This window comes from Nicotiana tabacum, chromosome 3 (assembly GCF_000715075.1).
Source record: "Nicotiana tabacum cultivar K326 chromosome 3, ASM71507v2, whole genome shotgun sequence".
NCBI lineage: Eukaryota > Viridiplantae > Streptophyta > Magnoliopsida > Solanales > Solanaceae > Nicotiana > Nicotiana tabacum.
This window is the reverse complement of record NC_134082.1, coordinates 187,603,746-187,661,807: the sequence shown is the minus strand read 5'-3', so window position 1 is coordinate 187,661,807 and position 58,062 is coordinate 187,603,746. Positions and strand designations below refer to the sequence as shown.

The following is a 58,062-nucleotide window of genomic DNA, read 5'->3' as shown; positions in this document are numbered from 1 at the left end:
CCTGGAGCTTTAGCAGTTCACATTGAGCTTGAATCTATTAACTTGCAGTGCAACCCAAGTACGTCAGGTTCCCTATTTGGTTCTTGACAATGTTTGTTAGATCATCAAAATACAAATCAAAGATATTGAAAACCTTATCAATTTCCCCCTTTTTGATGATGACAAACTTAAATAGATAACGTTGTTATTTAGGGTAAGATGAACCAGATTAAGTAACAAGGGAACACAAGTTCCACAAGTTCCCCCTGACTTTATGCCTTTCTTATTTCTCATTAGTTTCTCCTGATTTTATGAATTATTTATTCCCTTTTTTGGCATCATTAAAAATGCCCAAACAGATAAACAACATAAAGAAGTCTAGTCGAGCTAACTCATGCCACATATGTGCACACAACATGATAGAGAAGAGAAACATAGAATTTAAGCAATGAGATAATAAAAGGGGATATATTTAAAATTAATAAAACTTAATATGCCTTGGCTTAAAAAGCAAAGGCAACATTGGACTGTTAAAATGGAAGCAGTACTGTTTTATCCCAACCACATCAAAAAGAAAACAAAACATCTGCCAAGACAAACAAAAGAAAAACTTAAAGGATATTTCTAGAAACTGGTCACTGAAGGGGTACTTAGGGGGAACTAGGAGTAGAGGGCTTGGAAGCTGCAGCAAGTATTTGGAGAACAAGGTCTATTCGGGCATTGACCGACTTTTGCTTATTGAGCAGTTCTGCTTTCAGGTTCTCTACTTACGCCCTGAGATCAATATTCTCTTTTGTCAAATGAGCTACTTCATCATTTGACACCGGAACCCCTTGGGCTTTCTGACCTTCCAGGATAATATTCCTGGCCTTCAACCGACGAATCTCCTCTGCTGCATTATTCTGAGCATTAATAAGCTGTGAGACGGTTGATGTACTTCCTACCCCCTCCCCCATTCTTCTCTATGTACTCGCATTCTTCCAATGTTGTCTGTGAGAAAGTCTGCTTCTTAGTCTCCAACTTGCTTTACCCCAGTGGCATCTCAAAGAACTTAAACACTCGCGTAAGCAAAAACCCATAGGGAAGCCCATGATTACCATCTTTGAAGCTGGCTACCTTTTGCATGTGTTTAATCATAATAGCAGGCAGGCTTACAGGAGTAAAGCTATCCAGTTGCTCCATCAAAAAACAAGTCAGACTTAGAAGTCACGGACCTCCTCTCAGCACGAGGCAATAGAACTTTGTTTACCAATTCGAAAAGCAGCTGATACACAAGGAGTAACGCCTTCTTATGGATCTAGTCCCCCTTTTGGTTTGAATTACTTTTATCACGGCATTTCTGAAGTTAAACGGACACACATCCTTTACACTAGAAACACCAACTGTAGGAACTTTAAGAATTTCTTCAAGCAACTTTACATCGAACACTATATCTACTCCATTCACCAAAGCACAAATGTGATCAGTCTCAATGGGAAAGAGGCTAGCAAAGAAGATTTGTGCCTCATCCTCATATGCTTTGGGTGCATCTATTTGGAATAGATGCCCCCATCGTTGAAACTCGACCATTTCAAGAATTTGGCGTATACCAATCATCTTAGAGATTGCTAGGTCAAACGTGCGACCTAGTAGAACCTTTTGGTGCCTCAGGTGTTCTGAGCCAAGGCTGACTTCACTTCGCATCCTCTTCACAAAACCAGTCTCCTGAACATTTTCAGACTTTCATTTGCCAGACTTCCCACCACTTGATTTCTCTTTGCTCTTGGATTTAACTAACACATCCTCATCAGACATCGAAAACTCACTCACAATATCCTTCAACTTGGAACTAGAGGTTGAGGCCTTCTCTATTGAAGCAGGCTGCTTCTTTTTCTGAGACCGTCTAACCAGTGAACCAGGTTCATCTGGTGTTTCCTCATCCACCTCCACCATAGGGATCGCCTTATCACTTACAGGCACATTATCTTTCACCAGTTTCCTCCTTTGATTCTTACTGCTTTTTTTTGCTCTTTTGAAGGGTAGAGTCGTAGGCCACCTTAGCTTACAGCCTGGTAGTAGGTCATTTGGTGGAAGACTCAGGAGTGGACACAACCCTCCGCTTAGCGATGAACGCATCGAGAGCCAGGTTATCTAGATCCTCCTCATCACTTGACCTCATCTCAGGAGCTTGAATTTCCAGAGGCACAACATCAAATGCAGGAGTAGAACTGTCCTGGGAATGAGAGCCCTGACCTGGGTCCTCCTGAGAGGGATCAGTTTCCTTATGTGAGAGCCCAATAGCTTCTGCTAGTGCAGCGTCCTCAGCTGGCACTATAGCTCCTTTTCCCCTATACCCTGTACCGCATTTTTTTGAGTGATTATCTCCTGAAGAACACCGTCAGCAAACACTACAAAGATGGTTAAAACATTGTCTTTCTCAATCACCACTAGTGCCACCACGGAATCTGTAGTAACAATGGCGGAACCCTCTATGACCTCATGCCTTTGACTTTGTTCTTCATTTGTTCGTTGATTAGTGGGTATCTGAGAATATAGAGAGGACGAATCAGTATTTTTAGAGTTTTCTGAAATAGAAGGAGGTAGAGAATTAGGGTGAGGTGTGATTTAGCAGGGAGAGTAGGGGTGGTTATAAAAGACTCTGAAGAGACGGAGGACTCCATAGGTTTTTCAGTAATAGGTATGACTGAGGCATGGAGGTCGAAGTTTGTGTCAGCCATGGAAAGATGGAGTGAAGGTGCTTTGGGAAGTTCTAATGGAGGACTTATGGTTTTTGGGAGAACAGAGGTTTTTTTTTATTAAGAATGGATAATTATGAAGAGAGAGATAGGGACCGGTTCTGAAACGATAGTTGGACGTGGAGAAATGCAACGTTTCAAAGGGAGATGGAACAATTTGAAGTGAAGAGACGTGACAACAGATTCTAAAAAGTTGGATGACATGGCCGTTGTGTTTTGTACCCTATTTAAGACGTGTATTAAAGAATGCACAAAACTACTAACCTTTTGTACAAGAACAAGGTTCTTGACTTGTTATTTGAAAGTATCAAATCCTCTTTTATCATCCATGCACTGCATCTACAGCTTCTATACTCATCATGTGTGTTTACCTGCAATGGTATTGAAGTGAGTTAGACATGGCCAGAAAACACTTTTATCTAGTTTTTCCTGAAGGTGGTTTTTCATAGCCAAATAATGAGGAATCAGGTTCTTAATTGGGCTTTAAAAGCCCCAACTTCACTCTATTTCTTTCAAAGTGTTCCCTACTTAATGCCTTGGTAAAGATGTCTGCAATTTGGTCTTCTGTGCTACAAAAATTCATACATATCAACCCTTTCTCCACATTGTCCCTCAGAAAGTGATGTCTCACATCAATATGCTTGGTCCTTTTATGTTGAACTGGATTCTTGGCCATGTTGAGTGCACTGGTGTTATCACATAGAAGGGGCACACTCTCAGTGAGTACCCCAAAGTCCTCTAGTTGCTTCTTAATCCATAAAAGTTGAGCACAGCAGGATGTTGCGACTATATATTCTGCTTCAGTTGTTGAAAGAGACACTGAGTTTTGCTTCCTTGTTCTCCAAGAGATGAGACATGAACCTAGTAAGTGAGCCATTCTATAAGTACTTTTCCTATCCACAAGATATCCTGCATAGTATGCATCAGCATATCCAATGAGATTAAAACTGTCACTTGAGGGATAAAAAAGAACCAGGTCCTGTGTTTCTTTAAGATATCTCAGAATTCTTTTGGCCGCTTCAAATGAGATTCCTTGGGATTTGATTGAAACCTTGCACATAGCCCCACACTGAAGACAATATCAGGTTTACTGGCAGTAAGATAGAGAAGAGACCCAATAATGCCTTTATACATGGTTTGATTCACAGGAGTCCCAGTTTCATCCATGTTAGTCGAGTGGCCGTAGCAAAGGGAAAGTCTATCACCTTTGATGCTTCTATGTCAAACCTCTTCAAGAGCTCCCTGATGTATTTTTGCTGACAAATAAATGTACCCTTTGGAGACTGTTTTACTTGAAGACCCAAGAAGAAGTTCAGTTCCCCCATCATACTCATTTCAAACTCACTTCCCATGGGTTTTGCAAAGTCATCACACAGAGAATCAGCTGTTGCCCTAAAAATGATATCATCAACATAGACCTGAACAATGAGTAAGTTCCTTCGCCATTTCTTTAGGAACATGGTGTTGTCAATCTTCCCTTTTTTAAAGCCATTTTCCAAGAGGAATTTTAACAGTCTTTCATACCAAGCTCGAGGAGCCGGCTTCAGCCCATATAATGCTTTGTCCAGTTTAAACACATATTCAGGGTGTTCATGACATTCAAACCCTTGAGGTTGCTTCACATAGACTTCTTCCTTTAGAAGTCCATTCAGAAATGCACTTTTGACATCCATTTGGAACAAGGTGAATTCCATATGAGATGCAAAAGTGATTAGAATTTTAATAGCTTCCATGCGAGCGACTGGAGCAAATGTTTCATCATAGTCAATCCCTTCCTCCTGAATGTAGCCTTAAACCACTAGTCTGGCCTTGTTCCTTGTGTTATTTCCATATTCATCAAGCTTGTACCTGAATATCCACCTGGTTCCTATAATGGTTTGATTTGAGGGTCTGGGTACTAGGTGCCAGACATTGTTCCTTTCAAACTGATGTAACTCATCTTGCATGGCCGTAATCCAATTCTCATCTGTCAAGGCTTCCTTGATATTCTTGGGTTCTATTTAGGAGAGAAATGCTGAAAAGGCAAGTGAATTTTTGGCTTTTGACCTGGTTTGTACTTCGGAATTTAGAGGGGTAATTATGTTGTCAAGAGAATGTGAGCTTTTGTGTCTCCAGTTAGAAGTCGGGGGTTCATTTATAGAGAGTGTGGGTACATTTGACTGGTTTTTCTGTGTTCTTCTATCAGGTGCTAGTGGAGTACCCTGAACTACATCAACCATTATTTCTTCAGCTTCAGTGGTTGCAATTGAATTACCTGGTTCCATTGAAGATGAGTCATCATTGTCTTCACTCAGTTCTTTTACTTGGCTCATCATATTTGCCTTTACATTTATCATGTCAATGACTTCACCAGGGACTAGTAAGGGTTCTCCATCTTGATCTTCGTCAGCACTCTTCTCACAGGATGGATAAGACTCATCAAAAATAACATAAACACTTTCCTCAACACATTGAGTCCGCTTATTGTATATTTTGTAAGCCTTGCTTTTAGAAGAGTAGCCCAGAAATATTCCTTCATCATTCTTGGCATCAAATTTACCAAGTGATCCTTTCTATTATTGAGAACATAGCATTTGCATCCAGATGTTCTTAGGTGAGTCAGCTCGGGTTTCCTTCCGTTCAGCAGCTCATATGGGGTTTTGTTCAAGAGTGATCTGATCATGCACCTATTCACCAAGTAGCAGGCAGTGTTGACCGCTTCAGCCCAGAAGTTCTTTACAATTCCACTATCGATCAACATTGTTCTTGCCATCTCTTCCAAAGTTCTGTTCTTCCTTTCTACTACTCCATTTTGCTGGGGAGTTTTGGGAGTTGAAAAGTTGTGAGTGATGTCATTTTCATTGCAGAACTAATCAAACTTGACATTGTCAAATTCTGTTCCATGATCTGATCTAATGCACGCTACTCTAGACTCCATCTTCACCTGGATTTTCTTCACAAAGGCCATAAACACCTCAAAGGTTTCATCTTTAGTTCTAAGAAACAGAATCCATGTGAATCTGGAGTAGTCATCCACTATCACAAAAATGTATCTTTTTCCTCCCCAGCTTTGCACTCTCATAGGACCACATAGGTCCATATGCAGAAGCTCAAGTGGCTTTGAGGTGCTCATATCCTTCTTAGACTTAAAGAAGACTTTACGTGTTTTCCTCTAGCACAGGCATCACAAACCTTTTGCACCTTGAACTTTGACATGGGCAGACCATGGACCAGGTCCTTCTGAATTAGTTTGTTCAGAAGAGAAAAGCATGTGTGCCCTAGTCTTCTGTACCATAGTTCAGCATCATCATCAACAGCTTTCAGACAACTCAGATCACCACTTTGTAAGGACTCAAAATCAGCAACATAGATGTTCTTGTATCTCTTGGCCACAAGTACCACTTCACCAGTTACTTGATTCGTAACTGTACATATCTTGGACAAGAATTCCACCTTGTTTCCTTTATCACAGATCTGAGAGACGCTCAAGAGACTGTACTTAAGGCCATTGACATAGTACATATTTTCAATAGACTGAGTGAGTGACTTCCCGACTCTTCCAACTCCAAGAATGTACCCCTTTTTCCCATTGCCAAAGGATACACTCCCTCCCTGCAGGGCTTTTAGTGAAAGAAAGTCCATAATGTTCCCAGTCATGTGTTTTGAACACCCACTATCCATGAACTATTGTTGACCACTTTTTTTTACTGTTCCCTGCACAAGAAGATCAAGAGTTAGTTTTAGGAACTCAAGAAAGTTTGGGTCCCTTGTAGTAGACAAGAGGATGAATAAGAGCTCTCTTAGTCCATGCAGATAATGTGTGCTTTTTGTGAGTGGAACCTGGTCCCTCTTTTGTAGTCATTTTTTTAGCAAACACTTTGTTTTCTGAACAGATTGAACCCTAGCCTGGAAATTTTCTTTGAAGTGCCCATTGTCCCCACAGTGGGTACAAAGCCAGTTATCAGAAATAGTGATGTACCTGCTGTGAGAGTTGTAGGGAGTTTTCTCCCTTTGGGACTCTATTCCCTGCCTGTTAACACCATTATTAGTGTACATGGCAGTGATAGCTTTTGAGGACCAGGTCCACTTTAGGGACTTATCAAGATCATTTTTTACTCTTTCTAGATCAGTTAGGATGTGCTTGTTATTCGCAGTTTCAACACACATCCTAGTTCTCATAGCTTTCAACTCATTTTCAAGCCTAATGTGTTCCTCACTGGCTATCTCTTTTCCTTTTCTAGACTTTCCAGGTTTGGACTTAGTCCTTGGTCTCTCTATTGTTTCCCTTAGGTCTGTAATTTCTGCCAAGAGATCATTTCTTTCTTCTCTGAAGTTTTTAATGGTTTCCTTATGGTCAATAACTTCAGCCACTGAGTCATGTTTAGTTTGTTTAGTTTCTCCTAGTTCTAAGGTCAAGGAATCCCTATCCTCAACAAGACTATGATAGGCATCAATCAATATGCTAGCTAAATACACAAATTTCTTAGGAGGGTAGGATTTTAGATTTCTCTGAACATTCCTAAAATTTACCTCTTTGTTGTCCTCATATTCATCATCATCTGATTGGGCCATCAAAGCAAAAGTTGAGTCCTATTCATTTTCCTTGCCTTCAACCGCCATCATAGAGCTATCACCAACATCAGTTTCATCTTCAGACTCACTAGAGGAGTTTCCCCATGCTGCAAGATCCTATTTCACAACATTGTCAGCAGATCTCTTTCTTTTGAAGTCCTTAAAGGGAACCAAGTTCCCCGTTGTTGCTTTTCCAAGGTTGTTCTAGGACAAATCTTGCTTCAAGAGAGGACAGTCTTTGATGAAGTGTCCAGGCTTTCCACACTTATGATAGAGATCGTGGTTTTTTGGTTTGTTAGAGCTGCCCCTTTTTAGCATTTCTCTATTTCTTATGACCATATTCTAAAATATTTTGGTCAAGTAGGTCATGTCACTGTCTTCCTCACTTGAGGCATTACTATCAGTTTTGAGTACCAGGTTCTTTTCTTTCTTTGGTTCTCTTCTTTGACTGTCTATCTTCCTCTTCATCTCGTAGGTCTTAAGATTTCCAACCAGCTCTTCTATGGTCAGCTCCTACAAGTCCTTTGATTCAGTAATGGCATTCACCTTGCTTTCCCAAGGGCTAGGTAGAATACTGAGGATTTTCCTCACTAGCTTGTTTGTAGGAATGGTTTCACCAAGTGAGTGTAACTCATTTATGATGGAAGTGAATCTTGTGTGCATATCTTGAATTGATTCATCGTCCTTCATCCTGAAGAGTTCATACTCAGTGGTGAACATATCAATCTTAGACTGTTTTACTTGGGTGGTTCCCTCATGAGCTGTTTGCAAAGATTCCCATATCTCCTTAGCAGTGTCGCAAGCGGAAATTATATTATATTCTTCAGGTCCTATTCCACATACCAGAATCTTCTTGGCATGAAAGTTTTTCTTCATAACTTTTTTGTCTGCGTCAGTGTAATCTTTATTGGTTTTTGGCATTGAAAATGGATGTTCCTCCAGTACCTTTGTTGGAACATAAGGATCGTCACATATGACATCCCATAACTCAGAATCCTCAGCCATGATAAAATCATGCATTCTTATTTTTCACCACCCATAGTATTGTCCATTGAACCTGGGTGGTCGGTATGTAGATTGACTTTCTTCAAAATTTGGTGGAGCAGCCATAAGGATCCTTCCTAGGTATTAGCCTGATAGGAGAAACCTACTCTGATAATAATTGTTAGTTTGTATGAGTCCACCAAACAGTAGAGTACCTAGTCCTCGATGAGGTTATACTGAGAATTCTAGTAAAACTGTAAGTAGATGAGACACAGGATTTTTACGTGGAAAAATCCCAACTCAAGGGGACAAAAACCACGACCTACACCTGTAGCTTCACTAACTTGTAAACACCTATTACAAGCCACTTTGTAATAACTCTATTACAAAGGATTCAATTCAACTAACTTATGGTACTCTCACCGTAAGCCACTTTGTCATCTCTACTTACAAAGACTTTGACTAATTTGTGATACTCTCACCACAAGCCACTTTGTCACTATCTAGTAACAAAAACTTTAACTTATGACTAAACCTAGTCACAACATAAACTCAGAGAGTTTACAGATTTTACAAGATGGTTCTTAATCTACGCTTCTAGATAAGCAGTTTAGGAGATACAATAAGAACAATCACAAAGTTACAACTCAACTAAGGACAACAAAATACTAACTTTAGGAACTGGTCCGTAGTAGCATTTAACTTTGTTCTTCAAGCTCGTTAGAATTGATTTCTTTGTTTTTGCAAAATACTGAATGAGAACCAGAAATGTTCAAGTGATGTTTTGATATAAACTCATTGTTGGTACACCTTGATGACATCACTTGAAATGATGTAAGCACTTTAGTTGGTCAAGGAATAAGTGGACAGTGGAAACGATGCAGTGCAGGCAGTCACGTCTTCCAGTTGTGTCCCATTGACGTCGTACTACTATGAGGGAACAACAAGGGTATCAAGTCCTTGTTTAGTTCTCTATCCTCTGAAGCTTTAGCAGTTCACATTGAGCTTGAATCTATTAACTTGCAGTGCAGCCCTAGTACGTTAGGTTCCCAATTTATTTCTTGACAAAGTTTGTTAGATCATTAAAACATAAATAAAGATATTGAAAACCCTATAGAGCTTGAAATAACACCCCTACGGCCAAGGGACATCGCTAAAATGATGAGTTCGACCTCGTTCGAACTATGACGGGTTAACATTTCGACCAGCTTTGTTAGTTTGTATACGGTCAAGGGTTATCACCAAATGAAGAGTTCGACCTCGTTCAAACTATGATGGGTTAACATTTAACACCCCTACGGCTAAGGGTCATCGCCAAAATAAAGAGTTCGACCTCGTTCAAACTATGACGGGTTAACATTTCCACTATCTCGAAATAATACCCCTACGGCCAAGGGCCATTTTGACGAGTTAATATTTCGACTAGCTCAAAATAACACCCTTACGGCCAATGGCCATCGCCAAAATGAAGAGTTCAACCTCTTTTGAACTATGACGGGTTAACATTTCGACCAGCTCAAAATAACACCCCTACGGCCAAGGGCTATCGCCAAAATGAAGAGTTCGACCTCCTTTGAACTATGACGGGTTAACATTTTGACCAGCTCGAAATAACACCCCTACTGCCAAGGGCCATCGCCAAAAAGAAAAATAAGTCTGACTTTACTCGAACTACGACGGGATAACATCTCGACATTAGCTCAAAAATAACATCCATATGGCTAAGGCCGTTACTAAAGGAAAAAGTTTGACATAAGTTCGACATCGCTCGAAACACAATGGGGTTAAACATTTCGACAACTCAAATAAGTACGACTACGACAAAGATCATCGTCAAATAAACAAACACAACAAGAAAATGATTCAGAGATACACAATAAAAAATAACTGCTCCATTACAACTGTTATATTACAAAAGTTTTTACAAAGGGCTCAAGAGCGCCCCCACAAAAATGGCAACGCAAAATAAATACAACCAAGTCCTATGCCACATCACCCCCATGGCATACTCCTTATTTTACCAAGAATCGGAGGCGAGCTTGTTCGCATCGTCGAAATCGACATCGTCTCCACTAGGCGTGCTGGGGTCATAACCACATGCCTCTCAAGCGACACGTGCTTTAATACGCATCTCTTAGAGTTCTGCCTCAGATACTTTCCCATCAGCATGAAGAGACTTATATACGTCAAGCTGGGCTTCGGCATAGACCCATATCTCATATAACTCTCGAGGTACGACAGGGTCGGCCGAAGCATGGGAAGTAGAGGGATGCGACTATCGTCGTACGTCCTCCGCCTTCAAAGCAGCAACTTGTTCATTTAATACGGACAACTCCGCCTCCAGATCTTGGATACGCCCCTTAAATCTTGCCTCCTTAAGCGCAGATGTCTCCACCTCCTTGTTCCGTTCTGATCTGCATACACGAAGGGCGTCCTCTAGAGCCGCTGCCTCAGAGATGGCCGTCGCCCTCTCCCTTTAAACATGAGCCAATCCATCAACATTCGCACTCAGCTCACCTTAAGGTCGATAACCTCCACCTCCTTCCTATCAAGCTCGGAAACTAAGTTGGCCACCTTCGCTTGGAGGTCAGCATTTTTGCCCATCACCCCCTACTCAGCTCGAGCTCATATTCCTTGGCCTTAAGGTCTGCCTCAAGTTCACTACAACGGGCAATGGCCTTCATCAGGTCCTCATCTCGCTCTCTCAGCTCTTCGACCTTTTGTGCCAATTGTTTCTCCTTTTGCTTAAGACCGTCACAAAACAACTGAAAGTCGTTGTCTTGAGTAAAGAGATCGGCCAACGCATAATGCTTGGTGCGGTATTCCTGATATTTGGTGGTCATCTTCCCATAAATGGTTGTCCTCCGCTTATCCCTACGTTCATGCTCGATCTCCATGATGAGGGTCTAGTATGAAAAGCAAAGTCAAAGTAAAGAATGGGCTAAGGATACAAAACATAACCAAAAACAAAAAGAAAAGAATGTGGCATTTACCCGTAAAGCTATGCCGGAAAGGCTCCGTGATAACTCTGCTTCGCTCATCTCTTTAAGTGTCGCATTCTCAGAAGTAACGCAAAAGGGGGAAAACACCAACGCCACTTGCTCACTATTCGACAACAAGTCGTAGTCTCCAAGAATGACAACATGTCGATCAGAACCCTCCATCCTTATCTCTACATGAGTATGATGTTCCATGAACTCTCGTGCATCTTTTAGGTCGACGTCCGAACCCGATTCGTCGCCCTCAGCGTGTATGACGCCTCCAACGGCAGATGATATGCCACCCTTGATAGAGCATGCAAATCCATCTCCTTGGTATACTTTTTCGGTCCGTGGAGACCATCCTGCCAAAATGGCATCCGCCATAAAAACAAGCACCGGTGCCGTCTCCGACGTACCAGTTCTGCTCTTTCTAACATCAATGGAAACTTTCCTCCTGAGTTCTACCCTCCTCCCTTTTCTCGACGAAGATTCGTCCCCATTGGAGGGCTTGTCCACGAGATGATAGACTGGTCGGGAGAAGATCTCATCCTGAACATTCATGTCATGAGAAGAGTCTCTGGCCTATACGGGTTGCGCACGGCCACCTCGGGCAGACTCAACCAAGGTAAATTGCATCCCTGCTGATGCGATTGAATGGCGAAATGCAGGGGATTGGGGTTGTATTCTTGGAAGCCCTACGACCTGTCATCACAAAGAGTTGTATCAATAAATGGTGACTGTAAGCATGTGATTTTTGCTTCACGGAAATACTCCAAAAAGAAAAATAAGAAACTCAAAAATATATGCGTAAGTGTTTTGTCATTGAGTGATTTTTATTTAATGTTAAAATTATGTGTTAACTACTATAGGTGATAACCAATATGGTGTAATTGTATTTAATTTTTGCAATTTAGGAGTTTTAGTTTAATCTTGTTAATTAAAGGAAAAAGGGGGATGTGGAAAATCAGATTGGGCCCCAAAATGAGGCCCAAAATCAAAACAGAGATCCAGTCCAAACCAGGCCTGCCCAGGCACGACCCCAAAACGATGCCGTATGAGCCATTTAATCTGAGCCATCCGTCCAGGCCAATCCAACGGCCCAGGATTCCTTTTCAGTAACCCGTTTCTAAACCCGACCCAGTAACCAGTTCGAACCGACCCCCCAACCAAGGCCAAACGATGTCGTTCCGTATTAAGTGAAAGATCCTGGCCATCAATCTCGATTCATCCAACAGCCAGGATCTAATTACCCGTTACATATATAAGCCTAACCCTTTACCCAGCCCCCCTATACGAACACCCCCCCTTCCGTCTTCCCCAAACACGAACCCAGACCTCCCCTTAGGAACCCTAGCCGCCCCATTTCCCCTCACCACTAATCACGGCGGCATGGACGCTGGTGACCACCTCCTTAACACCCCTGATGCACCTCAACCCCCTGAATCCAAATCCATCAACAGCTTGGCTCGAATCCTCTTCCACCTTCTCGAATCTTCATTGGAAGATTCGAGACAAAACTCGATCTACACCGATCTACCCCATATTCACACTAGGTACTCCCCTAACATCCCTCGTGACCAAACCATGCTTGGTTTGGTCCGAATCCACCCACAAATCCCAAAAAACCAAATCCGGAAAAGTCAAATCCTAGAACATAAAGATTTCATGGGGTCTGTTTGAATTTAGACAAGTTTGTAGTCTAGTAAACCCTAATCGAAGTGTTCTTGGTCGAGAACACCTCGGTTAGGATTTGTTCGATTTTAAACGAGCAAATCAAGCCCGGGCCTGGGTTCAGCTATGTTTAAAGTTTTTCAGGTTTGTTCATTTGTCCCTTTTATCGTCCATTTTGTTATTCAAATTAATTTGTTAGCATGTTTAGTTGTTTGTCTAGTTATGGGATTTCTGTTATCAGTTTGTCTCCCCATCTATACAAGACCTTTTGTTTAGTTTATTATGTTATGTTAAGTTCATGTGGTAGTGTGTTTATTTCAATTCAGTTGGTATTCGTCAAACCAATAATGTCCGTTTGTTTTCCTGTATCGTTGCAAATTGCCAAGAGCGTTGTTACACTTTGTTTTGTGTTGTTTTGTTGGGGTGATTGCTTGTCATGTATCACAATTAATACAGTCGAGTCGATGTATGTCGTCAATTAGTTTCAGCCATTAAATGGTAACAATTTGATTCATGTTGTTTGTGTTCTGCTGTGATCGTATTTGAATTCCATTAGGAACTGGAGTATGTTGCCTATTGATTTTGTTCAATTTGAATCAAAAAACATTTAGGGGTGCGTTATAATGGCAGTTCAGACTTTGGTCTTAAATGGATGGCATGTTTACTTGGTTCAGATTTTGGGCAGCATGTGCTTGGTCAGCTGATTAAGGAATTTAAATAATTGGACAGCATGTGCTGTCAGATTATATTCCTGCTGCCCATGCTTTACTAAATAAATAAGAGATTAGGCCACTTTAACAACCAAATAGAGAGGGGCTGTCAGGGAATCTCGTGGGAGTTTTGTTTATTTTAAATAGCTGAGTGGGAAAAACAGCAGGGAAGGGGAATTCTGAGTTGTCCAACAGACTGTAAAGTGCTGAGGTTAGGCTATAAAAGAGGCAGACCTTCCATTAGAAGGGGGGGATTTTTGAGCTGGAGTGAAGGTTTTCTTAGAAAAGCTGAAAGAAAAAAACAAAAAGAAATCTCAGAACATTGTAACAAAGACTGTCTGAAAACTGCATAAGAGTTTAAGTTGGCCAAGCTGTCTTGGCCAATTGTTGTTGGTTATTTGCCGAACTGTGTGTGATTGTTAAACTGCTGGTGCTGTTACATTATATACTCTGGGCTTCCTGCTGTTGTTTTTCTACTCTGTTTCTGGGATTTGTCTGTTTGATGCTCAATCACCTGTGGGCTGCATAGTCATTGCTGGTTGTTGTTGCTAGTTGTTGTTGTTGTTAGTTGCCTGCTGCTGATACTCTTTCTCTTCCTCTTCTTATTGTCCTAACATCCAGGTACACATTCTAAATTCACTGATGTAATGATGAGTTTGGAGCTGAATAAAGGCATAAAGAGTTTTGTAGTCTAAACATCAATATGGTTACCTTTATTCTGCTGCTTGTAGTTTAGAATATTTGTGTGTTCAACATGTAAAGACTGGCTTTCAAACTATGTAATAAAACAGTTTTCAGTTCATAAGGAATTTAGTCTGGCAATCTATTGTTGTATATAAATCAGGAAGAAGCTAGTTGGATAGTAACGATTATCGGCCAACAATGGTTTCACATAGAGCCTGTTGAATTGAAATGCATTAAGCACGTTAGCTTCACCTTCACTCATCAATTGGTAATGCACAATTCGAATGCACTAGGCAATCTGGAAAAGGAAAAATCGTGTAATCAAACATGTAGTAATATCACATTAAGTTAGATAGGTTCGTTTCAAATGCCTCGTTTTCAAGTATCAAGCATGTAAGGAGTAATTAACTGAACCTCGTCCATATGCCCGTCAATGAATAAGGCCGAATATGTCTAATCTCTTCGCCTAAAATAATCTGCTTCGATATCATTGTACGCTAATCTCATGTTTCAATTTTTCCTTGAATAAGTAGAATAGAGAACAAAAGCAATATTTCTTTGTACAAACTCCGTTGCGATTTTCCATTTGTGTCAACCGTAAACTATTAATTAATAAGCTACGTTTTTCAGCATGTAAATAATTAAGAAAGTTTCTTTTATTTTAGAGACAAACCTAATAGAAGAAATGTAGTCACTGTAGGTTTATCCTTTTAAATAAAATGAGACGAGCCTCGCCAAATAAAATGCACAGATTGCGGGGCCCTCACAAAATATATGCTTTAATTACTTAGAACTCGGGATCGGCCGTTTAGCAAAGTTCCACGACCTCATCCAGAAATAATAATACGCTAATCGCTTTAGGCGCGTATTTTAATAATCTTACCTTCTTAAACTCGGGTGTGCATTTCATGCGACCCAAATTCAAATCCTAAAACATTGAATAAAAATATGTTCCGGATCGCGGGTGCATTTCATGTGACGCAATCCAAAGACATGTTTTAAACGATGTTCACTTTCCTTTTAAAAATATGATAAAAGCGGTAAAAAGTTAAAATTTGCACATAAGTACATATTTGTATAAAATCAGATAATCAAGCCAAATATAACAGTTGAGCGACCGTGCTAGAACCACGGAACTCGGGAATGCCTAACACCTTCTCCCGGGTTAACAGAATTCCTTATCCGGATTTCTGGTACGCAGACTGTAATATGGAGTCATCCTTTTCCTTGATTCAGGATTAAAATTAGTGACTTGGGACACCCTAAACCTGCCAAGTGGCGACTCTGAAATAAACAAACAAATCCCGTTTCGATTGTTCTTTAATTGGAAAAAACTCCCTTGTACCCTCGGGTATGTAAAAAGGAGGTGTGACAGCTATGGCGACTCTGCTGGGGACTTATGCAACCCAGAACCACTGGTTCAGGGTTAGAAATTCGAGCTTAAATAAATTGTTATATTCAGCTTTTTCTGATTTTTTACATGATCTATGCTCAATGTGCTAACTGACTGCTTTTACCGCTTTGATATTTTATGAACTGTATATAAATTGTGTCGAAACCCATATCCTCTCTGAGTCTTCTAAATCATGAAGAAGGGTGTACTTCGTACGACTTCTTTTCTGTATAGTGTCAAATCCCAATTTAGAACGAGGTTCGGACAAGTTGCTAAGCCGGTGAAACTTCTGTATTCCCGGTACGCTGCCCCCCCTCGGCTCGAGCTGTCCGCTCGGGTAAGCCAGGTCTAGAACAAACACCCAGGTTCTGAACCTAGAATAACTCAACTACATGCCGGGTCCCTAGTAGGAACGCTTATTTGCATCACGTGCATTTTTTACTTAGGGGACTCAACACAGGGGTTGGGTCCGTCTAGGAATAGCAACCTGAAACAGAAAAGGCCATCCTGATGCATCCTGCTCACTGCTTGTGCATTTATTTACTTCGAACATGCATGATGACCGGTTTTGAATGTTGGGAAATTTTACAGAAAAAAAAATAATACTAATAATAAAAAAAATGACAAAATTCAAATAGAAGAGAAATGGGTATATTTATTCTTTTTTTTTTAATAGTTTGTTTTACTAAAACAGGAAAAGAGAAAAAAACTAGCAAGCTGAGAATGAGGAATGAGTTTTAATAAATAAACTAGTTAGTTTATTGTCCGAACTACGTCGGTTTGATTCTCACCGGATGTGGGATACGTAGGCAACCCTCATCGGGTCCAACTCCCTTTTTTATTTTACCAATAATGATACATAATAAAGTATATATGTATAATGATATACAACAAAGTATATATGTATAAATATATATACACATGTATATATATACATATATTGTTTTTTTCAAAGATTTTTTGTTTGGAATCAAAATAAAGATTTTTGCTTTCGCCTAAAAAACACCTTAATAAACGTGCAGGATGAGCACAGAGCAAAATGAACCATTCTCTGCCCTCAGCGAGGTCCCTCTACAACTCCACATGTGGTGGAATGACTTGGAAACCGATAGCAAAGGGATAGTGGGAAGAGTATTGGGAGGTTTTGTCAATTTGTTGAGTGTTAGGCCGAGGACAGATATTCTTGAAGCTCTAATACCATTTTGGGACTCAACCCGCAATGTATTCCGCTTTGTTGACTTTGAACTCTCACCAACACTTGAGGAAGTCGTCGGATATGCGGGATTGAACGAGAGGTTAAGAGGGCAATATTTACTTTCGCCGAGGCCAGTATCTCCGCATGCGTTTCTGGATCTACTAAGCATCAGTCGGAAGATACAACATGATGATTTATCGAGAGGATGTTGTGATCTCCATTTCTTGTATCAGCGGTACGGAGCTCCGCAAGGTTTCGAGGAACCAAACCTTGGACTAACTCATGGCGGGAACAGAAACAAATGGGAAGCAAGACGTACTTTGGCTTTCATCACAGCGTTCTTGGGAGTCATGGTCTGTCCTAGGAAGGATAAAAAGATAGAGATAGGCCTTGTAGGGATGGCCGACGTCGCAATCAAAAGAGCCGACAGTACTGTGGTTCCTTTGATTTTGTCCGAAATCTACCGAGCTTTGACTATATGCCGAGAAGGAGGCAAGTTCTTCCAGGGTTGCAATCTGTTACTTCAGTTATGGATGCAAGAACACCTCCATCACCGAGTAGGATACATGAACCACGGGTTGACCGAGAGGAATTGTATCAGCGGTTTCGAGAAACGCATGACAGGCGCCAGATTTCCTAAAGGTGTCGAAGCATGGTTTACACGGTTAAGGTCAACAACAACTGACCAAATTGAATGGGCATTCGGTTGGTTGATTGATACTGAGGTGATCTACATGTCGGCTGAAGAATGTCATGTTCTCTTAATGGGACTTCGCAACATCCAGCCATATGCTCCTCATCGGGTATTACGACAGCTGGGCAGGTTTCAAGTAATCCCTACTGACGAAGATCTGAGCAAGCATGCCTTGGAGCTGAGCCCGGGAGTCATATTTCCCGAGGGGAAGATTAGAAAGCTGTGGCACGAATGTAGATTCTTGGAACCCAAGACCATGGTGCGAGAACTAGCTAAAGGTGAGGTAGACCCAAAGTACGATGCTTGGTTCGAAAGAAGGTTTCAGATTCGGCAAAGACCTGCTAAAAGAGCCCACGTCCAACAATTCACAGATGATTCACAGGAGCAATGGGGATGGTTAAAAAGGGAGGAAGGTTACCGGGTTGAAATCGGGAAGCTAAAGCAACAAATTGAAAGGCTTGTATTTGAGAACAACGTGCAAGTCACCTCGGAGCAGGCTGAAAGAAACAAGCTAGCCTAAGAGAACCAAACCCTGAAGGCCCGCCTTCGCCAAGCCAGTAAGAGTAACGTTGACCGATATAAGCGTCGCTCCGATGAAAGATTGATAGCAAGTTTGAGAAATCAGGTCGTCCAAAGCCAAGAAGGATTAGAACAATCAGAAGCTTGCATAGCAAGGATGAAGGTCAGATGGGCAAAATACACAATGGCCCGGAAGCAGCGTCTGCAATAGGTCATAAGGGATTATGAAATGAGCATCGGGATATTAAGTGAAACGAACTCCACTCTACATGATCGGATCGTCAAACAAGCACGAGACGCTCAGACCGACAGGAGACATTGTTACGATGCAATGGCCTGCATGGAAAGGCAAATGGAGCTGTTCCAGGATCGACTTGCCAACAATGCTCAAGCATTGGGATTAAAGAACCGGCAAATAGAGCAATTACTCACTGAAAGGGACAACATTCGAGGAAGGATCGATGAGATTGGGCACTACATTTACATGAGATGCCTAGCATGCGAGCAAATGCCTTGGAAAACCCTTCTTGATTCCATCATGGGCTGCGTCCATCGGATCATGAATGAATTGAAAAGCTTGCAAAGAGACCTCACACCTAGAGCCGCGAAAAGGCCGAATGATGCCTCGCGGGCCCTTAAGTTGGAGAATTAATCTTTGGTCAAGTCCTGCTTATTTGGCTTTGTTTTCCCATATGTTGTTTTCTTTTCTTTTAGTCAAATCAAGTTAAAAACTGTGGGGTCTGTACTGTTGCTACTTTTGTTTGAAGTAATGTGTAATAGGAAATTTTGATAATGAAATTAAGTGACTCCAGAAGAATTTTTGTGTCTTTACTTTGTGGCAGAACTACGCCTGGTCTGATTCACGCGGGGACGTGATACGTAGGCAATCCCCATAAGATTCGACCGCTTTTAATAAAGAAAGAAAAGAAAATACAAAAATAAAATAAAATAACAGAAAAGGGGACAAATGAGCAAACCGGGATGACGCATGTTGTTTGAAGCGAAGCATGTAGAAACGGTTAACTGCCTAGGAGCATTGCATCATCTATGTGTTGAGATCAAATCTGTTAAACTCTAACGCTAACAAAGTTTGTTGTTGTCTGATCCAGACAGTTAGTTGTTAAAGAATTCTGGCAACACACCCTTACCAAACCAGATCCAAAGGACCGGTAGCAATAAGTATGACTACTTCAGAGAATAGTAACGAGGAAGAAAGGCCGATGAGCCCGTTGTTAAAAGAAGCGATGGAAAAGATTGAAAGGATGGGACTAGAGATGAATGCAATGCAGCTAGCTTTAGCCAAAGCACAAAAGAGCCCTGAGCCACTGGGGCGCATGCCGGAATACCCTCATTCCGGCCCTTCCACAAGCCTCCCAAATCCCCGTTATCATCAAGAAAGAAGCCCTCATGATTCCCAAGCTCCACCACCCCATCAACCTCTCCCAACACCAAATATTCCCACTTTTGTGGGACCCACATCGGCCACTTTGCAAAGAACGACCAGTGAGCCATTGTTTCAGGCTCACGATACGCAATACTATCCCCCTGAGCCTACATTCCATGCCCCCGAACCACAGGCCTACAATCTGTACTTGGAGGTACCGGCAGAGATTGAAAAGCCAGTTAAAGCCCCTAAACAGGATGAGGTATTGAGAAAGTTCAAAAGCCTGGAGCAGTCCTTTAGGAACCTGCACGGATTGGGCAACCAAGTCAGCGTGGCTTACAAAGATCTATGCCCTTTCCCGGACGTCCAACTCCCGGCTGGGTTCAAGATGCCTAAGTTTGATTTATATGAAGGGCACGGTGATCCCATGGCACATTTGCGGGGATTCTGTAGCAAAATGAGAGGGGCAGGCGGCAAAGATGAGCTGCTAATAGCTTATTTCGGCCAAAGTCTGAGCGGATCTGCACTAGAATGGTATACCAGGCAGGATTCCAGTAGGTGGTACACTTGGGATGATCTGGCGCAGGCTTTCGCAGGTCATTTCCAGTACAATCTCGAGATAGTCCCTGACCGTCTCACATTATTGAGAACTGGGAAGAAACCCGGGGAAAGTTTTTGCGAGTTCGGGTTCCGCTGGAGAGAGCAAGCGGCCAGAGTCGATCCTCCCATGAGAGAGAGATATGGTGGACTATTTCTTACAAACATTGGATCCAACCTACTTTGGTCACTTGGTGACGACGGTTGGAAAATCCTTCAACGAGGTGGTGAAGATAGGGGTCATGATAGAAGAGGGTCTGAGGTCTGACAAAATCCTGAACTACTCGGCACTCAAGGCCACGACCCAAGCTATTCAGAGCGGCACCGGAGGTGCGTTGGGAAGAAGAAAGAAAGAAGAAATTGCCACGATCGAGGCAGACAGTTGGTCCAGGGCTGGCAAGCCACACTACAACCAACCCAGACCTCACAGGCCAAACTACCCATACAACCCACCACAACATTGCTATCCGCCTCGAGAACCACATTGTTCCGTACACCAGGCCCAGACATACACTCAGTCTCCGGTTCGCTCGCAATGGCGTGCGCCGGCTTCCCAGAACACATATGCACCCCCACAAAACACCTATCCTCCACCAGGGGCATATAGAAACCCTCCAGGGGCAGGCTTTCGGGGAAATCCAGCTGCTAGGAATGACAAGCTGCGGAAACAGAGAACTTTCACTGAGTTGGGAGAAACCTACACCGCTTTGTTCCACAAATTGAGGCAATTGGGTTTGGTTAGTCCGGTCGAGACTCGAGGACCAAATCCCCCGCCCCAAAACTTGGACCAATCAATAAGCTGTGAGTACTGCTCAGGGATGTTGGGGCATGATACTGGAAAGTGTTGGAAATTGAGGCATGCCATACAGGATCTTATTGACACCAATAAGATCGAGGTCCAGACACCGGAGGCTCCTAACATCAACCAGAACCCACTGCCATCGCACCACGAGACTCACATGATTGAGTTGGTGTATGAGGGAGGAGAGTTGAGAAAACCCTCACAAACAGTGATGATGATCCAAGCCGCCCAGAAGGAAGGATCAACCAGTGGGGGAACGAGGGAACAGTCGCAGAGGGAAGGCGTCAAGCCAGTAGTGATATTGGGAAGGAGCCCGTCTGCCATAACAAGCAAACCCGATCCAAACAAGTTGGTAATATCAGGGGCTCCACCCACGCCTGCAGTTGTGTTGAAAGGGGTGTACAGGGAACTGGTCACTATAAAGCCTGTAGTCCAGCTACCGATGATTGATAGCAAGGATGTGCCTTGGAAATACGAGAGGGCAGTGGTGATGTACAAAGGAAAACAGGTGGAGGAAGTTAGTTGCGAAGCGCAAGGGCTGACTCGATCAGGTCGGTGTTTTGCTCCGGTGGAGTTAAGAAGAACCAACCCAACTGCAATCAAGAAACCTGTATCCAAAGAAGAGGCTGAGGAGTTCCTGAGAAAGATGAAGGTACAGGAATACTCTGTGGTCGAACAACTGAGGAAAACACCGGCCCAGATCTCGCTGCTGTCATTACTGATCCATTCTGAGGAGCATCGTCGGGCCTTGATGAAGATATTGAACGAAGCTCATGTGCCCAACGAGATTTCTGTAAACCACCTGGAAACCATTGCTAACAAGATTTTCGAGGTGAACAGGGTAACATTCTCAGATGATGACCTGCCGATGGAAGGTACAGAGCATAATAAAGCTCTCTACCTAACTGTCAAATGTGAAAACTCGGTAGTTACTCGGGTATTGGTGGATAACGGTTCAAGTGCCAATATCTGCCCATTATCCACTCTGAACCAGTTAAAGATCGACCACGGAAGAATCCACAAGAATAGCATCTGTGTCCGAGGATTTGACGGAAATGGAACAGCCACTGTAGGGGATGTTGTACTTGAATTGACCATCGGTCCAGTCCTGTTCACCATGGAGTTCCAGGTGTTAGATGCCACAGTATCTTATAACCTTCTGTTAGGACGACCATGGATTCATGCAGCCAAAGCAGTCCCCTCCACCCTACATCAGATGGTAAAGTTCGAGTGGGAAAGAGAAGAGGTCGTGCTACACGGCGAGGACACGGCGTGCACCATGGGTGGCGCCATTGTACCTTTCATAGAGACCGTTGATGACAAAGGTCCTTGGGTCTACCAGATTTTCGATACAGCGTCGGCAAACAAAATTTCTGAAGGAGAAATCATCCCGCACCCTAGGGTAGCTGCCGCAACAATCATGATGGTCTCGGAAATGCTGGGTAATGGATTTGTGCCGGGAAAGGGCCTGGGAGTCGAGCTTCAGGGGATTGTCCAACCTGTCTCCCTGCCTAAAAATCTGGAAACTTTTGGATTGGGGTTCAAACCAACCGCAGCAGATAGGAAGCAAGCGCGAAAAATGAAGAAGAAGGTTTGGTTTATGCCCAAACCGGTACCACGTCTCTCAAGGTCTTTTGTCAGAGCAAGTGCCAAGGGGTCGCCAGTCCTGAAGATCCTAGGACCATTGATTGGTATGGATGGGGACCTGAATCAGAGTTTCGAGAAGCTATTCGCTGATATCAGTATGGTAGAAGCTGGAGAAGGTTCCAGCAGAGCAGAGATACAGTTTGTGGGGCCTGAGGCCAAAACCAACAATTGGACGGTTACTCCTCTTCCTGTCCGAGGGGAGTCTTGGTAGTAGGCTTTGATTTATGTTTTGTTTGTTTTGTTTTGTTAGGATTATTCCAGGGTGTAATCCAAATTTTACTTTTGTTTTGTAAAAGTGTGAACCCTTTTATCCCGCAAGTTTAATAAAGTTCTCTTCTTTTGTCCCATTTTAATTTTTGTTTTGTTTTTTTTCTTTCTGAACAGTTCTCTTTTTACTGGTTCTAATGACATGGCATGCACAGCGGATCTTCGACCTAGTCTAATAAATCAATCTGAATCCGACTCAATGATGCAAGAGGTCGTTTGTGACGATAAATCTGAATATGACGAAGATAAAGCCTTCGAAGAGATAAACCGAGAACTGTGCCAATTTGAAGAAAAACCCAAACCTAACCTAAATGACACTGAGGCTGTGAATCTAGGAGACGCTGATAATGTCCGAGAGACCAAAATCAGCATCAATATTGAGCCGAATGTCAGGGAAGAATTGATCAAAACCCTCGTGGAATTCAAAGATGTTTTTGCTTGGTCATATGATGATATGCCAGGATTAAGCACCAATTTAGTGGTTCACAAATTGCCCACTGACCCGGCATACCCTCCAGTCAAGCAAAAGCTAAGGAAATTTAAAACAGAAATGAGTGTAAAGATCAAAGAAGAGGTGATTAAGCAGTTGCAGGCGAAGGTCATTTGGGTCACCCGATATCCCGAGTGGTTGGCCAATGTGGTACCAGTTCCAAAGAAGGATGGGAAAATCAGGGTGTGCGTCGACTACCGCAATCTCAACAAAGCAAGTCCCAAGGACAATTTTCCATTACCCAACATCCATATCTTGATCGATAATTGCGCTGGGCGCGAGATCGGATCATTTGTGGATTGCTATGCGGGTTATCATCAGATCCTAATGGACGAGGAAGATGCGGAAAAGACAGCATTTATCACGCCATGGGGAACTTACTGCTATCGGGTAATGACGTTCGGACTGAAGAATGCCGGGGCAACGTACATGCGAGCAATGACTGCTGTGTTTCACGACATGATACACAAAGAAATTGAGGTGTACGTAGATGACGTGATCATAAAGTCTTGGCGTCAGGAGGACCATGTGGCAGACCTAAGGAGATTCTTCCAAAGACTCTGAAGGTATGATATCAAGCTTAACCCGGCCAAATGCGCATTTGGGGTTCCATCAGGAAAGCTGTTAGGATTCATCGTCAGTCGGCGGGGGATTGAGTTTGACCCATCCAAAATCGAATCCATCCGAGATTTGCCACCGCCAAAGAACAAAACAGAGGTAATGAGTTTGCTGGGTATACTCAATTACATTAGCAGGTTCATCGCTCAACTGACAGCAACTTGTGAGCCCATATTTCGGCTGCTGAAAAAGGATGCTACGGTAAGTTGGATGGCAGAGTGTCAAGAGGCTTTCGACCAAATCAAAGGGTATCTGTCTAATCCACCCGTATTGGTCCCGCCTAAGCCAGGGAAGCCCTTAATTCTTTATCTGACAGTCCTGGAAAATTCATTTGGTTGTGTACTGGGGCAACATGATGACACAGGAAGGAAGGAGCAGGCCATCTACTATCTTAGCAAGAAATTCACAGTATATGAAGTCAAGTACACTCAACTCGAGAAAACATGCTGCGCCCTAACTTGGGTAGCTCAGAAGTTGAAACACTACCTGTCCTCGTATACTACTTATCTTATATCCCGTTTAGACCCATTGAAGTATATCTTTCAGAAACCTATGCCCACAGGGAGGTTGGCAAAATGGCAAATTCTGCTCACAGAGTTCGATATCATCTATGTGACAAGGACAGCCATGAAAGCCCAGGCGCTGGCCGACCATTTGGCAGAGAATCCCGTTGATGAAAAATACGAGCCTTTAAGGACGTATTTTCCCGACGAAGAGGTAATGCATACAAATGAGCTGGAGTTACCTGAGGAACCGGGTTGGACGCTTTTCTTCGATGGAGCTGCAAACGCGAAAGGGGTTGGAATAGGAGCAGTACTCATTTCTGAAACAGGACGCCATTATCATGTTACAGCTCAACTACGCTTCTATTACACCAATAATATGGCCGAGTATGAAGCTTGTATTTTGGGTCTGCGATTGGCTGCGGACATGGATGTCCAAGACGTCTTGGTCTTGGGAGACTCGGACCTCTTGGTACATCAGATTCAGGGTGAATGGGAAACGCGGGATCTGAAACTCATACCATATTGACAATGCTTGCATGATCTGAGCAAGCGATTTCGATCAGTGAAGTTCAAACATATCCCGAGAGTTCATAACGAGGTTGCGGATGCATTGGCCACCTTAGCATCAATGTTGCACCACCCGGACAAAATGTATGTTGATCCTCTGTACATCCAGGTCTGTGATCAACACGCTTATTGCAACACCGTAGAAAAGGAAGCAGATGGCGAACCCTGGTTTCATGATATCAAAGAATACCTCATAATGGGGATATATCCGGAATAGGCCACTGGAGACCAAAAAAGAGCCCTTCGGCGTTTGTCAAATGGTTTCTTCCTCAGCGCAGGAGTTTTGTACAAAAGAACCCCGGATTTGGGATTGTTGAGATGCATAGATGTCGGTCAAGCCACGACGGTTATGGCAGAGGTACATGCTGGAGTTTGCGGACCACATATGAGCGGATATGTATTGGCAAGGAAGACCTTAGGGCAGGGTATTATTGGCTCACCATGGAGCATGACTGTATCTCTTTCGTGAGAAAATGCCATCAGCGTCAGATACATGGAGATCTGATTCATTCTCCACCAACAGAGTTACATACGATGTCAGCACCCTAGCCGTTTGTGGCATGGGGCATGGACGTCATTGGACCTATCGAGCCAGCAGCATCCAACGGTCATAGTTTCATTCTAGTAACCATTGACAACTTTACCAAATGGGTTGAGGCTAAAACCTTCAAGTCAGTAACTAAAAAGGCAGTGGTGGATTTTGTGCACTCCCATATCATCTGCAGATTTGGGATCCCAAAAGTAATCATCACGGATAACGGTGCGAATCTTAACAACAGTCTGATGAGAGAGGTATGCCAACAATTCAAGATTACACACCGCAATTCCACCCCATATCGTCCCAAGGCGAATGGAGCGGTCGAAGCAGCCAATAAGAACATCAAGAAGATACTGCGAAAGATGGTGGAAGGATATAGACAATGGCACGAGAGATTACCCTTTGCTTTGTTGGGTTACCGCACTACCGTCTGGACTTCCGTAGGTGCAACTCCTTATTTGTTGGTATACGGAACTGAGGCCGTAATACTAACGGAGGTCGAAATTTCGTCCCTCCGGATTGTCGCTGAAGCCGAGATTGATGATAATGAATGGGTCAAAGCTCGATTGGAACAGTTGAGTTTGATAGACGAGAAAAGTTTGGCAGCAGTGTGCCATGGTCAGCTATATCAGAAGAGAATGGTGAGAACATATAATAAGAAGGTACGCCCCAGGAGGTTTGAAGTATGGCAGCAGGTATTAAAGAAGATCCTCCCGCATCAGGTCGAAGCAAAAGGCAAGTTCGCCCCAAATTGGCAAGGGCCTTATATCGTGACCAGAGTATTGTCCAATGGAGCTTTGTGTTTGACGGATATCGAGGGAAGATGTGTTGACATGGCTATCAATTCGGATGCAGTCAAGAGATATTACGCGTAATTTCTTTTGATTATGGCAATTAGTGGTTTGTTTGTTTGTACTTGGTACTTATTGGATAATGAAATGACGGAGGCAATTCTTTCTTCTATCCAAACACTTTTACCCTTGTTTCCCCTTTTTGAGCCTTAAGTTATTCTTTCATACCCCTCTTTTGGAATCACTAACGGAAAAGATATGAAAAGAGAAAGAAGAAGAAGAGAAATTTTTAAGAGAAAATGAAAAAAAAGAAAAAAAAAGAAAAAAAAAAGAAAAAAGAGAAAAAGATAAAAATCACCAACTGTGGGAACTACGTTTGACCGGATTCCTCAAAGAGGATACGTAGGCGCCTCACGGCTCGGTCATAGTGTGCATCATAGTATACATAGGGTGCATAGTGTACATAAACACACATAATAGGCACAGTGTACATAACGCACATAGCTCAACATAGGGTAAAAATAAAATCCCCTAAGCAAGAAAACCAGGGCAGGGGCTATATTTTAAAATTCCAACAAAGGTTTGATTCCAAAAGTTGTAGCAGATCACCCATCAAAGTTATTTCATTTTTTTGATAAGCCTTTCTTTTAGCTCCACACCAAAACCAACATCGACGTCCAAAAGACCTCCCGATCAATATCCAAGAGGTGCCAAGTCAGGCAAACGAAGCTGAGAATAATACACTGATCCCCATAAGACTGGAAATGAATTGATAGTCCAAAGGAATCTCCAAAGAGAGGGTCATATCAACAACACTCCAATTCCCCGCTGAAGAAATCAAATGAGAGAGTCTTATTGGTGAAAACCTTCACAGGCACCATAAGGCGACGAAAGATGAGAGATATAAAACGAGAGAATCTTATCGGTGAAAACCTTCACAGGCACCATAAGACGCCGGGAGCTGAGAGAAAAGAGAGAGTCTCATTAGTGAAAACCCCTCGAAGGGCACTATGAGGCAGCAAGGCAGATCAGCAAAAGGGTCCGCGTTCGCAAAGAAATGGACACTCATTTATCCCCAGCAAGTAAAACCACCAGGCAAGATGATTGATACAAATAGACTGGGTCGGGAATCTATGGTGCACGTCATGATCATAAGGACCAGTCATGTCATCCAGATAAGTTTGGTTCAGAAAGATTTTTCTCATTTTCTACATTTTTCATTTTTTTCTAAAACATTGGTTTTGAAAAGGATCTTTCAAAGTTTACTACCAGAGACTGAAGGGGTCCAAAAGCAAAATACGAAAAGGATAGGCCAAAAAACCAAGAATAAGACAAAAGACGTCGAATTGCATCGAAAGAAGGGGGACGCAAAAAGAGCGGAAAATGACGGGTGAAGGACTCTGGGACCAAGTTCCGAGAAGGTTTCCCCGCAGAACGTCGATAAATCACGGAACCAAGTCCGAAGTGGTCAAACTCCATAGGAAAGGGAAATTGATCCGATGAAAGATAACAGTCCCAAAGGTTATCCCCAGGCAGTAAAGTTCTATGCCCTGCCGGAGGAAGTAAACTCCTAAGGGAGTGGTTTCGGGAGGGAAGCAGACTCCCACGGTTGGTTCTATAAAGAGAAAAGCAAAAAGGGGGGATAAACGGAAGACCATACCCATCAGACGGGTCACCCCCAGCAAACAACTTAGTCCGCCAACCAGTTGTGCGGGCACAAAGCAAGAAAAGAGAAAGAGAAAAAAAAACACCATCTCCCAGCGGAAAGACGCCACTCCCCACCATGATTAAAACTAAATACATCCTTTTGTCTGCTGCAGGAAAATAAAGGTTGATGATGGCAACAAGACGCGATGCCAAGGAAGTCGCCAAAACGAGGGCAGAAAATTTTCTGCCGTTGTCAAAATTTTCTCGGAAGGACGAGGAAAAAATTCAATACTTTATGTTCTAGGTCGCCCACCAGTAAAATGCGGGAATACTTTATGTTCTAGGTCGCCCACCAGTAAAATGCGGGAATACTTTATGTTCTAGGTCGCCCACCAGTAAAATGCGGGAATACTTTATGTTCTAGGTCGCCCACCAGTAAAATGCGGGAATACTTTATGTTCTAGGTCGCCCACCAGTAAAATGCGGGAATACTTTATGTTCTAGGTCGCCCACCAGTAAAATGCGGGAATACTTTATGTTCTAGGTCGCCCACCAGTAAAATGCGGGAATACTTTATGTTCTAGGTCGCCCACCAGTAAAATGCGGGAATACTTTATGTTCTAGGTCGCCCACCAGTAAAATGCGGGAATACTTTATGTTCTAGGTCGCCCACCAGTAAAATGCGGGAATACTTTATGTTCTAGGTCGCCCACCAGTAAAATGCGGGAATACTTTATGTTCTAGGTCGCCCACCAGTAAAATGCGGGAATACTTTATGTTCTAGGTCGCCCACCAGTAAAATGCGGGAATACTTTATGTTCTAGGTCGCCCACCAGTATAATGCGGGAATACTTTTTATATCGCAGATGTTGAAATCAGTAACCCCACCAGAAGGCAGAAGGTTACAACAGGAATCCCCAGCAGGAAACAATAAAACCCCTAGCACAGGGAAGCATAAGGTTGCAAACTCAAGTGCAGGCATCAAAAGGAAGAAAGGACGCGTTTTGAAAGAAGCGGCTTGTGAACATTAGACCATGCCCAGCATAACAAGTCTGATGAAGAGAGTCGTACCACCAAAGGAACCATTGAAAAGCTTAATGAAGAAGGCCATGTCCCCAGCGGACCAAGCAAAATGATGAAAACTGGTACTCAGAAGAGCAAAGGGCCAGTGCCATCCCCAAGATTACAGAATGAAAGCATCGGAGGAAAACGCAAGCCAACAAGAAAGCAAGGCGACAAGGACAAGTTGAAAATGGATGAGATCTTGTGATCCATAGTCTAGCCTAGTTTCTTGTTTTTCCTTTTAAGCACAATGTAATGAGGAAGTCGGTAAGCAGCACACAACAACAGTAAACACTACAGTCACACGGTAGTCCCAGCTACCAAAATTTCTCGAACTACATTGACTTGATTCCTGTTCAGCCCAGGATATGTAGGAAACCTCTGAAGCAAAGGTTCGGTCAAATATTTTTCAAAAAATGCTTCACACGGAGCACTCGGACGAGCAAAAATCACCCGCTTTGTCTTTGCGCGAAAACCCTTCGTGACTTCGGGCAAAGAGGGGCAGCTGTAAGCATGTGATTTTTGCTTCACGGAAATACTCCAAAAAGAAAAGTAAGAAACTCAAAAATATATTCGTAAGTGTTTTGTCATTGAGTGATTTTTATTTAATGTTAAAATTATGTGTTAACTACTATAGGTGATAACCAATATGGTGTAATTGTATTTAATTTTTGCAATTTATGAGTTTTAGTTTAATCTTGTTAATTAAAGGAAAAAGGGGGATGTGGAAAATCAGATTGGGCCCCAAAATGAGGCCCAAAATCAAAACAGAGATCCAGTCCAAACCAGGCCTGCCCAGGCACGACCCCAAAACGATGCCGTATGAGCCATTTAATCTGAGCCATCCGTCCAGGCCAATCCAACGGCCCAGGATTCCTTTTCAGTAACCCGTTTCTAAACCCGACCCAGTAACCAGTTCGAACCGACCCCCCAACCAAGGCCAAACGATGTCGTTCCGTATTAAGTGAAAGATCCTGGCCATCAATCTCGATTCATCCAACAGCCAGGATCTAATTACCCGTTACATATATAAGCCTAACCCTTTACCCAGCCCCCCTATACGAACACCCCCCCTTCCGTCTTCCCCAAACACGAACCCAGACCTCCCCTTAGGTACCCTAGCCGCCCCATTTCCCCTTACCACTAATCCCGGCGGCATGGATGCCGGTGACTACCCCCTTAACACCCCTGATGCACCTCAACCCCCTGAATTCAAATCCATCAACAGCTTGGCTCGAATCCTCCTCCACCTTCTCGAATCTTCATTGGAAGATTCGAGACAAAACTCGATCTACACCGATCTACCCCAGATTCACACTAGGTACTCCCCTAACATCCCTCGTGACCAAACCATGCTTGGTTTGGTCCGAATCCACCCACAAATCCCAAAAAACCAAATCTGGAAAAGTCAAATCCTAGAACATAAAGATTTTGTGGGGTCTGTTTGAATTTAGACAAGTTTGTAGTCTAGTAAACCCTAATCGAAGTGTTCTTGGTCGAGACACCTCGGTTAGGATTTGTTCGACTTTAAACGAGCAAATCAAGCCCGGGCCTGGGTTCAGCTATGTTTAAAGTTTTTCAGGTTTGTTCATTTGTCCCTTTTATCGTCCATTTTGTTATTCAGATTAATTTGTTAGCATGTTTAGTTGTTTGTCTAGTTCTGGGATTTCTGTTATCAGTTTGTCTCCCCATCTATACAAGACCTTTTGTTTAGTTTATTCTGTTATGTTAAGTTCATGTGGTAGTGTGTTTATTTCAATTCAGTTGGTATTCGTCAAACCAATAATGTCTGTTTGTTTTCCTGTATCGTTGCAAATTGCCAAGAGCGTTGTTACACTTTGTTTTGTGTTGTTTTGTTGGGGTGATTGCTTGTCATGTATCACAATTAATACAGTCGAGTCGATGTATGTCGTCAATTAGTTTCAGCCATTAAATGGTAACAATTTGATTCATGTTGTTTGTGTTCTGCTGTGATCGTATTTGAATTCCATTAGGAACTGAAGTATGTTGCCTATTGATTTTGTTCAATTTGAATCAAAAAACATTTGGGGTGCGTTATAATGGCAGTTCAGACTTTGGTCTTAAATGGATGGCATGTTTACTTGGTTCAGATTTTGGGCAGCATGTGCTTGATCAGCTGATTAAGGAATTTAAATAATTGGACAGCATGTGCTGTCAGATTATATTCCTGCTGCCCATGCTTTACTAAATAAATAAGAGATTAGGCCACTTTAACAACCAAATAGAAAGGGGCTGTCAGGGAATCTCGTGGGAGTTTTGTTTATTTTAAATAGCTGAGTGGGAAAACCAGCAGGGAGGGGGAATTCTGAGTTGTCCAACAGACTGTAAAGTGCTGAGGTTAGGCTATAAAAGAGGCAGACCTTCCATTAGAAGGGGGGATTTTTGAGCTGGAGAGAAGGTTTTCTTAGAAAAGCTGAAAGAAAAAAACAAAAAGAAATCTCAGAACATTGTAACAAAGACTGTCTGAAAACTGCATAAGAGTTTAAGCTGGCCAAGCTGTCTTGGCCAATTGTTGTTGGTTATTTGCTGAACTGTGTGTGATTGTTAAACTGCTGGTGCTGTTACATTCAATATTCTGGGCTTCCTGCTGTTGTTTTTCTACTCTGTTTCTGGGATTTGTCTGTTTGATGCTCAATCACCTGTGGGCTGCATAGTCATTGCTGGTTGTTGTTGCTAGTTGTTGTTGTTGTTAGTTGCCTGCTGCTGATACTCTTTCTCTTCCTCTTCTTATTGTCCTAACATCCAGGTACACATTCTAAATTCACTGATGTAATGATGAGTTTGGAGCTGAATAAAGGCATAAAGAGTTTTGTAGTCTAAACATCAATATGGTTACCTTTATTCTGCTGCTTGTAGTTTAGAATATTTGTGTGTTCAACATGTAAAGACTGGCTTTCAAACTATGTAATAAAACAGTTTTCAGTTCATAAGGAATTTAGTCTGGCAATCTATTGTTGTATATAAATCAGGAAGAAGCTAGTTGGATAGTAACGATTATCAGCCAACAATGGTTTCACATAGGGCCTGTTGAATTGAAATGCATTAAGCACGTTAGCTTCACCTTCACTCATCAATTGGTAATGCACAATTCGAATGCACTAGGCAATCTGGGTTAAAGCAAAAAGGAAAAATCGTGTAATCAAACATGTAGTAATATCACATTAAGTTAGATAGGTTCGTTTCAAATGCCTCGTTTTCAAGTATCAAGCATGTAAGGAGTAATTAACTGAACCTCGTCCGTATGCCCGTCAATGAATAAGGCCGAATATGTCTAATCTCTTCGCCTAAAATAATTTGCTTCGATATCATTGTACGCTAATCTCATGTTTCAATTTTTCCTTGAATAAGTAGAATAGAGAACAAAAGCAATATTTCTTTGTACAAACTCCGTTGCGATTTTCCATTTGTATCAACCGTAAACTAACAATTAATAAGCTATGTTTTTCAGCATGTAAATAATTAAGAAAGTTTCTTTTATTTTAGAGACAAACCTAATAGAAGAAATGTAGTCACTGTAGGTTTATCCTTTTAAATAAAATGAGACGAGTCTCGCCAAATAAAATGCACAGATTGCGGGGCCCTCACAAAATGTATTCTTTAATTACTTAGAACTCGGGATCGGCCGTTTAGCAAAGTTCCACGACCTCATCTAGAAATAATAATCGCTAATCGCTTTAGACGCGTATTTTAATAATCTTACCTTCTTAAACTCGGGTGTGCATTTCATGCGACCCAAATTCAAATCCTAAAACATTGAATAAAAATATGTTCCAGATCGCGGGTGCATTTCATGTGACGCAATCCAAAGACATGTTTTAAACGATGTTCACTTTCCTTTTAAAAATATGATAAAAGCGGTAAAAAGTTAAAATTTGCACATAAGTACATATTTGTATAAAATCAGATAATCAAGCCAAATATAACAGTTGAGCGACCGTGCTAGAACCACGGAACTTGGGAATGCCTAACACCTTCTCCCGGGTTAACAGAATTCCTTATCCGGATTTCTGGTACGCAGATTGTAATATGGAGTCATCCTTTTCCTTGATTCGGGATTAAAATTGGTGACTTGGGACACCCTAAACCTTCCAAGTGGCGACTCTGAAATAAACAAACAAATCCGGTTTCGATTGTCCTTTAATTGGAAAAAACTCCCTTGTACCCTCGGGTATGTAAAAAGGAGGTGTGACAGTGACAAACAACCAAAGGTCAGAACAGAAAAACATTTACCAGATGGAACCTTCGGCTCAAAGCGTTTCATGAAAGCGGGCCAATCTCGAGTCTCCATTTTGTGAGGTAGCAAACGGGCTACCCAGTCCTCGATACCAACGACGGGACAAGGTGCGCGCCTCGCAGCTGCACGAAAAGGTTACAAATAAGCACAAAATTGGAAAAAATGAAAGTAAACTACGAATACCAACACCTACGGTTGTGATTCCACCATTCTGGGAATCCAGCGGGGTCCGACACCAGATGCTCGGTTCTAACGAAGAAGTATCTATGCCAAAATTTGTGGCTTGCCCGGTCATCTGTCCCGACCACCAGCCCTTTGGTCCCGCAATGCCTTAAGTGTATCATAGTACCCTTGTGAAAATAGGGGAAAACAAGTGTAAAAGGTGATGAAGGCCGACTTTACACCCTGCCAACTCCGCGTATTTCGTCAATAACAGAAATATCTTGTATGTATACGGAGATAGTTGTGCTGAGCAGATTTCATAGAACTGACAAAATTCCTCCGCTAACGGAAGAAGAGGGAAGGAATGGCCGATCACAAAAGGGTACACATAAAAATCACAATACCCCGATCTGTGGACGTCCACGAAGTCCCTCCCAGGTGGAACTAACTCAATATAAGAGGGAACGTTATACGTAGAACGGAGGTCATCTATGTGAGCCTGTTCAGCCTCAGAAACCACCAGAGCAGGAGAAGGGATAAGTTCCTTAAGAAAATTATTCCGAGACATGGGGTTTCTCGGTAATATCTCCTCCATGGTGCGAAGACTGTCCCCTTCTTCTACTGCCATATCGTCACCACAAGAGGGAGGTGCCATAGATAGCGGGGTGGCGTCGGAAATCTCTTCGTGTGACCGATGTGCTCTAGGCATCTCGATGAAAGAAGGTATATTGATAAAACACAGAGCAAAGAACGGTGAACAGAAGAAGGCGAGAAGAAAGATCACGAAAACAGAGCTGGAGATACGAAAAGAAATGGCTAAAGAAGACAACACATACACTAGAGAGGAAATGACCAAAAGTTCTTGAAAGAAGTCTATTTATAAGGTGGTGTGGCGCCAGAATCAAAGCAAAAAGCTGCCAGAAGGCGCCAAAACCAAAGCGACAAGCCAATTGGTCTCTGCCTCGGGAAGACACGCAATGATGATGCACGTGGGAGTGACATCATCTCCCGTTAAGCTACACTATCTAGAATACCGTGGAATGCACCACTCTTTCATTAGTAATCAAACCATTACAACCCAACCGCCAAATTTCTCCGCGGGTATGGACGACATCCGCTTATCAAGGACGTACTGGGCTGCGACCTCAACAAGTGGAAGGATTAACTGTATGGGTCCAAATTTGGCAACCATGACCATTACCAAGTAGGACAAGGAACGAGGTTGTCATGATGCACCGTCTGGTGGTCGTCGTGGTGAAAGGCAACGATTGAGGGCGGTTAGTCGACGTATGATATCCATGACAGTGTAAACTTAGTAGGAGACAACAAGAATATACCTTTTGAATATTCTCTATATTGTACTTTCTAGGGTTTTCTGGGAGATTGTCCCTTATAAATAGGAAGGGTGAGTAAAGAAAAAGAGGAGACGAGAAAAAAGATAAAAGAACACTTTGTAAAAGAATCCTCTAAAAGTGAATACAAAAGCAGTCTTATTCATCTGAAAAGAGAAAAGATTCCCCAATCATCTCATATTTATTCCCCATTTAATGCCGATTGTACCGTTCAAGCTTGATTGTGCATTTAAGTCTTCGTATTCGTGAGCATTCATTTGATTCCAATATATTTGTTACATCATTCATCTTGCTTACTCTCTTCATCACTTGATCTAGATTTTATTGTGTTTAACTAAGATTGACCTCATCTTTATCTTTAGTTATTTTAATCATAAAGGTTTTGATATATTTTGGTCAAACACTTACTAAGGAATTATGAATAAATCTAATAATAAATATTAATTGACAATATTATAAAAATGATAAGTAATATGTCATAAATAGGTTAAAATTTCTTGACATGTTAATGTATATAACTTAAATTTGGTCAAAAATATATTTGGGCTGACCCCTTTTCTCTGTAAAAATTGCACGGATCGCCCTATTTGGTCGCCCCTATTTAAGTAAAAATTGTGTGGGGTAGCCACTTTTTAAAGTGATATTTACTTTTTATCCAGCATTTTTAATGCTGAGCAAAAGTAGTCATTAGTCTATTAAAATTAATTTGAAAAAACGGTGTTACCCTTTTTTCTGTCTCTTTTCTGTCCATGTTCTCTTCCTTGCCAGTATACCTCCATGGCTTTGACCCCGCCGCACAGTAGTGAACAAATTTCACCTTCTCAAGTTCCACATTATCTGAGTGACGCCACAACATAGCTAATATCAAGTTGTACTTGTTTGGAATTAGCTTGTATACATCTCTGAAGAACATGTTCAACAAATCCTACAAAATAAATCCAACTCTATAAACATACAAAAAGTATTAAATATTTATACTGAATTCACAGGTAGTCCTGAACTTAGAGTTACAAGTTCAAAAGTTAAGGACAGGTAGTCCTAAACTTAGAGTTACAAGCTCAAAAACTAAGGACAGGTAGTCCTTAACTTAGACTTACAAGCTCATAAATTAAGAACAACTAGTCCTGAACTTACAATAACAAGCTCATAAGTTAAGGACACTTGGTCCTGAACTTAGAGTTGGAAGTTCAAAAATTAAGGACATTTGGTCTTTAAATTTGGGCGAAGTTCTCTGCAATCCGCGTAGGTTTCAGCAAATTATAGCAGAAGGTTATTTTCGTCCGGACGGGTAAAAGTTTATTAAAGCAGTGGCTAAAGACTAAAGACATTTAAACAATGGCTGAAAAGTAAATATATGTCTTATTACTGGCTAACTGTGTACTTCCCCCCCTCCATTTAACCTATACCCATATTCTTAAAATTATTTAACCTATACCTTCATCATCATCATCATCATCATCATCACCATCATCATCTTCTTCTTCTTCTTCTTCATCATCATCATCATCATCATCATCATCATCATCATCATCATCATCTTCTTCTTCTTCTTCTTCTTCTTCTTCTTCTTCTTCTTCTTCTTCTTCTTCTTCTTCTTCTTCTTCTTCTTCTTCTTCTTCTTCTTCTTCTTCTTCTTCTTCTTCTTCTTCTTCTTCTTCTTCTTCTCTCAGTCATTGGACCGAGTCCGTCGAAAGAGCGATTGCCTTCCTCCTCACACGCTATTAATGTGTGCACAAGGCGAACACCAGTTTCTTGTGAATCTACAAGTACAACTGGCCTTGTTGCATCTGCTGTTAGTGGAACACAAGATCTCTGTCTTTTATTACTCTCTGTTGCAAACACAGCTCCACCTGGAATTGCTCTCAAATTGTCATCGGGAATAATTTTGTTTTGCTCATTGATAGTAATACTACTAGAAGATGCACCACTACCTGGGGATACACATAAATATTTTTCTCCAATACTACCAATCATGTCGAAATTAGAGGGAACTGAAGTGTTGTTGAGCTCAGATAACATGCTTTATACCCAATCAGAAAGATCAGAAAGATTTTTATGAACTGTATCAATAGAAAGATGAGAAATTCCATCTTCAATACAAGACAAACTTCAGCCCTGAAGTTGCCCTGAAGTTCATCACAAACATAACAAAGTTTCAGCTAGAACATGCTAAAGTTCAGCAAATATAGAACAAAACTTCAGCTAAAACATGATGAAATTCAACAAATAGAGAACAAAACTTCAGCTAGTAGAATTCTTAAGTTAAGCAATTACAAACAAAAACTTCAGCCAACACTTGGTTCAATAATTTTTGCTACTTCAGACCCGTCTACTAGAATGCTGAAGTTTGCGTGATTGCCTTTGCTACTTCAGGCAAAAACCTCAGCTAAAATGCTGAAGAGAACAAAACTTCAGCTAGTAAAATGCTGAAGTTCAACAAATAGAGAACAAAACTTCAGCTAGTAAAATGCTTAAGTTTAGCAATTACAAACTGCTTCAGGCCCGTCTACTAGAATGCTGAAGTTTGTGTGATTGCTGCCTGTATGCCCGAAGTTTACGCGAAAAGTGGGTATGCTTGCAATTTTTTTTGCAAAGCGGTTATAAGTTAAAACGTGACCCAAAAAGCGGGTGTAGATGCAAATCCCCACTTTTCTCTCTCACAATGTCCTCCGCCCCAAACAAGAAAGGGGTATTATCACATTTAACCCGCGCCAGAAACTATTTACATTCGATAGCCGGAAAAGAGTATCAAATTTGTATAATTTTTGTATATAACATACATAATGTATATATATACAAAAAATATACAAATATTACACACTTTTTCGGCTATTATTTTGAGAGTGACTATATTTTCCAACCAGGAAAAGTCGTAGTGTGCTGCTTTAATATTAAGGATGCATACCATGCAATTTATTTTAGTTTGGCCATTTAACACTGTTGGATGGCAAAGGAAAAGTCTTCAATAAAGTTGACATTACTGAAATTTTAGCAGGTTTGTTCATTCTCCACTTTTGTGCAAATTGCACCTAGAGAAGAAGATAACAAGTCTCCAAATGTAGTATCATCTCTCTAGTCAAATTACACTATATAAGAAGCACTAGATGAGGCATAATTCCTTGCATCACTCACTTCTCTTCTCATCCTCTGCCTCAAACTAAAAGTATCAAAAATGAAACCATTTTTCTTTCAATTTGCAGCTATCCTTCTGTTATTGCTTAATACTATTATGATGATAGAAACTCAAGCAGCTTATGTTAAACCTCAGCGAGTCACGTGCTATAAACGTTACCGCAAATGCTATCTCAAGTACATAACTTGCCCCTCTGAATGCCCAGAAATTCGCCCAAAAGATCCCTATGCTAAAGAATGTTTTCTTGATTGTTACTCTCCAAAATGTGAAGCAGTATGTAGAAGTAAGAATTTTCAACTCATTCTTAAGAATTGTTACTAATGTCAAGCTAAATTTGAGAAGCTTAGCAATTTTTGGCCTTCTTTGGTTGCAGAAGTAGTAATATAATTACATTATAGTATAAGCTAATGAATGTTCATTTGTATTTACAGAACGAAGACCAAATTGTGATGGTCCTGGTGCAGCTTGTTACGATCCTCGTTTCATAGGTGGAGATGGGATTGTTTTCTATTTCCATGGCAAAAAAGATGAGCATTTCAGCCTAATTTCAGATGTCAATCTTCAAATAAATGCTCGTTTCATTGGCCTTCGTCCTGCTGGCAGAACACGAGATTTCACATGGATCCAAGCTTTAGGCCTCATATTTGGCTTCCATAACTTCACTCTAGAAGCCACAAAGGCAGAAAATTGGGATCAAGAAGCTGATCACTTAAAATTCACATATGATGGGATGAGTTTTAATGTTCCAATAGGCTATTCATCGGCATGGAATTCACCTGATGAAAATCTTGAACTTGAAAGGACCTCAGGAACAAATAGTGTAAGAGTTACAATTCAGGAAATAGTGGAAATCTCAGCCAATGTTGTTCCTGTTACAGAAAAAGACGACGCGATACATGGTTATCAAATTCCTAAAAATGATAGCTTTGCTCACTTAGAAGTGCAATTCAGGTTCTTTGGTTTGTCTCCAAATGTTGAAGGCATTCTTGGCAGGACTTACCAGCCAAGTTTCAAGAATCCAGCCAAGCCAGGGGTCGATATGGCGGTTGTTGGTGGTGATGACAAGTACAAGACTAGCTCACTTCTATCAACTGACTGCAACTCTTGTGTTTTCACTCCTGGAAAAATGTTTGCTGAGAGAGATTTGGCATTAATGGACTATGGCTCTCTGGATTGTACTGGTAGAGGTATTGATGGTGGAAAAGGAATTGTGTGCAAGAAATGATCTTTTTCTCTTATTAATCACATAGTAAAAGAAAGGAAGCCAGCCAATATGGCTATCCAATTAGTACAAGTTCAATTCTTATGTTTTATGCTAGTAATAAGTAATGTAACAGTTTGAACTCAGCTATGTTTGATCCCATCAATGCGTTGTTTATATGGTGAGTTACTTGTTTTAACTCAGTTTAATTTAATTGTATAAAAGTCCTCCAAATTTTCACAAACTAAGTAAATTCGAATAAATGTTGAATACTACTCAAAAGATTTAAGGGAGTTTGATAAAATAAAAATTAAAAAAGCATAATAAATTATCTTCGACAAAAGAAAAAAAGTTGTCGCTAAAAAAACAATTATAGAGTCATGTTTAGTGTACTTAATCATATTTTCTTTTATATTCCTTTTGACAAGTAATAAAGCTTTGAATTTGATCATCGGTAGAACTTCCTTTTCACGTCTTAGAAAAATTAAAACTTCTTTTTCTTCCATTTAATATACTCCTAGTACTTAACACTAGTGATGAGAGTTCTCAAGAAAGGAAAATAAAAACAATTATAAAGTGTGGGGGCCAGAATGACACGTAGAGAGTATTGCAAAAACTCAATTATTGAATATGCTTTAGACAATTGGACAATCTTATCTTAAACTTGGTTTTCTGAAATTGATTACCCAATCAAATTATCTTACTATTATTTAAATATAAGTTTGAAACTACCGCGTTTCTTAACTCAACTTATTTTGTGAATATAGTACATCACTTAGTTCAACTACTCAGTTCAATACCATTCCTAGGGTTTACTCCACCTTAAAATCGTGTCATTCTTGATTCTTGAAGCTCCAATAACTCTCTCTAGCAACTGGTACTATCTTTTTTTCCTTTTATTTATTTGTTTTGTTCTTTTTAATCCTGTATATGTACTTTAAACTACACAGAAACATTTCCTTTTTTATTTTATTACAGATTGTGCAATTTGATCGGAAGAGATGGGTGGGTTTGAGTTAAGATGGGTTGTAAGAGTAACTGTTGTACTAATGATGGTTCCAAAGATTCTTGGTTGGGGAAAAGAAGGACACTATGTTATCTGCAAAATTGCTGAGGTAACTGAAGTTTTTTTCTTTTTAAACTTTTTTGCTGGCCATTTTTTTCTTTCTGTTATGTACTTTTTGAGCCAATTCTTGAAGAGATTTAGTGTTTGGATAAAAGGGGTGTTTAATTTTTGTTAATTTTTTATGGATTTATTCATAAAGGTTGAATCTTTATGTACTTACTTGCAGGATCTTGTGTTGACTAGTTATTTGATTTTGCATTTGGCATTTGCCTGAACAAGTTGAGTCTTTTGAGGGGTTTTATGGGTGTGCATCCATTGCTGCAGATAATAGTTTGTAAGGAAATGAAAGAGAAGGAAATAGGAAAATAGAGAGAAAAAGATCGTTTTTCATTCGTTCATCAATGCTTTATAATTGTGACTACTACTGAATATGAACAGTGTAGTAGTAATCTGGAACAGCAGAATATTATTGAAATTACCATCTTAACAAACTGAACTAGGGTGCTTAAGAAATAAAAATGGAAATTGGGACTATATTGTTAATGATAGAAACTCTGACGTACTATTTAGGAAGCTCATGGTACTGCTACATAGTTTTTGCTAGAATCATCTGATTTGGAGGTTACTTGATCTGGCAATTATCTAGTGACATAGAATGTAATTTCCCAGGTTACAATCAAATTTTCAACCCAGAAGGATCTTTTCTAATGTAGATCTCTTTTCAACATAATATTCCCATGTATCAAATGTGCTATTTCTAGGAAGTAGTGTCTATATCAGAGAATTCGGGGCTTCCATTTGGTTTTTGCCTTTTCATATTTACCCTCTTTTTAATTCAGTTTTGTTGATGTTCTAAAATAGATAGTCTTTGTGTGCTTCAAGTGATCAGGTACTGGATGAAGGTTCTTGTTAGACATTCATATAAACTTGCTTGGTTGAAGCATATATTATATTGACTTGATTTAATCGAAAATTTGACACTGCACTTCAAATAGAATAAAGTCTTTAGTATTTTTCTTTAAGTTTAGTGTTTAGATTGTCAAGGAAGAAAGCATATGGAAAAGGATCGCCAATTTTTTTTATTTTTTATTTTTTCCAAAAAGTTTGGTCGAGCAAGCTCTTTTATTGGGAGTTAATGTGAATCTTGGGCCTTTCAGGAATATCTTACAGAAGATGCTTTGGCTGCAGTCAGAGAGTTACTACCAGATCAAACTGAAGGTGATCTTGCAGCTGTCTGCTCCTGGGCCGATGAGGTTAAGCACCACTACCCGTACTACCGCTGGAGTTCTCCATTACATTATGTAGATACCCCTGATTTCTTGTGCAATTACAAATATTGCCGTAAGTGACACTGCATATAATTGTACTATATAAATATTTGTTAATTTTTTGGTTATGTTTAGCTATTCATCTTTGGTATCAAGACTTTATCCCTAGAAATCAATTGAAAAGAGAGGTACAGTAAAAGTTTTATAAGTCGTGTCTGCATTTCCTATTATTATTTGGTGCACTGAAGTCAATGTACCTCAACTGGATCCAGCGTTTCGTTGTTGACATTTTTTCTGTTATAACGATGAACCCTGATATGACTTATGAAGATAAACTTTTAATGCCGCGCTTTTATATCTTAGCTTTGAGCTGTTAATAACCTTTGGTCTAGCAACTTATCTTTTACCTACTTTCTGATAGGAGACTGCCATGACGGGCATAGACATAAGGACAGGTGTGTTACAGGAGCAATATACAACTATTCAATGCAACTTTCACAGGGATACTATGATTTGAATTCAGAAAAATGTGAGGAAGACCCCCCCCCCCCCCCGCGGGTGTTACTGATGCATTTTGGACTGGAACTAATTGGTTTTTGTGACAGACAACTTGACTGAAGCGCTTATGTTCTTGTCTCATTTTGTTGGTGATGTACATCAGGTCAGCTCACTTTTCCTGGAACCTTGGTGTATGTTACTGTAAATAAACATAAATGTATGAGTCTGCATATAAACGTTTGGAACTACTTAGATAAGTTTCTTTTAGTTTTAAAAACTTGCTAAATGAAAGTTTCGTTTAGTCTTAAATAACAATGTCCATACTGCTATACCTCTGGTGTAGAAATATCCCGCATAACTGATGAAGAAGTTATCCACGGTACATGGAATTGAACCATTAGATATGCCATTATTATTTTTCTTTTCATAAACCAGTTGTTTGTTTACCTCCTATCGTGCTGATGTCTTGATTATGATCGAGAGACAGGATTACTGATTAAAAAGATTATGACCGTGAGGCAAATTTCACCAAATCCTAAGCTTGTACAGCATATATTTGATGTTTCTTTAACTTGCGTCCAAATTTGAGTGGTGATAAAAAAAAGTCCTGAAAGCTAAACTTAGTTTTGTCTTATTATCTTTTCTGTGTGCAGCCTCTACATGTTGGTTTCACTGGAGATGTTGGTGGAAACACTATAATAGTCCGTTGGTACAGGAGGAAGACTAATTTGCATCATGTAGGTCGTGAGTTTCTTTCGAGTATCAATTCATTCTGATCTCATTTTTTTGGGTCACTGAGTAAAATTGTTGAGGTGTAACATCTTCGAGCGGATTTCTTCACTTCGTGTTACTTCCCTTTTGTTTGAAATATATATAGATCGTACCTTCTTTCAACCTCTCGAATTACTTATTCACTTTTCTCTACTCTGAAAACAAAAGGCAAGTTCTGAGCATGTTTGCCTCTTCTTAGATTTTAACTGTCAAATGATACTAGATAAGTAGTATATGCATCTTAATCCGTATGAGCATAAGAGAAGAGGTGTATCTTGAAACTTAAACTATTTATGTGAACCGTGCACAAATTAGATATCTATTTTGAAACAGTCACTGTAACTTCTTGTTTACTTCATTCAGGTATGGGATACCATGATTATTGAATCTGCATTGAAGACATACTACAAGTCTGACCTCACGTTAATGATACAAGCTCTTCTGAGAAACATCACTGTAAGTTTTTGTTGAGTCTTCATGCAAAGTATTAAATATCTGTTCGGTAGAGATATGACCATTACATTTCTAAAGGTGAAGTTGGGAATTGTTATATTGTGCATGAATTGTGGGAGGATTTCATCATCCCAGTGCCACAGTGCTCATTGAAAAGAGTCTCACACTCTGTTTTATTCTCTTAAAGAAAATATTACTATCCTTTCAGCATAAACCGAGTCTCTGAAGTCGTAGTCAAAATCTACTTCACATGGATTCCACTTTCTGATCCAGCAATATGTAATATATTGTGTTCCCTAGCTTATCTGGAAAATCTTTCTGCAATATGTATGTAAATGGAGATAGTTTTCAAGAAATAAGATGAATGTTTACAAAATGGATGTTCAAAAGGTTATAAGGACGTTCAACCACTATCTCTAAGGAGAGTTGCTTCGGTGACTGGAAGTTCCTCAACAGCATGTAATTGAGATCTCTACCATGCCTATTCAAGTTCATGCAATATTCCTTTCGTTTTGAATGTATAGAAAACACTAACTCTCGAACTTGTTAAGCTCAAAATTTAGCAGTTTGAGTATGTCTCTTTTCACTAGCTTCTCAGGACCTGGAGAAGACATTGTGTTCTTGATGCTTGTCAAAAGAAAAGAGACGGTTTAATTTTTGATCCTGTCTTCTATTCTCTTTATTCCCGTCATCACTTGTAATTTATGTATTTGTAACTGGAAATAGGATGAATGGTCCGATGATGTTCCATCTTGGGAAAATTGCAAGAAGATGGTCTGTCCTGACCCGTAAGTTTATTCTTTTTCTTTTCCTTTTGGTCCGTTAGAACCTGCATCCCATTCTCCCGCCCTCTTTTCTTTGTGGATTACGGTGTTCTGATCTTTGACTTTGCTCAATATATGGTCAGATCAGAGCTAGATGTTTTTTATTTTTTGCGTGGAGAATCTCATATGCGATGTAAAAGCTGTTAGTTAATGTAAGGCAAACATTATTAAAAAAGTGGCACCAAGTAGGTGTGTTGGTATGTGCATTACAAAAAGCAAAACCTCTAGACCTTACTCATGTAAGGCATTGAAGAATTCTATCAATATATCCACATCAATTACATTTGTCATCTTGCACCAGTATGCTAATGTGGAGATACAATTTTTTGTAAGTATTTATTTATGAGTTCTTGTCTTCAAGGATTATCGAGTCTCGCATTATAGGGGTGTGATCCTTGCATACATACGTACATGCATACATACGTACATGCATACATATATATAAAAACAGCGCACTACTTTGAGGAACATGCTTTTACAGGTATGCTTCTGAGAGTGTCCGTTTGGCCTGCAAATTTGCCTACAGAAATGCAACTCCAGGAAGCACTTTAGGAGGTAAAAACTGATTCTCTGTGGTCTTCTTTCACTTTCCAACGTTTATTTGAATGACATGCTTGACATTCATAAAGATCCAAAATTATATTGGAAAACCCTCTAAATCTTAATCGTCCAAGTAGATCAGTAAAAGGTTAAAGACGAAGTTGCTTTATGAACAAGTTTTGCTTCTTAATCTGACTGTCATCAGAGAAAGCCTTTTCTTTGTGGCTCTGACTATGGGAAAACCCAAGTAATAATTGAGCTCTTGATGCTGTAATGAAATTTAAATTGACAATTATCAACCAATTCTTGAACATGCTGTTACGTGATGTTGGGAAGTCCTTTTTGCCCTGGTTGATAATAATTAGACTGATGTGTATATTTTTAGTAGTTGTCGTACTTATCTCTTCACTATTATTAAATGATCTTGCTTTGCCTGTAGATAGGGCCATTTTCTTGATTCTCTACAAATCAACTACCTATAAATGTATTGATCCATATGTACATGGAATGATGGAAAGCCTAGCTATGTACAGTTACATTCTTTCCGTAACAGTAATTAGCTGACATTGACTATATTCAGTATAATGCCATGTCTGTTAGTTCACTAATCTTCAATTGTCTGTTTGTTGCCTAGACGATTACTTCCTCTCTCGGCTTCCTGTTGTGGAGAAGAGGTTAGCGCAAAGTGGGATCCGCTTGGCCGAAGTTCTCAACCGAATTTTCAGTAAGCAACCATTTGCTGCACAATGAAGATAACAGCGAAGTAATGAAGATAAACTGCAGAAGAAAGTCGCAAGTAGGGGACCACGCAAATGCAACTTCCTTCATAACTTGGAGTTTCCCTCACGTCAAGAAATGAAGCCTACCTAAAATGCCTTATAAGTCAACATTACTTAAAAAACTGTAATAAAATGTACCTTTAAATGTAAAACTAGTCACCACATGTGATAGATGCTGCAGGCAACATTAGAATATGCTCTATGTTGCTTTTATGAATAATCTACTTCTATTTACTTAAGATAGGAGGAACCGTTAGCTTGTACACAATAACAACAACATTTTGTATATATAGAACAAGCTCATCTTAGTGGAACATTTCTGTTTCTGGTACATGTCAAGTTATAAATCCATTTTAACTTCTTTGAGGATGTTGAGGTTAACATCATTATGCAGTATTTTCTTTTTCTGTCTTGCTTTTATCACCCAACCTGGTGTTAAAGCATGGAGCAAAGAGGGTCATATGATGACTTGTCAGATCGCCCAGGTATTCACGTATATAAAATTTCTTGATATTCATTAAGCAAGACAAAAATTTTAATTCTCCTAAGTCTCACATGTAAATTTAATTCTATTAATGTGAATATTTTTTTTTTGAATAAGAAGAGTTATTTCATGTGAAAATAGGACCTGTTGAATGATGAGGCAGCTCATGCAGTTAAGATGTTGTTGCCGGAATATGTCAACGGCGACTTATCGGCACTCTGCGTGTGGCCGGACCAAGTCCGGCATTGGTATAAGTATAGGTGGTCAAGTCCTCTACACTTCATTGATACCCCTGATAAAGCTTGCAACTTTGACTATGATAGTAAGTTAAATGCTTATATAAAAAATGTGATGTCTTTTTCTCTTTTTTCACATTTTGATCCTGTAATATTATTACTTGGGCAATGAACTCATAGTATTATTTTGTATGGTGAAAAGGGGACTGTCACGATCAACATGGAGTGAAGGATATGTGTGTTGCTGGTGCAATCCAGAATTTTACCACTCAGCTCTCTCATTACCGAGAGGGAACTTCGGATCGCCGACGTAAGAATCAAAATAGTAAATTTTTTATATTGTCAGTAAATAAAACTGAAACTCGAGAGAACTTAAAATTAAATAATTTTACCTATAGAGATTGATGTTCAAGAGCTTGGTGACATTTTCTCGTATTGTATGAGGTGATTCAGTTATGATTCGTTTTAATTAAACTTTTGGGGTTTGATAATTACAGATAATATGACAGAGGCCTTGTTATTCTTGTCACATTTCATGGGAGATATTCATCAAGTATGCACCAACTCTTTTTTGCGTTGGAAGCTTCAATTTAAACGTTACATAATTAATAGCAGCTTATGATTTTTTTTTATTTTTTTTTACAAAAATAAACAAAATAACTTGTTCCCTTGTGGTTTTGGTGATTTCAGCCATTGCATGTTGGCTTTACAAGTGACGCAGGAGGAAATACTATTGATTTACGCTGGTTTAGGCACAAATCAAACTTGCACCACGTAAGTATGTATATGAGTAGAGTCAGATCCATGATTTAAAATTAGCGAGTTCAGGTTGTGGATACGATTTAATTTATACATAAATTTGTACATGTATAGATCTGTACGATCCAAAGTCATTATGTTAAGCTTAAATCCGGCTATGATAAAAGATAAGAAACAAATCTATATACTGTAATTATCAGAAAAAATATTAGTGGCTTGTATTATTTGTATATAAAAAAATAGAAATTGATGGTATAGGTATGGGATAGAGAGATCATTCTAACCGCTGCAAAAGACTACTACGCAAAGGATGTAGACCTCCTTGAAAAAGACATTGAAGGAAACTTCACTGACGTAAGACCTTTGGCAATTTTGTTTAGATTAAAATTGTCACATAGAATAATAATTTTATTTGTAAGATTGATGGGGTTAACGAACATACTCAGGGAATCTGGTCCGATGATCTTGCTTCCTGGAGGGAATGTGGCGATCTCTTTTCCTGTGTCAACAAGTGAGTTCTTCCTCCTTTTTGTTTTTCAGTTTATCGCTCAAATAACTTATTTTCTACTAATGGTAAGTTGTTCCGAATTCCTCCACCTTTAACTAAAGGTTTGAAATTCGTGCCCTAAAATAAGAATGGAAAACCTTTGGCAAGGGATTGATTAACTCTCTTTAGTAGGTTTATCCGTCGCAAATCCAAATTAATCGAGCCAATACGCTTCAGAAACTAGATGATAAACCAAAAAGAAGAAACTTACTTTCTTCTAGCATACCATGTCATTTTGTTTTAATAAAAAGGAGTCACCAAAATCTTGGTGTGATCCAATTTTATTTGGGTCAGTGTCTCAATGTAGTTACTTCATTTTAAGTCGTGCCCATGACACCTGATTGAATCTGTATGCTGGCAATCCAAAGGTATAGACAGCGCAGATATGAATCTTTAATTCTTAATTTAAAAATAGAATAATAAAAAGAAGTTTATTTAAAACGTTAAAAGATTTTATAACAATATTATGGTAAAAAAAATGGGGGAGTATTAATAAACACTGAATTTGTCATAGTGTAAATGAATATTTACACGATTAATGCGATTTAATCTAGTGTAGAAGGTTATTCGCTTTATTTTTTCAAGCTGTGATTCCATTTTTTATGGGTAGTACTTTTAATAACCTGATAATATAATATAAAATAAAATAGAAAATTTAGCTCTCGGGGTATAGAATTGAAACCTTATACACTTCACTGGTGGATTGAGATAATAAGAAGAGAGTAAGTTGGGCCATGTCAACTTGAATGGGCTTCTTGAGCTAGTCCACTTCTTATGAAGCCCAATTAGTGCAAGCTTTGTTGGGCTCGGACTTGGTAGGTTGGCCCAACGGGTTTGACATTGGAGCATGCTAAGGTTAGACTTAAGATGCCGTACTCTTGTCTGAACCTTGCCCAAAAAGCAAGACAAGTATGAGTGGTGGAATTTAGTACTATATGTTCTTAGAAATTCTCTCTTTTAAAGTTGAGCATTAAGAAGGTAAATTTCACATTCAAGTTAGGGAAACTTAGTTATAAGCAAATATTAATTTTCAAAACTTACCATTTTTTTGTTTACAAACATTCGGTAATAGAAGCCAGTAAGCTGCTGATTAATCCAAATTTGAGCCGATTAGGCTTATTAAGAGGGATAAATGTTCCTTACTAAAAGATTCTTCCATCTCATCACTCAAGACTTGAGACTTTTGAATTAGGGCGAAAAAATCTCAATCATCCCACCACACCTCTTGACGGTAAAACTTACCACCTCAATAATAACTGTACCTTTTCACTTGTCTTACTGAAGAAGATATTTCAGAAAGAACTTTAAAAAAAAACATGCATCCAGAAAAACTAAGAAAAAGGGAAAATAATATTTGATGTGATTTTCCAGGTTTGCTACGGAAAGCATTAATATAGCTTGCAAGTGGGGATACAAAGGTGTTGAAGCTGGTGAAACTTTATCAGGTATCAAAAAAATTGGAAAATAAATTATAGTAATATATATTAGCACAAAAAAAAAAAAAAGAGGCAATTTTATGTGACGTTTTTTGTCCTTTTTTTCTTCTTTCTTTCTTGTACAGATGATTACTTCAATTCAAGACTTCCAATAGTGATGAAACGAATAGCACAAGGTGGAGTGCGATTAGCCATGCTTCTAAACAAGGTTTTTGGAGAATCTCGAGAAGATTCAGTAGCAGCAACTTGATCACCCATCTTAATCAATTCTATTGAATAGCAAATAAATTTAATAAGAAAATGGAAAACCACAAAGTAGTTAATTTCTTATTAATACTTGACCGAAGAAATAAACCGATAAGTGCCGTTGTAGTCAATATCTTGTATTCTGATTAAACAGTCTTACAATTCTTTGTTGTATATAATTTCCTGTAATTACAGGTGGGGATGTTACTAAAAGTGTAACTACATGTACTTAGCTTGTGTTATGTTATGCAAACAGTATTTAAAAAAGGCGAAATGGCTTCCTGACCACTCAAACTTGTAGGGCTTTTAAAAGCCGATACATAAACTTTTGTCTTTCCCATTTAAACACTCAAACTCCTGAAATTTATAACAAATAAATACAATTTGTCCTTGACCCTAGGCGCGTGTATTACACATTTGCTAACGTGTCCATCCAGTCAGCAAATGACCAATGAGACCGGTACACGTCAATGGCGTGAAATTAAACCCAACCGATTGGGGTCCCCCTCTTTTAATCAGTACACCGAAAAACCCTCCCCCACTTTTTGTCTCTTTTCCTCTCTCTAACCATCCCTCCCCTCTTAAATCTAGGTTAAGCAATGGCTGATTAACCTGGTCATCTCCTTCTAAACTAATCTTAATCACTCCAAAACCAAACGATTGGGATCCCTCCTCTTTTAATGAAAAGCTGATCGAGATTCGTCTGAGCTTTCGATTTCAGTCACGTTAGTCTCTGAAGGTTAATTTGTTTCTTTTGATGTCGTTTTCATCTTTGTCTTCTAATTTCTTGTGAAACAATGTGGGTAATGTTTGATGTGATTCAAATAATGTGAAAGCTATGTATGTCTGCATGCATAATATTTCATTTGATATAGTGGAAGTCATTTCGCATTTTGGGATTTTATATTTGGGGAAACACTCGAATATTCACTTTTTTATGTTTTTTTTTTGTCTTTTTCATGACTGATCTGGCATTTGGGGTTAAAAAATTAGGGCTTTTGTCTGCATGCACAAATTATGGGATTTTATATTAGGGTTTTGGGGAAAACAGTCGTACGTTCACTTTATTTTAGGGGTTTGTCTTTTTCATGAGTGATATGACATTTAGGGTAAAAAAATTAGGTCTTTTTTGAATATCAAAATATTCTTGTCTCCCATTGTGTTAAAGTTTATAGCTTTTTAGGGTTAAAGTGTATCTGACTTGTCCCCCTTTTTTTATAGGTTTCAATGGCTATCAATGTGAAATTACAGTTTCATCATCTAGGGTGGTTAGTGGCTGACCCAATTATGAGGTATGTAAATGGTTAAACTTGGTCAGTTGTTCTTCAAGCTGACATTGATGAATTACATATAATTCAATTTCATGATTGGGCTAAGGATATGGGGTACTTAACAGTAGATAAATATGCATGTAAAATTAACCAAAAAGGAGAATTTAGATTTCTGAAATATGATGCTGATGTGTTAGCTTTCTGTCAAGACCTTAAGGATGGAGATTTTATTGATGTGTATATATGTCACATAATTAATACACCATGTATTGATTTGGACCTAGATGAAATGTTAAGTAGTGGTGGTTTAAATGTGGATCCCACTAACATTCAGTCATTTGGCTTTAATGAAATGCCACATGGGCAAACAAGTGATGTTAATGCTAGGGCAACACACTCACCTAACAATGATATAAATAGGGGTGATAACACTCAAAGGAAGGGTAAAAAGAGGGCTGCTGAAAGTTCTTCTGAAACAGAAGAGTCTAGTGAAAATGAAGGTGACTTCTATACCTTTCATTTAGCAACTGATTTTGAGGGTGATGTTGAGGGTGATGCTGAGGGTGATGAGCTAAATACTAAGAGTGATAAAGAATATGAGGCTATTTCTGCAGATGATGATGATACAGATGAGTCATTATATGGTTCTGATGAGGATATTGTTGGAGAGACAAGTGACCTATAACCTGAAATTGTTGTTGCTAGACAGGCTAAAGTGAATAAGAGTAGTAAATTAAGATCTTCTGAAGTTAATACTGATGAGATACCTAGTGGACCTGTAGGTATAGACCCTAGTTTTGAAGACATGTATAAAGATAGGGGATCCAAATATGATGGAAAGTTGGGAGGGGATGAGCAATATCTGGACAGTTCAGATCCAGGTAGTGAGGATACAAATGATGAAGTAGATGAAGAAGATGGGGTGCATAACCCTCAACCAAGAAGATACAACAGTAGGGTATACTTTGATCCTGCTTGTAAGAAAATTTGTTTCCAGTTGGAAATGGTGTTTGAAAATGTGAAACAGTTCAGATCTGCTTTGCAAGATTATGCTGTACAAAGAAGAGTTCAAATTAAGTTGAGGCCTAATGAACAACATAGGGTTAGGGCAAAATGTGTGAACTCAACAAGATGTAGATGGAATATTTTGGGAAGTTTGGAGGGACACACATGGAATTTCATTGTCAAGAGCTACTATCCTGTTCATAAGTGTTTTAGAGCAACCAGAAACAAGTTGGCTAATACAGCATGGGTAGCTAAACATTTCAAGGACAAGATTATCAACCAACAGGATTTGATTAGGATAAAGTATGGTGTGTATATAGGAAAATCCATATGTTCTAGGGCTAAACATCAGTTCATGGGTCAGTATCTTGGTGATTACAAGAAGGAGTTTGCTAGAATATATGATTATGCTGACATGTTGAGGTCTACAAATCCTGGCAGCACTGTTGTTGTGAAGACCTCCAATGAGACAATATCTGGTAAGGAGGTGTTTGTGGGTATCTATATTTGTCTACATGCTTGCAAAGTTAGTTGGTTGGAAGGGTGTAGAAATGTTATTGGATTTGATGGAATTTTTATGAAGGGTGTGTGTAAGGGTGAGCTACTATCATGCATTGGTAAAGATGGTAACAACCAAATGTACCCTGTTGCCTGGGCAGTGGTGGAAAAGGAGACAAAGCACACATGGTCATGGTTTTTTAGGTGCATGATGCATGATCTGCAGCTCACTGAATCCCAAGGTGAGGGGCTGACCATCATTTCTGATATGCAGAAGGTATATACTACACCCCTGTTCTTCCTTTAATTACTTGGATACTTTATATATGTTTCTGATATTCTAATTATTATTTTTTTGTTGCTTAAGGGACTTTTTGCATCTGTTTCTGAGTTGTTACCAAATGCTGAGCACAGAATGTGTGCAAGACACATATGGAGCAACTGGAAACAAAAGTGGAAAGGAGAGGAAAGAAGGAAGAAGTTTTGGGCCTATGCAAGGGCTTCATTTGAAGCATATTTGAAGGCTAAGATAGATGAGCTGGCAGAATTAGGTGATAATAAGATCATTGAGGACTTGCTGAGATACCCAAAACAATATTGGTGTAGAGCATTCTTCAAAGATTGGAGTAAATGTGATTCTGTGGAGAACAATATGTGTGAGACCTTTAATAGTTGGATCTTGTCTGCTAGGCACAAGTCTATCATAACCATGTTAGAAGAGATTAGAGTAAAGGTGATGGAGAGGATGACTACCATGAGAGAATTTTCAACAAGGTGGATTTCTGATGTATCTCCTATAGCAATGAGGTACATAGAGGAACAATCTCAATATGTTGTTAAGCATGAAGTTAAATAGAATGGGGATACTGGGTATGAGATACAACATGGGGTTACAAACATATTGTTGACTTCTCCAATAATACATGCACATGTAGATCATGACAGCTCAAGGGAATACCATGCTCCTATGCAATATGTGCAATGTTTTTTAAGAGATTTGAGTCTGCTGACTATGTAACCCACTGGTACAAGAAAGATACATACCTGAAGGCTTTTAGTTGTTACATACAACCAGTAACCAATATGGAGATGTGGCCATCAACATAGAATCTAACTATTGAGCCTCCTGTGATTACCAAGATGCCTGATAGACCTAAGAAAAATAGAAAAAGAGCTCAAGATGAACCTACGAAGAAGTTTGGTAAGAGATCAAGGAAACGGACACCAATGACATGCTCTAATTGTAAGACAGTAGGCCATAACAAGAAGGGGTGTCCTATCCTGGTAATGTATTCTATTTGTGTTTGATTGTGTCTTGTACTTTGGTTGTTTCTATATCTCATTTTTTATTTTGGAAATTTCAGAAAGGACAAGGATCTGGAACAACAGGAACCAGTAATGATGGTGCTACTCAATCATCACAGGCTGCTCAAACAACAACTCAACAATCAGGTCCTACAAGTGATTCTGGAACTGCCAGGGACAGAAATACTCAACCATCAGTTTTCCAAGTGCATCTGTAAGTATTCATTTTAGTTAATTTAGTTAATCTGTATTAGGACCAAAAATTTTAAATTACAAGAAAGTACTTTATCTTACATTAGGATACTGGAAGTATGAGATCAAGAATTTTTAAGGATATTATAGTTAGTGTTAGAGGAAGGCCAAGAGGTAGTGGACTCCGAGGAAGACCAAGAACTACTGGATTTGGTATATTATTTAGTGATATAGGAACAGTGATAGAAAGGGTAAGATCATTAAGGATTTGAATTTTTATTTATATATTGGTAGTTTGGGTACTAATTTGGCTTCCTATGCAGTGTGGAGAAAGAGATAGGGTACATTCTGCTCCTACAAAAGTAGTGGATGCTGGGAAGACCAATATCGATCTTGGATATAGTGCACCTAGACTAAGGTGGCAAGGAAGAAATGCTATATCACTAAGGCAACTTCAACAACAGTTGAGGAGAAGACAAACTCAAGCAAGCCTTAGCCAACCTCAAGTCCATTCTTCATCTCAGCCAAGCCAGTCTCCATGTCCAAACTTGAGCCAATCTCAGCAAAACATCAACCAATCTCAACTTTGAAGATGACTGAATGTTTGTTTTTGTGGTAATTTAAGTCTGTTAGTTGCAGAACATAATTTGTAGGTTAACTTAAGTCTGTTTAACTATGACTTTTCTTTTGGAACAATGTTTAAACTATTTCTGCTACTAGACAGCAGTTCAGTGCTAATTTTGTCAACTAAGAAGGCTGATCGAACTTGGTTGTTTATATATGTGTGCTTGTTTATGTTAAAATTGTTTTTCATTCCACAAAAAATACATCATTCATTATGTCATTATCATTGTACATAGGGTTATGAAGTTAGTGCTAACTACACTAAGAAGAAAATTACAATTATTAGTGCTACTACAACAACTAAAGTTACAATGATCTTCACCCTCTTCCTACACTGTAGTCGATCTCTCTCTTTAATTCTTGATAACAGCCCTGAAATCACCTGTTTATAGTGATCTGGAAGAGGTGGGTCAAACCACCTAAAAGAATTATAAGAATTGACTCGACCATAGTTTGAGCACCCATAAAACCTCCTTCCTGGATTTGTTGGCTTCCAAGTGATGCAAATATGAGCTTCATCTCCACAATGACAAAATACAGGACTTTGATTCATTATCACAATCTGAAAAAAGAAAAAAAATTATAGAAAGCTTCAGATTTTAAGAAATAGGCGAAATAAAGCTTCAAATGCATATAATAGAGGGATAATATGTATCCAATTGAAAGAATAAGACCCCACTTAAATATGCCCTATTTTTGACCGTTGGGCGTTGAGAAGGGGGTCTCTCACGCTCCTAAAAGTCGTGACATTCACAGAGGGGGTTGACTAGGACTAACTGACGCCACATGGGATGGGTCAACGGTCAATTGTATTTATTAGTTATAGGTTTCAGGAGTTTGAGTGTTTAAATGGGAAAGACAAAAGTTTATGTATCGACTTTTAAAAGCCTTACAAGTTTGAGTGGCTAGGAAACCATTTCGCCGATGTTATGCAAACGGTAAATGTTTTTCCTATAGTTCTGAATTATCGTGTATATATATATTGGAGCCAATTGCAATTCTAACTTGTGACACTATTGTAACATCTTAAACACTGGAGCACTGTACCTTAAGAATAAGTTTAATTATATGTTATAAATTTGGTTAGTCTAAATTAAAAAAAGTCATTTTGGAACATAATCAAACAATTCGTCCCAATCAATTCTCAGTTTTGATGGACATGAAAGTATAGATTGATTTTCTATCAGGTCAAGGCGAAATACATACTTTACCCATCGATTTTGTCTCCAAATTCCTCTTACACACCTGTTAAATAGGGGAATAATATTATACACCAAAACTTTTAAAAGTGTGTCAATTACACACCACTTCGGTGTTTGACCACATCTGCTTAAAAATTTCTGTTACACGCGCCAATCAGCATCCGACACATGTCAATAAATCGAGAGAGAAAAAAAAAGAAAAACTGGGAGAAAAAAAACCTCTGCTCCCCTCCCCCCAAACCCCCTCTCCTCATCTTCCCAAAGAAAACATTATAGAAAAGAAAAAACCCCGCCCCCTCCTCATCATCCCAACCCCATCATCTTCTCCACTACCACCAACCCTTCCACCATAAACACCTTCTTCCCTAATTATAGATTCAACTCTTTGCCGATTTTTAACAAGTTTTAACAATATTCATCACAAATCTTTATACAAATTTCAAATTCAAGCTCAAACCCAAAACTTCAAACTTGTTAATTGTGTTTTTTAAATTTTACCAAAATTAATCACCAAATTTTCAGCATATTTTTAGTAAATTTTTACTCAACAATAATCACGAATTCAAACTAATTTTCTAGGTCATGGAACACCAAAATCAAGAAGACCCGATTAAATGTTCAAGCTTTTTCAAAGTTCAATAATGATGATTTTTACAAGACTCAATAGCTCCTCTTTTCTTCTTCTTTTTCTTTTTCTTCTTAGTCATGGGGGTTGGAGAAGCAAAACATGAGGGGTAGATAAAACAAGGATGGGGGTTGGGGAAAAAGATGGGGGGGGGGGGAACGCTGGGGTTTGGGTTGGAGAAGAAGACATGGGTTATATTTTTTTCTTTAATTTAAAAAGAAAATAGTTTAAAAAAAAGGGAAAATAGAAGAAAAAACTTAATTTCAAATGAAATTTTTAGTTTTCACGCGCCTATTTTATGTGTAATACACGCGTGTGACACATGGCAAAAAAGGTATGTAATTGACATACTTTTAAAAGTTTTGGTGTGTAATACTATTTCCGTGTTTAACAAGTGTGTAAGATGAATTTAAGTACAAGGTCGATGGATAAAATATGTATTTTCCCATTATAATATTCCATTTTCCAAATTCCAAAACATACTTGAGTAGAGATAGTCCTTTGGTTCTTAAATTAAACTCCTAGTTTGATTTTTCTAATGACTAAAGTAACAGGAAAAAGGGAATTATCCGAAACAACTTTCTTTTGTAAATTTCACCTAAAAATAATAAATTAGCTGGAAAAAATTAAACTCTAGCACAAAATAAATACTAACTATTGGAGTATATTGGATTTGAAAAGTAAACTGGGCAGATATTTATGGTCTGGTTAATGGTTATAGTAGCCAAGTAGACATTAATTATATTACACATTTCACAAGTGATTTAAGCAAGTAGGATTATTTTTTGACCAAGTAGCTCCAACAGTTAGCAAAATATCCTTAGGCTCAGGTAGGCACTTATGTTATGTCCCTATTTGACTATTAGAGATGGCGAGGAGGAAGCTATAAAATGCTTAAGCTTTTGGCAACGAATTATGTAACGAATGGACAAACTACCTACTATTTCAATACGAATTCTAGAGCTCAAATGCAAATTCGGATAACAATTCAACACTCAAACTACTGAAACTGAAACTACTGAAATTACAATGAGAATTGCTGGAATGTAGAAGTAGCTAAGCATAGAGATAAGAAGGAGAGATGAGAAGCTTAGACTCAGAGCAAGGAGATGAGAGGAACATACATTTTCTTCTTCAACATTCGGCATCATCCCTTCTTTCTAACTGATAGTCCTTTTTTAACCAATTGCTAAATGGGCTTGGATCCCAAATAAAACACTATAATATTTTACTCAGCTCAATAATTCCAAAGGCGGAGCTAGGATTTAAAGAGGAAATTTTACCTCCTATAGTAAAGGTATACACCCTATTTATTATAAACTAAAATTATTTTAAAATATTATTTTCTATAACTACCTTTTATATTTTATAGCAAAATAGGTATTTATGATATATACTACCATTGAGGCGTGAAATACACTATTTATGTTTTTATTCTCTCTTTCTTTCAATTAACTCATGATTCTCTCGCAAAATTTTTCTTCCTTCTCTCTCTCTCTTCGAACAAAATACTTGCTTGTAATCGTGAATTCTCTCGCTGAATCTTCTAGGGTTACTGCAATTGAAAATACTTCTAAAGTGTTGGGAGAAAGAGGGGAAAGACGGACCTTTTCTTCAAAATCATATTCCTCCATAGCAAGGAGGGGTTCGTCGCTCTGAGACTAGGGCCACTACGCGGGGAGCAAAAACGATGTCGGAATAATCCGAGTAGAGCATGGTACTGTAACATGAATGACAAATACTGCAATATTTTCTACGCCGGAGAAGATTGAGAGCCAAGGTTTTTGTTCATCTCTATTTTTAGTTTTAATACAATGTATATAGTATTTTGCTTGGCCGGAAAACGCCATCTCTGACTAACTTTCTTCTCTCCTTTGTTATTTAGTCACATACCATGATACAAATACCATTGTATTTTGTACAAATTCACTCAAACACATTGTATTTTTGTATAAATATATTTTTTGCATGTATTTATGTATTTTGAAGGTTTGTATTTTTTAATACAGTTGAATACACTTGTATTCATGCATACTGTATGTACAGAATATAAACATTAAAATACACTGAATACAAATATTGAAATAGAACAGAACATAAACAGTGAATACACTTAATTTTAAAATACAGTGAAATTCAGTAAAATACACTGAATATAAATAAAACATAGTGAATACAACCAATGAAATATATTGAATACAGCAGCAATAATATGTATTAGGAATAACTAAAATATTGTTAATACAAATATATTTGAATGCACTACATAAAAAATAGTGAATACAGTAAATACAAATATTTAATCTAATGAATGTAAC

General features: G+C 39.4%; 4 protein-coding genes across 5 annotated transcripts; all 4 read left to right on the top strand.

Annotated features, from left to right (window-relative positions):
- Nucleotides 1-37,912: 37,912 nt before the first annotated feature.
- LOC107804668 (uncharacterized) lies at nucleotides 37,913-39,314 on the top strand. The gene is made up of 2 exons (XM_016628594.2): nucleotides 37,913-38,197; nucleotides 38,346-39,314. Exons 1-2 carry the CDS (start codon nucleotides 37,954-37,956, stop codon nucleotides 39,137-39,139), a joined length of 1,038 nt encoding a protein of 345 aa, XP_016484080.1. The 5' UTR covers nucleotides 37,913-37,953; the 3' UTR covers nucleotides 39,140-39,314.
- Nucleotides 39,315-39,775: 461 nt separating this feature from the next.
- Nucleotides 39,776-45,645, top strand: LOC107811282 (endonuclease 4). Of its 2 annotated transcripts, none has more exons than XM_075250305.1 (10): nucleotides 39,776-39,992; nucleotides 40,094-40,230; nucleotides 41,339-41,522; nucleotides 41,871-41,978; nucleotides 42,055-42,110; nucleotides 42,601-42,684; nucleotides 43,082-43,174; nucleotides 43,898-43,959; nucleotides 44,477-44,550; nucleotides 45,170-45,645. In XM_075250305.1, exons 2-10 carry the CDS (start codon nucleotides 40,117-40,119, stop codon nucleotides 45,283-45,285), a joined length of 891 nt encoding a protein of 296 aa, XP_075106406.1. In that variant the 5' UTR covers nucleotides 39,776-39,992; nucleotides 40,094-40,116; the 3' UTR covers nucleotides 45,286-45,645. The 2 variants fall into 2 exon arrangements, with proteins under 2 accessions (XP_075106406.1, XP_075106407.1); XM_075250306.1 differs by having other exon boundaries at nucleotides 39,855-39,992; nucleotides 41,339-41,434; nucleotides 41,871-41,904.
- Nucleotides 45,644-49,235, top strand: LOC107811281 (endonuclease 1). Its single transcript, XM_016636178.2, has 9 exons — nucleotides 45,644-45,799; nucleotides 45,940-46,120; nucleotides 46,237-46,344; nucleotides 46,532-46,587; nucleotides 46,725-46,808; nucleotides 47,052-47,147; nucleotides 47,240-47,304; nucleotides 48,712-48,785; nucleotides 48,902-49,235. The coding sequence occupies exons 1-9, from the start codon at nucleotides 45,647-45,649 to the stop codon at nucleotides 49,024-49,026; spliced, it is 942 nt and encodes a 313-aa protein (XP_016491664.1). The 5' UTR covers nucleotides 45,644-45,646; the 3' UTR covers nucleotides 49,027-49,235.
- Nucleotides 49,236-51,078: 1,843 nt separating this feature from the next.
- Nucleotides 51,079-54,021, top strand: LOC142175404 (uncharacterized). Its single transcript, XM_075242021.1, has 4 exons — nucleotides 51,079-52,073; nucleotides 52,164-53,080; nucleotides 53,161-53,315; nucleotides 53,617-54,021. The coding sequence occupies exons 1-2, from the start codon at nucleotides 51,099-51,101 to the stop codon at nucleotides 52,650-52,652; spliced, it is 1,464 nt and encodes a 487-aa protein (XP_075098122.1). The 5' UTR covers nucleotides 51,079-51,098; the 3' UTR covers nucleotides 52,653-53,080; nucleotides 53,161-53,315; nucleotides 53,617-54,021.
- The last annotated feature ends 4,041 nt before the right edge of the window (nucleotides 54,022-58,062 follow it).

What these genes read in the sequence shown, in the direction of transcription:
- LOC107804668 (XM_016628594.2), top strand. Translation starts at nt 37,954, where the DNA reads ATGAAACCATTTTTCTTTCAATTTGCAGCTATCCTTCTGTTATTGCTT. An exon ending in ATGTGAAGCAGTATGTAGAA is followed by an intron (nt 38,198 to 38,345) that starts GTAAGAATTTTC and finishes TTGTATTTACAG; the next exon opens with AACGAAGACCAAATTGTGAT.
- LOC107811282 (XM_075250305.1), top strand. Translation starts at nt 40,117, where the DNA reads ATGGGTGGGTTTGAGTTAAGATGGGTTGTAAGAGTAACTGTTGTACTA. An exon ending in TTATCTGCAAAATTGCTGAG is followed by an intron (nt 40,231 to 41,338) that starts GTAACTGAAGTT and finishes TGGGCCTTTCAG; the next exon opens with GAATATCTTACAGAAGATGC. An exon ending in AAGATGGTCTGTCCTGACCC is followed by an intron (nt 43,960 to 44,476) that starts GTAAGTTTATTC and finishes ATGCTTTTACAG; the next exon opens with GTATGCTTCTGAGAGTGTCC.
- LOC107811281 (XM_016636178.2), top strand. Translation starts at nt 45,647, where the DNA reads ATGTCAAGTTATAAATCCATTTTAACTTCTTTGAGGATGTTGAGGTTA. An exon ending in GGGAACTTCGGATCGCCGAC is followed by an intron (nt 46,345 to 46,531) that starts GTAAGAATCAAA and finishes TGATAATTACAG; the next exon opens with ATAATATGACAGAGGCCTTG. An exon ending in CTCTTTTCCTGTGTCAACAA is followed by an intron (nt 47,305 to 48,711) that starts GTGAGTTCTTCC and finishes GTGATTTTCCAG; the next exon opens with GTTTGCTACGGAAAGCATTA.
- LOC142175404 (XM_075242021.1), top strand. Translation starts at nt 51,099, where the DNA reads ATGTATAAAGATAGGGGATCCAAATATGATGGAAAGTTGGGAGGGGAT. An exon ending in TCATTTCTGATATGCAGAAG is followed by an intron (nt 52,074 to 52,163) that starts GTATATACTACA and finishes TTGTTGCTTAAG; the next exon opens with GGACTTTTTGCATCTGTTTC.